The sequence below is a fragment of the Chiloscyllium plagiosum genome, unplaced genomic scaffold (genome assembly GCF_037043375.1).
Source record: "Chiloscyllium plagiosum isolate Xiang-an unplaced genomic scaffold, Cpla_swu_hap1 HiC_scaffold_18, whole genome shotgun sequence".
In the NCBI taxonomy this organism is placed as follows: domain Eukaryota; kingdom Metazoa; phylum Chordata; class Chondrichthyes; order Orectolobiformes; family Hemiscylliidae; genus Chiloscyllium; species Chiloscyllium plagiosum.
The window spans coordinates 79,654,414-79,726,502 of record NW_028270156.1 but is presented as its reverse complement, the minus strand read 5'-3'; the positions used below and the strand labels follow the sequence as shown (position 1 = coordinate 79,726,502).

At 48.0% G+C, this 72,089-nt stretch overlaps 1 protein-coding gene across 1 annotated transcript; it reads right to left on the bottom strand.

Moving 5' to 3' along the window:
* Positions 1 to 22,484: 22,484 nt before the first annotated feature.
* Positions 22,485 to 66,030, bottom strand: spi1b (Spi-1 proto-oncogene b). The gene is made up of 5 exons (XM_043706315.2): positions 65,786 to 66,030; positions 65,603 to 65,696; positions 56,152 to 56,384; positions 34,535 to 34,691; positions 22,485 to 24,871 (listed from the first exon to the last, which is right to left on the bottom strand). The coding sequence occupies exons 1-5, from the start codon at positions 65,807 to 65,809 to the stop codon at positions 24,564 to 24,566; spliced, it is 816 nt and encodes a 271-aa protein (XP_043562250.1). The 5' UTR covers positions 65,810 to 66,030; the 3' UTR covers positions 22,485 to 24,563.
* Between the last annotated feature and the right edge of the window lie 6,059 nt (positions 66,031 to 72,089).

The following is a 72,089-nucleotide window of genomic DNA, read 5'->3' as shown; positions in this document are numbered from 1 at the left end:
CCAGTCTGTGTGGGGACTGACCCAGTCTGTGCAGGCACTGACCCAGTCTGTGTGGGACTGACCCAGTCTGTGTGGGACTGACCCAGTCTGTGCAGGCACTGACCCAGTCTGTGTGGGACTGACCCAGTCTGTGTGGGACTGACCCAGTCTGTGTGGGGACTGACCCAGTCTGTGCAGGGACTGACCCAGTCTGTGTGGGGACTGACCCAGTCTGTGTGGGACTGACCCAGTCTGTGTGGGGACTGACCCAGTCTGTGCAATGACTGACCCAGTCTGTGCGGGGACTGACCCAGTCTGTGTGGAGACTGACCCAGTCTGTGCAGGGATAGACCCAGTCTGTGTGGGGACTGACCCTGTCTGTGCAGGGACTGACCCGGTCTGTGTGGGGACTGACCCTATCTGTGCAGGGACTGACCCAGTCTGTGCAGGAATAGATGTCTGTGTGGAGACTGACCCAGTCTGTGTGGGACTGACCCATTCTGTGTGGGACTGACTCAGTCTGTGTGGGACTGACCCAGTCTGCGTGGGACTGACCCAGTCTGTGTGGGGACTGACCCAGTCTGTGCGGGGACTGACCCATTCTGTGTGGGACTGACTCAGTCTGTGTGGGACTATCCCAGTCTGTGCAGAGACTGACACTGTCTGTGTGGGACTGACCCAGTCTGTGTGGGGACTGACCCAGTCTGTGCAAGGACTGACCCAGTCTGTGCTGGGACTGACCCAGTCTGTGCAGGCACTGACCCAGTCTGTGTGGGGACTGACCCAGTCTGTGTGGGACTGACCCAGTTCTTGTGGGACTGACCCAGTCTGTGTGGGGACTGACCCAGTCTGTGCGGGGACTGACCCATTCTGTGTGGGACTGACCCGGTCAGTGAGAGACTGACCCAGTCTCTGTGGGACTGACCCAGTCTGTGTGGGGATTGACCCAGTCTGTGTGGGGATTGATCCAGTCTGTGCGGGGAATGATCCAGTCTGTGTGGGACTGACTCAGTCTGTGCAGGGACTGACCCAGTCTGTGCGGGGTTTGACCCAGTCTGTGTGGGGATTGATCCAGTCTGTGCAGAGACTGACCCAGTCTGTGTGGGACTGACACAGTCTGTGCAGGGACTGACCAGTCTGTGCGGGGATTGACTCAGTCTGTGTGGGGATTGATCCAGTCTGTGCGGGGACTAACCCAGTCTGTGTTGGACTGACCCAATCTGTGTGGGACTGACCAGTCTGTGCGTTGACTGACCCAGTCTGTGCGGGGACTAACCCAGTCTGTGTGGGACTTACCCAATCTGTGTGGGACTGACCCAGGTTTTGCGGGGACTAACCCAGTCTGTGCGGGGACTAACCCAGTCTGTGTGGGACTGACCCAGTCTGTGTGGGACTGACCCAGTCTGTGCGGGGACTGACACAGTCTGTGCGTTGACTGACCCAGTCTGTGTGGGGACGAGCGCAGTCTGTCTGGGACTGACCCAGTCTGTGTGCGGACTGTCCCAGTCTGTGCAGGCACTGACCCAGTCTGTGTGGGGACTGACCAAGTCTGTGTGGGACTGATCCAGTCTGTGTGGGGACTGACCCAGTCTGTGTGGGGATTGACCCAGTCTGTGTGGGGACTGACACAGACTGTGCAGGGACTGACCCAGCCTGTGCAGGAATAGATGTCGGTGTGGAGACTGAGCCAGTCTCTGTGGGACTGACCCATTCTGTGTGGGACTTACTCAGTCTGTGTGGGACTGACCCAGTCTGCGTGGGACTAACCCAGTCTGTGCGGGGACTAACCCAGTCTGTGTGGGACTGACCCAGTCTGTGCGTTGACTGACCCAGTCTGTGCGGGGACTGACACAGTCTGTGCGTTGACTGACCCAGTCTGTGTGGGGACGAGCGCAGTCTGTCTGGGACTGACCCAGTCTGTGTGCGGACTGACCCAGTCTGTGCAGGCACTGACACAGTCTGTGTGGGGACTGACTAAGTCTGTGTGGGACTGATCCAGTCTGTGTGGGGACTGACCCAGTCTGTGTGGGGACTGACCCAGTCTGTGCGGGGACTGACCCATTCTGTGTGGGACTGACTCAGTCTGTGTGGGACTATCCCAGTCTGTGCAGAGACTGACACAGTCTGTGTGGGACTGACCCAGTCTGTGTGGGGACTGACCCAGTCTGTGCAAGGACTGACCCAGTCTGTGCTGGGACTGACCCAGTCTGTGCAGGCACTGACCCAGTCTGTGTGGGGACTGACCCAGTCTGTGTGGGACTGACCCAGTCTGTGCAGGGACTCACCCAGTCTGTGTGGGACTGACCCAGTCTGTGTTGGACTGACCCAGTCTGTGCAGGGACTCACCCAGTCTGTGCAGCCACTGACGCTGTCTGTGTGGGACTGACCCAGTCTGTGTGGGACTGACCCAGTCTGTGTGGGGACTGACCCAGTCTGTGTGGGGACTGACCCATTCTGTGTGGGACTGACCCGGTCAGTGAGTGACTGACCCAGTCTCTGTGGGACTGACCCAGTCTGTGTGGGGATTGACCCAGTCTGTGTGGAGATTGATCCAGTCTGTGCGGGGAATGATCCAGTCTGTGTGGGACTGACTCAGTCTGTGCAGGGACTGACCCAGTCTGTGCGGGGTTTGACCTAGTCTGTGTGGGGATTGATCCAGTCTGTGCAGAGACTGACCCATTCTGTGTGGGACTGACTCAGACTGTGTGGGACTGACCCAGTCTGTGCAGAGACTGACACAGTCTGTGTGGGACTGACCCAGTCTGTGTGGGGACTGACCCAGTCTGTGCAGGCACTGACCCAGTCTGTGTGGGACTGACCCAGTCTGTGTGGGGACTGACCCAGTCTGTGCAAGGACTGACCCAGTCTGTGTTGGGACTGACCCAGTCTGTGTGGAGACTGACCCTGTCTGTGCAGGGACTGACCCGGTCTGTGTGGGGACTGACCCTATCTGTGTGGGACTGACCCAGTCTGTGGAGGAATAGATGTCTGTGTGGAGACTGACCCAGTCTGTGCGGGGACTGACCCAGTCTGTGTGGGACTGACCCAGTCTGTGCAAGGACTGACCCAGTCTGTGCAGGCACTGACCCAGTCTGTGGGGACTGACCCAGTCTATGTGGGACTGACCCAGTCTGTGCAGGGACTCACCCAGTCTGTGCAGGCACTGACGCAGTCTGTGTGGGACTGACCCAGTCTGTGCGAGGACTGACCCATTCTGTGTGGGACTGACCCGGTCAGTGCAGAGACTGACCCAGTCTGTGTGGGACTGACCCAGTCTGTGTGGGGATTGACCCAGTGTGTGTGGGGATTGATCCAGTCTGTGCGGGGACTAACCCAGTCTGTGCGAGGACTGACCCATTCTGTGTGGGACTGACCCGGTCAGTGCAGAGACTGACCCAGTCTGTGTGGGACTGACCCAGTCTGTGTGGGGATTGACCCAGTCTGTGTGGGGATTCATCCAGTCTGTGCGGGGAATGATCCAGTCTGTGTGGGACTGACTCAGTCTGTGTGGGACTGACCCAGTCTGCGTGGGACTGACCCTGTCTGTGTGGGGACTGACCCAGTCTGTGCGGGGACTGTCCCATTCTGTGTTGGACTGACTCAGTCTGTGTGGGACTGTCCCAGTCTGTGCAGAGACTGACACAGTCTGTGTGGGACTGACCCAGTTTGTGTGGGGACTGACCCAGTCTGTGCAGGCACTGACCCAGTCTGTGTGGGACTGACCCAGTCTGTGTGGGGACTGACCCAGTCTGTGTAAGAACTGACCAAGTCTGTGCCGGGACTGACCCAGTCTGTGTGGGGCTGACCCAGTCTGTGCAGGGACTGACCCAGTCTGTGCAGGCACTGACGCAGTCTGTGTGGGGACTGACCCAGACTGTGTGGGACTGACCCAGTCTGTGCAGGGACTGACCCAGTCTGTTCAGGGACTGACCCAGTCTGTGCAGGTGACTGACACAGCCTGCGTGGGACTGACCCAGTTTGTGTGGGGACTGACCCAGTCTGTGCAGAGACTGACACAGAATGTGTGGGACTGACCCAGTCTGTGTGGGACCGACCCAGTCTGTGTGGGAACTGACCCAGACTGCGCGGGGACTGACCCAGTCTGTGTGGGACTGACCCAGTCTGTGCAAGGACTGACCCAGTCTGTGCAGGCACTGACCCAGTCTGTGGGGACTGACCCAGTCTGTGTGGGGACTGACCCAGTCTGTGCAGGCACTGACCCAGTCTGTGGGGACTGACCCAATCTGTGTGGGACTGACCCAGTCTGTGCAGGGACTCACCCAGTCTGTGCGGGGACTAACCCAGTCTGTGTTGGACTGACCCAATCTGTGTGGGACTGACCCAGTCTGTGCGTTGACTGACCCAGTCTGTGCAGGGACTGACCCAGTTTGTGCGGGTGACTGACACAGCCTGCGTGGGACTGACCCAGTCTTTGTGGGACTGACCCAGCCTTTGTGGGGACTGACCCAGTCTGTGCAGAGACTGACACAGAATGTGTGGGACTGACCCAGTCTGTGTGGGACTGACCCAGTCTGTGTGGGAACTGACCCAGTCTGTGCGGGGACTGACCCAGTCTGTGTGGGACTAACCCAGTCTGTGCAAGGACTGACCCAGTCTGTGCAGGCACTGACACATTCTGTGTGGGACTGACCCAGTCTGTGTGGGACTGACCCAGTCTGTGTGGGGACTGACCCAGTCTGTGCGAGGACTGACCCATTCTGTGTGGGACTGACCCGGTCAGTGCAGAGACTGACCCAGTCTGTGTGGGACTGACCCAGTCTGTGTGGGGATTGACCCAGTGTGTGTGGGGATTGATCCAGTCTGTGCGGGGAATGATCCAGTCTGTGTGGGACTGAATCAGTCTGTGCAGGGACTGACCCAGTCTGTGCAGGGATTGACCCAGTCTGTGTGGGGATTGATCCAGTCTGTGCAGAGACTGACCCAGTCTGTGTGGGACTGACTCAGTCTGTGCAGAGACTGACCCAGTCTGTGCTGGGATTGATCCAGTCTGTGTGGGGATTGATCCAGTCTGTGCGGGGACTAACCCAGTCTGAGTGGGACTGACCCAGTTTGTGTGGGACTGACCCAGTCTGTGCGTTGACTGACCCAGTCTGTGCGGGGACTTACCCAGTCTGTGTGGGACTGACCCAATCTGTGTGGGACTGACCCAGTCTGTGCGTTGACTGACCCAGTCTGTGCGGGGACTAACCAAGTCTGTGTGGGACTGACCCAATCTGTGTGGGACTGACCCAGGTTGTGCGTGGACGAACCCAGTCTGTGCGGGGACTAACCCAGTCTGTGTGGGACTGACCCGGTCAGTGCAGAGACTGACCCAGTCTGTGTGGGACTGACCCAGTCTGTGTGGGGATTGACCCAGTCTGTGTGGGGACTGACACAGACTGTGCAGGGACTGACCCAGCCTGTGCAGGAATAGATGTCTGTGTGGAGACTGAGCCAGTCTGTGTGGAGACTGACCCAGTCTGTGCAGGGACTGACCCGGTCTGTGTGGGGACTGACCCTGTCTGTGCAGGGACTGACCCAGTCTGTGCAGAGACTGACACAGTCTGTGTGGGACTGACCCAGTCTGTGTGGGACTGACCCAGTCTGTGTGGGGACTGACCCAGTCTGTGCAAGGACTGACCCAGTCTGTGCAGGGACTGACCCAGTCTGTGCAGGGACTGACCCAGTCTGTGCGGGGACTGACCCAGTCTGTGTGGAGACTGACCCAGTCTGTGCAGGGATAGACCCAGTCTGTGTGGGGACTGACCCTGTCTGTGCAGGGACTGACCCAGTCTGTGTGGGGACTGACCCTGTCTGTGCAGGGACTGACCCGGTCTGTGTGGGGACTGACCCTGTCTGTGCAGGGACTGACCCAGTCTGTGCAGGAATGGATGTCTGTGTGGAGACTGACCCAGTCTGTGTGGGACTGACCCATTCTGTGTGGGACTGACTCAGTCTGTGTGGGACTGACCCAGTCTGTGTGGGACTGACTCAGTCTGTGTGGGGACTGACCCAGTCTGTGCGGGGACTGACCCATTCTGTGTGGGACTGACTCAGTCTGTGTGGGACTGTCCCAGTCTGTGCAGAGACTGACACAGTCTGTGTGGGACTGACCCAGTCTGTATGGGGACTGACCCAGTCTGTGTGGGGACTGACCCAGTCTGTGCAGGGACTGACCCAGTCTTTGTGGGGACTGACCCAGTCTGTGCAGGGACTCAACCAGTCTGTGTTGGAATTGACCCAGTCTGTGCAGGGACTGACCTGGTCTGTGTGGGACTGACCCAGTCTGTGTGGGGACTGACCCTGTCTGTGCAGCGACTGACCCCGTCTGTGCAGGAATAGATGCCTGTGTGCAGACTGACCTAATCTGTGTGGGACTGACCCATTCTGTGTGGGACTGACTCAGTCTGTGTGGGACTCACCCAGTCTGTGTGGGACTGACCCTGTCTGTGTTGGGACTGACCCAGTCTGTGCGGGGACTGACCCATTCTGTGTGGGGATTGACTCAGTCTGTGTGGGACTGACTCAGTCTGTGCAGAGACTGACCCAGTCTGTGTGGGACTGACTCAGCCTGTGTAGAGACTGACCCAGTCTGTGCGGGGATTGACCCAGTCTGTGTGGGGATGGACTCAGTCTGTGCGGGGACTGTCCCTGTCTGTGTGGGGACTGACCCAGTCTGTGCGAGGACTGACCCATTCTGTGTGGGACTGACTCAGTCTGTGTGGGACTGACCCAGTCTGTGCAGAGACTGACACAGTCTGTGTGAGACTGACCCAGTCTGTGTGGGGACTGACCCAGTCTGTGCAGGCACTGACCCAGTCTGTGTGGGACTGACCCAGTCTGTGTGGGGACTGACCCAGTCTGTGTAAGAACTGACCAAGTCTGTGCCGGGACTGACCCAGTCTGTGTGGGTCTGACCCAGTCTGTGCAGGGACTGACCCAGTCTGTGTGGGAATGACCCCGTCTGTGCAGGAACTGACCCAGTCTGTGTGGGACTGATCCCGTCTGTGCTGGGACTGACCCAGTTTGTGCAGGGACTGACCCAGTCTTTGCAGGGACTGACCCAGTCTGTGCGGGTGACTGACACAGCCTGTGTGGGACTGACCCCGTCTTTGTGGGACTGACCCAGTCTGTGTGGGGACTGACCCAGTCTGTGCAGCGACTGATCCTGTCTGTGTGGGGACTGACCCAGTCTGTGCGAGGACTGACCCATTCTGTGTGGGACTGACCCGGTCAGTGCAGAGACTGACCCAGTCTGTGTGGGACTGACCCAGTCTGTGTGGGGATTGACCCAGTGTGTGTGGGGATTGATCCAGTCTGTGCGGGGAATGATCCAGTCTGTGTGGGACTGAATCAGTCTGTGCAGGGACTGACCCAGTCTGTGCAGGGATTGACCCAGTCTGTGTGGGGATTGATCCAGTCTGTGCAGAGACTGACCCAGTCTGTGTGGGACTGACTCAGTCTGTGCAGAGACTGACCCAGTCTGTGCTGGGATTGATCCAGTCTGTGTGGGGATTGATCCAGTCTGTGCGGGGACTAACCCAGTCTGAGTGGGACTGACCCAGTTTGTGTGGGACTGACCCAGTCTGTGCGTTGACTGACCCAGTCTGTGCGGGGACTTACCCAGTCTGTGTGGGACTGACCCAATCTGTGTGGGACTGACCCAGTCTGTGCGTTGACTGACCCAGTCTGTGCGGGGACTAACCAAGTCTGTGTGGGACTGACCCAATCTGTGTGGGACTGACCCAGGTTGTGCGTGGACGAACCCAGTCTGTGCGGGGACTAACCCAGTCTGTGTGGGACTGACCCGGTCAGTGCAGAGACTGACCCAGTCTGTGTGGGACTGACCCAGTCTGTGTGGGGATTGACCCAGTCTGTGTGGGGACTGACACAGACTGTGCAGGGACTGACCCAGCCTGTGTGAGGACTGACCCAGTCTGTGTGGGACTGACCCAGTCTGTGTGGGGACTAACCCAGTCTGTGCGGGGATTGACCCAGTCTGTGTGGGGATTGACCCAGTCTGTGTGGGGATTGACTCAGTCTGTGTGGGACTGACTCAGTCTGTGCAGAGACTTACCCAGTCTGTGCGGGGATTGACCCAGTCTGTTTGGGGATTGACTCAGTCTGTGCGGGGACTGATCCAGTGTGTGCGGGGACTGATCCAGTCTGTGCGGGGATGATCCAGTCTGTGTGGGGATTGACCCAGTCTGTGTGGGGATTGACTCAGTCTGTGCGGGGACTAACCCAGTCTGTGCGGGGACTAACCCAGTCTGAGTGGGACTGACCCAGTCTGTGTGGGACTGACCCAGTCTGTGCTTTGACTGACCCAGTCTGTGCGGGGACTAACCTAGTCTGTGTGGGACTGACCCAATCTGTGTGGGACTGACCCAGTTTGTGCGTTGACTGACCCAGGTTGTGCGGGGACTAACCCAGTCTGTGTGGGACAGACCCAGTCTGTGTGCGGACTGACCCAGCCTGTGCAGGCACTGACCCAGTCTGTGTGGGACTGACCCAGTCTGTGTGGGGACTGACCCAGTCTGTGCAAGGACTGACCCAGTCTCTGGGGGGACTGACCCAGTCTTTGTGGAGACTGACCCAGTCTATGTGGGACTGACACAGTCTGTGTGGGACTGACACAGTCTGTGCCGGGACTGACCCAGTCTGTGCGGGGACTGACCCAGTCTGTGCAGGGACTCAACCAGTCTGTGTTGGGATTGACCCAGTCTGTGCAGGGACTGACCTGGTCTGTGTGGGACTGACCCAGTCTGTGTGGGACTGACCCAGTCTGTGTGGGGACTGACCCTGTCTGTGCAGGGACTGACCCGGTGTGTGCAGGAATAGATGTCTGTGTGGAGACTGACCCAGTCTGTGTGGGACTGACTCAGTCTGTGTGGGACTGACCCAGTCTGTGTGGGACTGACCCAGTCTGTGTGGGACTGACCCAGTCTGTGCGGGGACTGACCCAGTCTGTGTGGGGACTGACCCAGTCTCTGTGGAACTGACCCAATCTGTGCGGGGATTGACCCTATCTGTGCAGGGACTGACCCAGTCTGTATGGGACTGATCCATTCTGTATGGGACTGATCCATTCTGTGCGGGTCTGACCCAGTCTGTGCAGGGACTGACCCAGTCTGTGCGGGGACTGACCCAGTCTGTGTGGGACTGACCCAGTCTGTGTGAGGACTGACCCAGTCTGTGCAGGGACTGACCCAGTCTGTGTGGGACTGATCCAGTCTGTATGGTACTGATCCATTCTGTGCGGGACTGACCTAGTCTGTGCAAGGACTGACCCAGTCTGTGTGGGGACTGACCCAGTCTGTGTGGGACTGACCCAGTCTGTGTTGGACTGACCCAGTCTGTGCAGAGACTGACCCGGTCTGTGCGGGGACTGACCCAGTCTGCGCAGGGACTGACCCAGTCTGTGCGGGGATTGACCCAGTCTGTGCGGGGACTGACCCAATCTGTGCGGGGATTGACCCAGTCTGTGTGGGACTGACCCTGTCTGTGCAGGGACTGACCCGGTCTGTGTGGGGACTGACCCTGTCTGTGCAGGGACTGACCCAGTCTGTGCAGGAATAGTTGTCTGTGTGGAGACTGACCCAGTCTGTGTGGGACTGACCCATTCTGTGTGGGACTGACTCAGTCTGTGTGGGACTGACCCAGTCTGTGTGGGACTGACTCAGTCTATGTGGGACTGTCCCAGTCTGTGCAGAGACTGACCCAATCTGTGCGGGGATTGACCCAGTCTGTGTGGGGACTGACCCAATCTGTGCGCGGACTGACCCAGTCTGTGTGGGGACTGATCCAGTCTGTATGTGTCTGACCCATTCTGTGCGGGACTGACCCAGTCTGTGCAGGGAATGACCCAGTCTGTGTGGGGACTGACCCAGTCTGTGTGGGACTGACCCAGTCTGTGCAGGAACTTACCCAGTCTTTGTGTCACTGATCCAGTCTGTGTGGGACTGACCCAATTTGTGCGGGGATTTACCCAGTCTGTGCGGGGACTGACCCAATCTGTGCGGGGACTGACCCAATCTGTGTGGGGATTGACCCAGTCTGTGCGGGGACTGACCCAATCTGTGCGGGGATTGACCCAGTCTGTGTGGGGACTGACCCAGTCTGTGTGGGACTGACCCAGTCTGTGTGGGACTGACTCAGCCTGTGTAGAGACTGACCCAGTCTGTGCGGGGATTGACCCAGTCTGTGTGGGGATGGACTCAGTCTGTGCGGGGACTGTCCCTGTCTGTGTGGGACTGTCCCAGTCTGTGCAGAGACTGACACAGTCTGTGTGAGACTGACCCAGTCTGTGTGGGGACTGACCCAGTCTGTGCAGGCACTGACCCAGTCTGTGTGGGACTGACCCAGTCTGTGCAGGGACTGACCCAGTCTGTGTAAGAACTGACCAAGTCTGTGCCGGGACTGACCCAGTCTGTGTGGGGCTGACCCAGTCTGTGCAGGGACTGACCCAGTCTGTGTGGGAATGACCCCGTCTGTGCAGGAACTGACCCAGTCTGTGTGGGACTGATCCCGTCTGTGCTGGGACTGACCCAGTTTGTGCAAGGACTGACCCAGTCTTTGCAGGGACTGACCCAGTCTGTGCGGGTGACTGACACAGCCTGTGTGGGACTGACCCCGTCTTTGTGGGACTGACCCAGTCTGTGTGGGGACTGACCCAGTCTGTGCAGCGACTGATCCTGTCTGTGTGGGGACTGACCCAGTCTGTGCGAGGACTGACCCAGTCTATGTGGGACTGACCCAGTCTGTGCAGGCACTGACCCAGTCTGTGTGAGGACTGACCCAGTCTGTGTGGGACTGACCCAGTCTGTGTGGGGACTAACCCAGTCTGTGCGGGGATTGACCCAGTCTGTGTGGGGATTGACCCAGTCTGTGTGGGGATTGACTCAGTCTGTGTGGGACTGACTCAGTCTGTGCAGAGACTTACCCAGTCTGTGCGGGGATTGACCCAGTCTGTGTGGGGATTGACTCAGTCTGTGCGGGGACTGACCCAGTCTGTGCGGGGACGGACCCAGTCTGTGCGGGGATTGACCCAGTCTGTGTGGGGACTGACCCTGTCTGTGTGGGACTGACCCAGTCTGTGCGGGGACTGACCCAATCTGTGTGGGACTGACCCAGTCTGTGTGGGGACTGACCCAGTCTGTGTGGGGACTGACCCAGTCTGTGTGGGACTGACTCAGTCTGTGTGGGACTGACCCAGTCTGTGTGGGACTGACCCAGTCTGTGTGGGACTGACCCAGTCTGTGTGGGACTGACCCAGTCTGTGCGGGGACTGACCCAGTCTGTGTGGGGACTGACCCAGTCTCTGTGGAACTGACCCAATCTGTGCGGGGATTGACCCTATCTGTGCAGGGACTGACCCAGTCTGTATGGGACTGATCCATTCTGTATGGGACTGATCCATTCTGTGCGGGTCTGACCCAGTCTGTGCAGGGACTGACCCAGTCTGTGCGGGGACTGACCCAGTCTGTGTGGGACTGACCCAGTCTGTGTGAGGACTGACCCAGTCTGTGCAGGGACTGACCCAGTCTGTGTGGGACTGATCCAGTCTGTATGGTACTGATCCATTCTGTGCGGGACTGACCTAGTCTGTGCAAGGACTGACCCAGTCTGTGTGGGGACTGACCCAGTCTGTGTGGGACTGACCCAGTCTGTGTTGGACTGACCCAGTCTGTGCAGAGACTGACCCGGTCTGTGCGGGGACTGACCCAGTCTGCGCAGGGACTGACCCAGTCTGTGCGGGGATTGACCCAGTCTGTGCGGGGACTGACCCAATCTGTGCGGGGATTGACCCAGTCTGTGTGGGACTGACCCTGTCTGTGCAGGGACTGACCCGGTCTGTGTGGGGACTGACCCTGTCTGTGCAGGGACTGACCCAGTCTGTGCAGGAATAGTTGTCTGTGTGGAGACTGACCCAGTCTGTGTGGGACTGACCCATTCTGTGTGGGACTGACTCAGTCTGTGTGGGACTGACCCAGTCTGTGTGGGACTGACTCAGTCTATGTGGGACTGTCCCAGTCTGTGCAGAGACTGACCCAATCTGTGCGGGGATTGACCCAGTCTGTGTGGGGACTGACCCAATCTGTGCGCGGACTGACCCAGTCTGTGTGGGGACTGATCCAGTCTGTATGTGTCTGACCCATTCTGTGCGGGACTGACCCAGTCTGTGCAGGGAATGACCCAGTCTGTGTGGGGACTGACCCAGTCTGTGTGGGACTGACCCAGTCTGTGCAGGAACTTACCCAGTCTTTGTGTCACTGATCCAGTCTGTGTGGGACTGACCCAATTTGTGCGGGGATTTACCCAGTCTGTGCGGGGACTGACCCAATCTGTGCGGGGACTGACCCAATCTGTGTGGGGATTGACCCAGTCTGTGCGGGGACTGACCCAATCTGTGCGGGGATTGACCCAGTCTGTGTGGGGACTGACCCAGTCTGTGTGGGACTGACCCAGTCTGTGTGGGACTGACTCAGCCTGTGTAGAGACTGACCCAGTCTGTGCGGGGATTGACCCAGTCTGTGTGGGGATGGACTCAGTCTGTGCGGGGACTGTCCCTGTCTGTGTGGGACTGTCCCAGTCTGTGCAGAGACTGACACAGTCTGTGTGAGACTGACCCAGTCTGTGTGGGGACTGACCCAGTCTGTGCAGGCACTGACCCAGTCTGTGTGGGACTGACCCAGTCTGTGCAGGGACTGACCCAGTCTGTGTAAGAACTGACCAAGTCTGTGCCGGGACTGACCCAGTCTGTGTGGGGCTGACCCAGTCTGTGCAGGGACTGACCCAGTCTGTGTGGGAATGACCCCGTCTGTGCAGGAACTGACCCAGTCTGTGTGGGACTGATCCCGTCTGTGCTGGGACTGACCCAGTTTGTGCAAGGACTGACCCAGTCTTTGCAGGGACTGACCCAGTCTGTGCGGGTGACTGACACAGCCTGTGTGGGACTGACCCCGTCTTTGTGGGACTGACCCAGTCTGTGTGGGGACTGACCCAGTCTGTGCAGCGACTGATCCTGTCTGTGTGGGGACTGACCCAGTCTGTGCGAGGACTGACCCAGTCTATGTGGGACTGACCCAGTCTGTGCAGGCACTGACCCAGTCTGTGTGAGGACTGACCCAGTCTGTGTGGGACTGACCCAGTCTGTGTGGGGACTAACCCAGTCTGTGCGGGGATTGACCCAGTCTGTGTGGGGATTGACCCAGTCTGTGTGGGGATTGACTCAGTCTGTGTGGGACTGACTCAGTCTGTGCAGAGACTTACCCAGTCTGTGCGGGGATTGACCCAGTCTGTGTGGGGATTGACTCAGTCTGTGCGGGGACTGACCCAGTCTGTGCGGGGACGGACCCAGTCTGTGCGGGGATTGACCCAGTCTGTGTGGGGACTGACCCTGTCTGTGTGGGACTGACCCAGTCTGTGCGGGGACTGACCCAATCTGTGTGGGACTGACCCAGTCTGTGTGGGGACTGACCCAGTCTGTGTGGGGACTGACCCAGTCTGTGTGGGACTGACCCAGTCTGTGTGGGACTAACCCAGTCTGTGCGGGGACTGACCCAGTCTGTGTGAGGACTGACCCAGTCTGTGTGGGACTGACCCAGTCTGTGTGGGGACTAACCCAGTCTGTGCGGGGATTGACCCAGTCTGTGTGGGGATTGACCCAGTCTGTGTGGGGATTGACTCAGTCTGTGTGGGACTGACTCAGTCTGTGCAGAGACTTACCCAGTCTGTGCGGGGATTGACCCAGTCTGTGTGGGGATTGACTCAGTCTGTGCGGGGACTGACCCAGTCTGTGCGGGGACGGACCCAGTCTGTGCGGGGATTGACCCAGTCTGTGTGGGGACTGACCCTGTCTGTGTGGGACTGACCCAGTCTGTGCGGGGACTGACCCAATCTGTGTGGGACTGACCCAGTCTGTGTGGGGACTGACCCAGTCTGTGTGGGGACTGACCCAGTCTGTGTGGGACTAACCCAGTCTGTGCGGGGACTGACCCAGTCTGTGCAGGGACTGACCCAGTCTGTGCGGGGACTGACCCAGTCTGTGTGGGGACTGACCCAGTCTGTGCGGGGACTGACCCAATCTGTGCGGGGACTGACCCAGTCTGTGCGGGGACTGACTCAGTCTGTGTGGGACTGACTCAGTCTGTGTGCAGACAGACCCTGTTTGCTTGCACTAATGTAGTTTCAGTCTCTGCCTCAGTTTTAATCATTAAAATATCTGAAATATCTTCTTTCTCTGTATTTTGGTCTGTTGTGCTCTTTGTATGTAAACATCTTTGTTTAGAGGCTGTGCCTTCAGTTGTGAAGAATACATGTTTTGGAGTTCTGTCCCTACCCGTCCCTCTCCAGTATCATCCCCCCATTAACATACTCTCAAAAATGCCTTTCCATGATAAAGCTGTTTTTCATTCAAGGTGTAGGCGTGTGTTGGATATGAATTTAAAAAGTTATATGATGAACCTTGTGTCATCTGACCACTCCAAAGGCACTTTATAAAAGTTGTTGTCTTCAATTGATATTTTTCTTTCAGTTAACATGAGTTGATTTATGGCCACTTCACTTATTTTGGCAAGTGTTCCATCTGGGGGACTGCAAAATGGAGTCTGCGTTATGTGCATCATTCTGGATTAGCGGTGCTGGAAGAGCACAGCAGTTCCGGCAGCATCCAATGAGCTTCGAAATCGACGTTTCGGGCAAAAGCCCTTCATCAGGAATAAAAGCAATTAATGAAGGGCTTTTGCCCGGAACGTCGATTTTACTGCTCCTCGGATGCTGCCTGAACTGCTGTGCTCTTCCAGCACCACTGATCCTGAATCTGGTTTCCAGCATCTGCAGTCATTGTTTTTACCTCCTGCCTTGGATGCATCATGTTTATTCTCCTCATAATTTTATTCATTTGATTATTAAAAAGCTAAGACCTGAGCACTGAACCTGTTAATTTATGAGGAGAAAGTGAGGTCTGCACATGCTGGAGATCAGAGATGGAAATGTGTTGCTGGAAAAGCGCAGCAGGTCAGGCAGCATCTAGGGAACAGGAGAATCGACATTTCGGGCATTAGCCCGATTCCTGAAGAAGGGCTAATGCCCGAAACGTCGATTCTCCTGTTCCCTAGATGCTGCCTGACCTGCTGCGCTTTTCCAGCAACACATTTCCATCCCTGTTAATTTATGATTTACCAACTTGGAAACATAATATTTATTCCTACACTCCTGCTTTCTCTTTAGCTACACAGCAATCTGTACTAAAATAAAATTAAGAATTATGGATGCTGTAGACGTGAAACAAAAACGCAAATTACTGGAGAAACTCAAAGGTCTGACCGCCACTGGACTCGCACATGCTACCAGACCTGTTGAGTTTCTCCATCAATTTTTGCTTTTGTTATCATTCTATTAATTGTCTATTTATTTATGAACTTAATCAAGAAGTTGTGGTAGGCATCTCAAAATAAGGTGCTAGTAATACAATAGAAATGTTCATTTAGAACAAAGAACAAAGAAAATTTACAGCCCAGGAACAGGCCTTTCGGCCCTCCAAGCCTGAGCCGATCCAAATCTACTGTCTAAACCTGTCGCTCAGTTCCTAAGCATTTGTGTCCCTCTGCTCCCCACCTACTTATGCATCTATCCAGACGCATCTTAAATGAATCTACCGTGCCTGCCTCTACCACCTCTGCTGGCAACGTGTCCCAGACACCCACCACCCTCTGTGTGAAGTACTTGCCGCGTGTATCCCCCTTAAACTTTCCACCTCTCACCTTGAAAGTGTGACCTCTCGTTATTGAATCCTTCACCCTGGGGAAAAGCTTATCTCGATCCACCCTGTCTATACCCTTCATGATTTTGTAAACCTCAACTAGGTCGCCCCTCAATTTCCTTTTTTCTAGTGAAAATAAACCTAACCTACTCAACCTCTCTTCATAGCTAGCACCTTCCATACCATGCAACATCCTCGTAAACCTTCTCTGCACCCTCTCCAAAGCGTCCACATCCTTTTGGTCATGTGGCGACCAGAACTGTACCCAGTATTCTAAATGCAGCCGAACCAATGTCTTGTACCATTTTAACATGACTTGCCAGCTCTTATACTCAATACCCTGTCTGATGAAGGTAAGCATACTATATGCCTTCTTGACCACTCTATCCACCTGTGCAGCAACCTTCAGGGTACAATGGACCTGCACTCCCAGATCTCTCTGCCCATCAACTTTTCCCAAGGCTCTTCCATTCATTGTATATTTCACTCTAGAATTAGACTTGCCTAAATGCATCACCACACATTTGTCTGGATTGAAATCCATCTGCCACTTTTCCGCCCAACTCTCCAGTCTATCTATATCCTCCTGTATTCTCTGACAGTCCCTTATGCTTTCTGCTACTCCACCGATCTTCATGTCATCTGCAAACTTGCTGATCATACCAACAGTGCCCTCTTCCAGATCATTTATGTATATCACAAACAACAGTGGCCCCAGCACTGACCCCTGTGGAACACCACTGGTCACCTTTCTCCATTTCGAGAAACTCCCTTCAACCACGACATGTCATATTCTTACAAAGCTGCATCACTTCATTATGATTTGCTATTCGTTTCTTATGGAACTTTCTAGGTAAATTCACTTGTAATTTTTGGGTGCCTGGACTATGACACTTGACTCTCGACTTTCTTATTTTCAGAAACTTTGTGCATCTCTTTGATGTACATGTATCTGGATGGCACAAAGATACAATTTTAGCTCTATAACCTCTTTCTCACTCAGAGATTCACTTGCTGTTGTTACAGCAGCAACTTCTGACATACAACAGGTAAAGTCCAGCTAAAGCAGGAATCCAAAAAGACTGAAACTACATGGAGGACTTCAGTCTCAAATACCACCTAATTTACAAAAATCTCCGTTCCAGTGACCAATCCGAATGGTGATCCCCGAGCTACAACACTGGCATATATCTGACAACACGAAAACGTAACCAGGTATGCCCTGTGTGCAAAACAAGACAGATCCAATCGAGCCAAAACTCTCAATTATCAGCAAAGTGACAGAATGAGTTGCTGACACTGCTATCAAACTGCACTTCAAAGTAATAACCTGCTCAATGATACTCAGTTTGGGTTCTGCCAGGAAACGAGACCTGAACTGATGAGAGTGAGTGCTCGAAACATCAAGGCAGCATTCAATGAATAAGACATCATGGAGCCCGAGCCTATTGGAGTCAAATTCTGATTAGATTAGATTCTCTACAGTGTGGAAACAGGCCCTTCGGCCCAACTAGTCCACACTGACCCTCTGAAGAGTAACCCACCCAGAACCATTTCCCTCTGACTAATGCACCTAACGCTACGGGCAATTTAGCATGGCCAATTCACCTGACCCGCACATCTTTGTGACTGTGGGAGGAAACCGGAGCACCCGGAGGAAACCCACGCAGATAGTCTGCCCGAGGCTAGAATTGAACCTGGGGCCCTGTTGCTATGAGGCAGCAGTGCTAACCACTGAGCCATCATGCCACCCACAGTGGGAGTGAGTGAAAAATGTCAGCTGCTAATATTGTACCTGGCAAAAAGAAAATGGCTGTGGATGTTGCAAGTCAGTCAGCTTGGTCTCTGGGCACAAGCTGTAGGAATTCCGTATGCAGTGTCCTAGATCTAGTTAATGACCTACCCTCCTGCATAAGACCAGGAGTGGGATGTTTGATGACTGCATAACATTTAACACTGTTAGTGACTCCTCAGACTCTAAAGTAGTCCTTAATATAGCAAAACATGTTCAATATCAAAGTCGAAGTGGCAGGTGGAGTTTAATTCAGATAAATGTGAGGTGCTGCTTTTTGGGAAAGCAAATCTGAGCAGGATTTATACACTTAATGGTAAGGTCCTAGGGAGTGTTGCTGAACAAAGAGACCTTGGAGTGCAGGTTCATAGCCCCTTGAAAGTGGAGTCGCAGGTAGATAGGTTAATGAAGAAGGCATTTGGTATGCTTTCCTTTATTGGTCAGAGTATTGAGTACAGGAGTTGGGAGGTCATGTTGCGGCTGTACAGGACATTGGTTAGGCCACTGTTGGAATATTGCGTGCAATTCTGGTCTCCTTCCTATCGGAAAGATGTTGTGAAACTTGAAAGGGTTCAGAAAAGATTTACAAGGATGTTGCCAGGATTGGAGGATTTGAGCTATAGGGAGAGGTTGAACAGGCTGGGGCTGTTTTCCCTGGAGCGTTGGAGGCTGAGGGGTGACATTATAGAGGTTTGTAAAATCATGAGGGGCATGGATAGGGTAAATAGACAAAGTCTTTTCCCTGGGGTGGGGGAGTCCAGAACTAGAGGGCATAGGTTTAGGGTGAGAGGGGAAAGATATAAAAGAGACCTAAGGGGCAACTTTTTCACACAGAGGGTGGTACGTGCATGGAATGAGCTGCCAGAGGAAGTGGTGGAGGCTGGTACAAATGCAACATTTAAGAGGCATTTGGATGGGTATATGAACAGGAAGGGTTTGGAGGGATATGGGCCGGGTGCTGGCAGGTGGGACTAGATTGGGTTGGGATAGCTGGTCGGCATGGACAGGTTGGACCGAAGGGTCTGTTTCCGTGCTGTACATCTCTATGACTCTATGAGTTCTTGGGTCAGAGTCCATTTTAAGCATTGATAGAATTGAACGGGCAGGGAAATACTTCAAGGAATTACACAGATAGAGTCATAGAATGATGGAGGCATACAACGCGGAAACAGACCCTTTGGTTCAACTTGTCCATGCTGACTAGATATCCTAAATTAATCTTGTCACATTTGCAAGCGTTTGGCCCCTACCCCTCTTAACTCTTCTGATTCATGTAACCATCCAGATGTCTTTTAAATGTTGTAATTGTGCCAGCCTCCACCACCTCTCCGGGCAGCTCATTCCATACACACACCCCCTTCTACATGAAAAAATTGCCCCTTAGGCCCGCACTAAATCTTTTCCCTCTCATCTCAAACCTCTACCCTCTGCATTCCCTTACCCTGTGTAAAAGCCCTTGGCTATTTACCCTATCCTTGCCCTTTAGGAATTTATAAACCTCTGTAAGGTCACCCCTCAGCCTCCGATGCTTCCAGGGAAAACAGACCCAGCCTGTTCAGCCTCTCCCTATAGCTCCAACCTCCAACCCTGGCAACATCCTTGTAAATCTTTTCGGAACCCTTTCACAACATCATTCCTATAAGCAGGGCAATCATAATTGAACACAGTCTTCCAAAAGTGGCCTAATTAATATCCTGTACAGCCACAACATGACCTCCCAACTCCTGTACTCAATGCCCTGACCAATAAAGACAAGCGTGCCAAACACCTTCTTCACTACCCGAACTACCTGCAAGTCCACTTGCAAGGAATGATGAACCTGCTCCCGAAGGTCTCTTTGTTCAGTAACACTTCCTAGGACCTTACTGTTAGGGTATAAGTCCTGCCCTGATTTGCCTTTCCAAACTGCAGCACCTCACATTTATCTAAATTAAACTCCATCTGCCACTCCTTTGCTTAATTGCCCATCTCATCAATGTCCCGTTGTGCTTTGAAGAAACTTTCTTCGCTGTCCATTACACCGCCAATTTTGTTGTCATCTGCAAACTTACTAAGCATGCCTCCTATATTCACAACTAAATCATTTGTATAAATGACAAGAAGTTGTTGACCCAGCATCGATTCTTGCGGGACACCTCTGGTCACATGCCTCCAGTCCAAAAAGCAACCTTCCACCACCAATCTCTGTCTCCTACCTTTGAGCTAATTCTTGTGTCGGAATGGCTTGCTCTCCTGGTATTCCAACTTGGCTAACCAGTCAACCATGTTGAATTTTGTCAAAACAGATCGCTGAAGCCCCCAGATAGACAATGTCCATCACTCTGCCTTCATCAATCTTCTTTTGTCACTTTCTCAAAAAACACAAAGGAGACAAAGGCAATGACGTAGAAAAGGCAATAAGACAAGGGTGGCACGGTGGCACAGTGGTTAGCACTGCTGCCTCACAGCGCCAGAGACCCGGGTTCAATTCCCGCCTCAGGCGACTGACTGTGTGGAGTTTGCACATTCTCCCCGTGTCTGCGTGGATTTCCTCCGGGTGCTCCGGTTTCCTCCCACAGTCACAAAGATGTGCAGGTCAGGTGAATTGGCCATGCTAAATTGCCCGTAGTGTTAGGTTAAAGGGGTAAATGTAGGGGTATGGGTGGGTTACGCTTCGGCGGGTCGGTGTGGACTTGTTGGGCCGAAGGGCCTGTTTCCACACTGTAATCTAATCTAATTTCAAAGGGAAAAGATGGGGAAATAGAAGGAAAGAAGCAGAAAAGATGGGGTAAAGTGTAGGCAGGGAATGGGGGAAAGATATAATGAGAGGGAGGGGTTAAGGTGTTAAAAGAGGTGGTGAAAAGAGGGCAAAATGAGGGAGGAAGACGAATCAAAGAGGGGAAAAGGGGTAAAGAAAATGTAAAGGGGAATTGAGCAATTCACAGCACGGCCACCAGAGGGTAGCAAAGACTAGCACAAATTAACAATTGCTTCAAATAGTGGAGTCTGGTTGCAACCAACAAAAACCCCATTAAAGAGGCAATTAGTCAGAGTAGTGAGGAACAAAGCCCCTTATCACATGAACACAACCATATCATTTTGATTCACTTCCTCAGTTAGAGGAGGAACAGTGTGTAGAGTAGTTATGCCATATGTAACCCCGTCATTGCTGTCCTGGTGAGAATGTAGATGCGACTTTACTCTGTATCTAACCCCTTGTTGTCCCTATCCTGGGAGTGTTTGATGGCGACAATGTAGAGAGAGCTTTACTCCGTATCTAACCCCGTGCTGTTCTGGTCCTGGGAGTATTTGATGGCAGTGATGTGGACAGAGTAAAGAGTAAACTTTTCAGTTTAAAGAGTAGAGGTAGCTTTACTCTGTATCTAACCATGTCCTGTGATTATTTGATCAGGCCAGTATAGAGAGGACTTTAGTTATATTTTGAAAAAGACAGGAAAATAAGAATGTTATATAGAAGAACTAGGAGGCCCTGAGTCAGCACTGGGGTGTAACTCGATTCTGACTATTTATTAGCGTCTACATAAACACAAGGAACATGTTTGAAGCAATTTGTGTACAATCTCCACCAATACTTTTTTGCTTACAAATTTCCGGGAGTGTAGTTGTGCTAAATATGGACGTGAACTGAAATAGTCTGTGTGCTGCTGAATTCTTGCAGACTCCACCTTTTCGGAGGAAGTGAGTGAACATTACAGAGTTGGTTTGTTCACAAACTTCTCCTAAGAGTGCGCACAGCCCCCACTCACCACGCGGCTGAACCACGCAAAAGAGGAACTATCTGCTGATTCCAATACCACAGCAAGGAGTGATCTCAGTCACACTCAAAACAGAAATGAAGGAAGAAAGGACAAAAGGAAGAAAGGAAGGTGGGAGTAAAAGAATGAAAAGCAGGGACTGTTTTTACTGATCATCATTCACCATTCCTGGCTATTCCAGTCACTTACCTTTAGCGATGTTGAAAGGCAAAGATCTGTTTCAGCATTATCAGATTCCACCAATGGCCAGCACTTTGTGTTCTTCCTACATAGGTTTTGTGGACAAACGTGGGCACCTCACTTCACATTTTACTGATCCCGCCCCCCCCACCTCAGTGCTCACTCCCTCAGCACGGACCCTCTGACAGTGCAGCACTCCGGCATCACTGACCCTCCCGCAGTGTGGCACTCCTCAGCACTGACCCTCTGATAGTGTAGCATCCCCTCAGTACTGACACTCAGAGAGTGCACCACTCCCTCAGCATTCCCCTCCATCATTGCTGCATCCCCAATACCATTGGTCTGACAGGGTGACGTGCCCCCGGTTTCATGTGTTGGTGAGTGTCATGTCCTGATATCTCTGGACTGGGTTGTGAAAGCAGAACTTTCTGACTGAGATGGCCGTGATAGCACTCTGTGTCCTGTTGCCTCTAATGTGAGAGTGTGGGTGTAGAGAACAACTTTTTGTCCCTGTAGATTATGCTTCTTTTTAGTCCCTAGAACTGTCAACTTCTGGCCTGACCGATGTTTGGAGACTTTATGGCTGAATGGCTTCCTTCTGCAGCATAGCAATTATGTGAAATTGTGGAGTTTACTTGCTTGTTCCATTGTATAATCTAAACCTATCACTTTGGCTCCACATGTAGGGCTATGGAATCCATATCAAGAAACTATGGAATCCATATCTTTTAACATCTACTAAAATCTTTTCTGACACAATTAAGATTGAACACTTCTCTTTTTTAAAGAAAAGTAATCAGGTTTTATCTTAATTTTTCTCTGAATTTTCTTATACAAATAAATAAATCCAATTATGAGGTTTAGCCTGCAGAGTATTGTCAGATGTTTGTCTTTTTTCGCAGACAAATTCCAATGTTTCCTACTTTGTTGGTTAAACATACAATTGTTTCTTTTCAATGTTATTGCTGTGCAAGGCAATTTTAATTAACAACACTGTCACATGAACACACATTCATCACATGTACATTTACAGCAGTTTATTTTCAAACAGACATTTATCCATTGTTACAGTGAAAAAGCTAAAGCATTTGAGCCCAGACTTCATACCTCTCTGAGGTGGCTTCATTGGGTTTTAATCCCAGTTGTTTAAGACTCCACCTAGCAGGACAATGGGAAATAATTACCTTTTCTGGGAGGACAGTTGTACAATGGAGACCTCCAAGCATTTCCTTTGCTCTTTTCATTATCAGTCTCTGAAAGGGATCTGCTGATGTGAGGTGACCCCCAAGAAGGAAGCGGGATTGGAAATATTTACTCCAAACTGAACTAGAGTTGGTTAGGTCCAGGCCTTGGCTGGGAGTTAGTAAGCACACTCCCTTGGAACAGAAGTGGACTTTTTCCTTAGTGAGTCCCTCACAGGATGTGGGTGTCGCTGGCTGGGGCATCATTCATGGCTTGTCCCTAGTTGGCCTGGAGAAGGTGATGGTGAGCTATCTTCTTGAACTGCTGCAGTCCTTTGGGGTGTAGTTAGACCCACAATGCCCTCAGGAAGGGAATTCTAGGACTTTGACCCAGCAACACTGAAGGAACGGTGATGTATCCAAGTCAGGATGATGAGTCAGGCTTGGAGGGGAACGTGCAGGTAGTGATGTTCCCATGTATCTGCTGCCATTGTCCTTCTGGATGGAAGTGGTGATAGGTTTGGAAGGTGCTGTCTAAATGTCTTTGGTGAAATTCTGCAGTGCATCTTGTAGATAGTACAACGCTGCTACTGAGTGTCAGTGGTAGAGCGAGTGGATGCTTGGGGCACTTGTCCTGGATGGTGTCAAGCTTCAGTCGTGTTGTTGGAGCCTGACTCAACCAGGCAAGTAGGGAGCATTCCATCACACTCCTGACTTGTGTGGATAGGTTTTGAGGAGTCAGGAAGTAAGATACTCACCACAGCATTCCCAGCCTCTGACCTGCTCTTGTAGTCACTGTGTTTATGTGGGAAGTCCAGTTCAGTCTCTGGTCAAAGGTAACCCCCAGGATTGGGGGATTCAGTGATGCTAAGACCATTGGATGTCAAGGGGGATTGGTTAGATTGTCTCTTGTTGGAGATGGTGATTGCCTGATGTTTTTGGAGGGGTTTTTGGGTGTTGCATGAAGAGTGTTCCTGGCTCTTGGCTCTTTGGCTGTGCCTTGAGGCAGGCATCTCTGGGCCTCGATGGAGAGACCAGTGAATGAACTGCCTCACAAAGCCCATTCACAAAGACCAAGTGAAAGTGAGTGAGGTCAGTGGTGGATTCGATGATGAGGGTTTATTCCATAGTCACGTACAGACAGAGGCCAGACCCAGCGGCAGAAAATAGAGATAAGCAGACAGGCGCACTTATTTTCCCTCACAATCCCAACTCCCTTGAGCCCCTGACTGAATAACTTGGGGACCTGCCCAGTACCCTTCCCCACCAACCACTGGCATCAGCAAGTTATGTCTGCAGCAAGTGGAAGAGGGTGGACAAGAGATAGAGGGGGAGAGAAAAACGGGAATGAGGGAGGGGAAGGAAGGAAGAGGCAGCAGGGTGAACTATGGAGAGACAGATGAAATGGCAAGTAGGTGAATGAGGTGAAGGAGAGGGGTGGGGAGGCAGGTGGAGATAAAGGGAACAGAGGTTTAGGGAGCAGCAGAAGATAGATGGACATTGGACGCGATGGGCAGGGAGTGGGGGCTGTGGAGAGGGGGCACGGGGCAGGTAGGCATTAGGATTGGAGGGAAAAGGGCAGGGAGGAGGAGGAGGTGGTGAGGCAGAGGGCAGTCTGTGGGGATGGGAGTAAGTTGGCATTGGGATAGGAGGAGGGATGGCAGGCTGAGGGCAGAGTGGGGTGTGCGAATGGAGGGTCGGCAGACCAAATGGAGGGCGAGGGGAGGCACTGTTGAGGAGTTGTGTGATGCATTCTCGTTCCCAGATATTTCCGGATCGATGTGAGATTTTGTCTTCTTTCCAACATTTCTCGGTGTCTCTGAATGAGGGGCTCCCCAGTACAGACGGAAAGGGGCAGAGTGGTTGTTGATGCTGTGAGCATGCAGAGGTGGAGGAGAAAGGGGAACAACTCATTATGGGTATCGCTTCCACTCCAATCTTTCCATCACCTCGCCGCTGAACTGGTACGTCAACTTCTTCTTTACCTTACGCACCTCCCCCGTCTTGCCATAGTTTCTCAGAGCACGGGCCATTTTCTGGTAGGTCATCCTCTTGCGGTTACCCTTCTGTACCCCCCAGCGGTTTGCCAGTTCCTCCTTGTGTTTTGAGGAGAACTGGAATGTCCCCTTGTCCTTATCCACCCACCAGATACTCTCCTTCATATCGCCACTCCGCAAGAGATCCAGCAGGAACTGGTAGAGTCGGATCTTCTTCTTGTTTCCTGTTGGGGTGGATATCATCACAAGAGACTTTGTAAGTTTTGCAACAGCTGTTAAAAACTGTAACCCTTCCTCCCCTCCTGTTGACAGCGCTCTGGTAGTTCTGACAGAGTTGGGGGTCATACCAGCACAGCAAGTCAGCCTCAAGCATTGAGCACAACTATATTTCTCCAAGCGCTTCCCCCTTCATATAAAACAAAATGCATGCACTAGCGTTTGCAGTTATAAGTTATCAAAAGTTACCCGGAACAGATGATCACAAAGAAAATGCTCATTCATTTACAGAAGTGTGTGTTAACTTTTGTGAATTCCACTTTCATCAATCTCTGTACATGCATTGCATACCTTCACCGGGGAGTATCTTCCTGGGGTGAATGCTGTTGCCATGGTCACCGCTGTTGTTATTGCTCAGGAGCACTGGCTCTCTGGGATAATCGTTTGCGTTCTCTGCATAGACAGCGAGGTCACATTTTCCCGACTAGTATCCGGAAAAGGTGGGTCCTGAGTCAGGTTGTATCTAAAGGTCTGCAGACATGAACGGTTGTTGGATGACACCTGTTCTGCACAGGTATTGAGTTGCCATTTCTACTGAGAGCGTTTGAGCGTTTGCAGTCCCACTGGCTTCTCCAATGTGCGCTCCGTCAATGACTTTGCAGTTTTATCAAAGTGGAATTTAGCTTTTTAATCAATTTGGTTTGTCAGCAGTTTTCATTCTCGGGGTAACTTTAGCCTGGATAGCCTCCCCTGCCTTCAGAAGGTGTTGGTTTCCACTCGAGCAAGGCCTTTTACGAGTCCGTGCTGGATGTGCTCAATGTCTTTGCGATCTTCTTTCCCTTTGACCAGGATAGTGTGGAGATAATGCAGACTGTAGAATTTCAAAATCCGATCATGAGCAGCTAAATTCTGCATTTATGAATTGAAGGCCATCGTCAGGCATTCCAAAATCGGAAACACTGTACCAAATGAAATGTGCTTCTTGCGTTCTACAATCTCATTGATGGTCATTGGCATCATCCAGTAGTCGGAATAATATGGTGACTTCCTGCAAGACTGAGAAGATCCTACTCCAAGCTCCGTCCATGGTCTGTCTGGAATTGTGTGTGTCACTATGCCTTTTTAGTCTGCCAAACCCATTTATCATTTCAGGCAGTGTGCTGTCTGCTGTGGTCCTGTTTGGCCAGTACAGCATGTCTCCTGTCTCTCTCAGACCAGATTCAATTCCTGGATGGCTCATGTGGCTGTGCTGTCATCAACTTAGAGATAATAATCCCACTTCCTTTCAAACTTTGTTTGAGCAATCACTTCATCTCCCATCCGCCCAATACTCCCTTATAGCAACAGGCGTGTTCTTAAAGCTTTCAGGTTATCCCTTCAACACTATTTCCTGTAGCACTTTGAGAGTTACATCTTGTTCCACAGTTTGCTTTGTCTTCCCTATGCAATGTCTCTGCTGGGTTTGCAGAGCACATCAAGATTTTTGTGGAATCTGGAAAATTTCACACCCTGCCTCAGCATCCGGAACTTTCTTCATACGGATTGCTGCTCTTGTCAGCATGTTGCCCTTACTTATGTATCCATTCCAGACACTTTCTCTGCAAATGAAAGTAACATCTTTGCAGATGCTCTGCAACAATACGTACAATTTGAAAACAATGCTTTGAAGTGATGTGTGGTGAGAATTCACTGTTAGGATCTGTCCCAAACAGGTATTGATGACAACACTCATACGCAAAGGCGATAGTGAGGCACTTCTTCTCAATCTGAAGGTAACCTGGTTGAGTTTGCATTAATATCCAGGATGCAAATGCTACTGGTGGTCCTTCCTGCGCGGGGTGGTTCCAAGTTGTGTCTCACTGCCATCACATTGCAAAGTGACTTCATCATTGACATTGTAGTATCCCTGCACTGGTGGTATCACTGTCAGTTGCCCCATTATAGTGAGCTGCTTCGTATTCTGTGCTGCATATCCTGCACAGTGAGCTTGATTCACATTCTGATGACAACGTAAGCAAGAACTTCATTAAATAGTTCACAGGTCCACTGTTTTCACCTGTACTGATCATTGCATCTCTGCTACAGCTCTCACCATGTCATGTTCTGGCTGAAGTCCTGTCTCTGTCAGCACATGAGTTCAACATCTATAATTGCATCCTTTACTTGTTCAGCTTCAGGTTTATCTGGCAAGCTCTCTCGAGCAGTTGTACTCAATTTTTATTGTGATCTACAAAAGCTCCTTCCATTTTATCTCATATCTATAAACGAGATCATCCGCAATAGCTTCCAATCCAGGAAATTCATTGACTGTTTCTCTGGTTTCCTTCACTGCCACCATTCTGTTCATTCAGCCTATATGAGTTGTCGCTTCCTTGAAGCATCGGTGTCTATCTAACACTTCACAAAAACTTGATGCTCTCCTTCTGCAGACATCGTTGGGACAGTCAAAAGTCAGTGACCACCTTTAGACTCCAACTAGTTAGATGGTGTACAGTGAATTGTCGGAATTATTTCCAGCAGACACCTTCATGGGCTTGTTTTGCTTCTTTTTAGCTGAACACTGCTGTGCAAAGTGATTCAGCTACTTGGAGTTATAGCACTGCTTTCCTCATGCCATCTTTTTGCGTGATGTCCTTGCAATGTCTACATCTTAAACTCTGGCCTTGATCTTTCTGTAAACATTTTTTCTCTTTTTCTTCTCTAATTATGTTGTTTTCATTGCCCTGAAATGTCTCTCAGCATAATACAATGCCTTGCCTGTTTGCCATTAACACAATCCAGCTCAGAACTTCTGCACCTGATACCTTTCTTGAGAGCAATTTCCTCCTCTCTAAGCAGATGTGCTCTCATGACAGAATCTCTAATACCTCAGGTAATCCTATCTTGGAGATCATCTTTTTGTTGTCCAAGCTTTCAGGTTTCAGCTAAATATATCACTGTGGTCGCATATTCATCAATAGTCTCTCTCGCTGCTTGAATTCTAATTTTGGACAAATACGATTCAGAAATAATATTGATATGAAGTTCAAAGAGTTTCTTCAAAGCTTTCAAAGTCTCTGTAGTCTGTCTTTTCTGCACCTTAGTGAGGTCTAGGCTGCAATATAGCTTGCCCAACACTGATAACAGGCTTGTTACTTTTAAATACCCACGTTCTTAACATTGCAACTTTCATAGTTTTACCATTGAGAGTGGGAAAAGCATTGAATTCTGTGCACATCTTCTTTAATCTCCATTTGGACTCACCCGGTAAATTCAAGACTGCTTTTTTTTTTCACATCCTTGCTGGTTCTTTCAGTAGCTAGCTCTTTCACAACTCTGAAAATCCTCACATTTCCAGTTACATCCATCCCTGAGTTTCAGGTGAGGTATATTTAATGGCTCTGACAGACTGTACATAAAGCATTTAGAACAGAGGTCACATGACTACAGCAAATCAGTCCGTATCTGAAGGATATAATTGCATTTCTCCGGGCACAGCACATGCGCAGTTGCAGGCAGCTGTTCCTGAACTAACTATGCAGAAAGGGCAGTATTAAAAAAAACTTCCCCAACAATGAACTATACTCCCCCCCCCACTCAAGTGCCTGGTGTACTAATGTGATAAAATGGTGCATGAATGTAATTTTCCACAGATTAATATAACTAAACCAATATCAACAATATTTGAAAAAGTTAACAATTTGATTTGCTGATATGTTTTTACTGTAATCAGTACTAAAGTATAGAACTAATGCTTTGAAAGTGGTTTAAATGCAAAAAGAATCTTTCTGCACGCCAGCATGTGTAGACCATAATTTGACAAGAAATAATAAACTGAACAACTTTTAGCTTCTTCTCTGCCAGATATTCTCGATTAACTTACTTGGTTTTTTTTCTGTTTCTGCCTGCTATTCCCATGACTCTGCCCTCTTTGAAAATATGGAACCTGAGCTTTGATCTTGACTACCAAATCTACTTAACAATTGGGACTGTGACACTGATTTTATTGTAACCAAAGAGCCTGACTTATTTCGCTCTTCTGGGGGGGGTTCTGTAATACCAGACGGTTTTCACTTTCTTTCTGATTTTCACTTTCTTTCTGAATTTCCCTTTAGGTTGTGGCAGGATTTTGGATGGTCAGGGAGCTTCTCTGTTCTCCCTTTGTCAGATTTCCTCTTTCGGCAAGTGATCAAGGTGACGTTGACAGAGTCTCTCTCTCTCTCTGGTCTTCACTGGGTGTGTGACTGTAGCTGGTCTTTTCACAACAACTTCAATCACCACCTTCAACTCATCCCCTCCCCCACCTCATCATGACCTTCTGACCAGCACCAAACTCTATCTGTTTCATACCTCCCATTTCAGGGCTCAATTTCTCTTTGTCTCGTTTTCCTGTTACCTTTTACTTGCCAGTTGACAGAAGGCAAAGTTAGAGAAATGATTGGGCGTGGGAGAAGTGGGTTCTAGTTTATGGGTCAATAGCACCAGCACCGGGGAAAGTATGGGCTTATAACCATTGGGGCAATCTCTGAAAATGTGCTGGGACTAATGTTCTAGCGAACTGCATAACTAGGGAAGTAGAGAGGGTTTTAACCTAAATAGTGGCCATGTAATTAAAACTGGGGTATTCAGGAAGGAGGGGGTAATCGGATCTGCCATGGTCTGTTGAGGGATGGAGCAGGTTTGAGGGGCTAGGCGACTTCCTCCTGCTACCATGTTTGCTGACTGAGGTCAGGCTGAAAGAAACAAAATTTTTTTCTGAGCAATGTATGCAAGCAAGACCTTGTGATGTAAGTCCCATGAGGTTTAGCTGTGTCAAAGAGAACTGAGCAAAGGCTTCTTGGAGTCTATAATTTCTGCCACTGGGTGATATTAGAGTATTACATCACTTTTCATAAATATTTCAAGGTCTCCTGTCACAAATTGTGGCCTACTCTGCAACATCACGGTGGCTCAGTGGTTAGCACTGCTGCCTCACAGCGCCAGGGACCTGGGTTCGATTCCAGCCTCGGGCAACTGTCTGTGTAGAATTTGCACGTTCTTCCTGTGTCCGCCTGGGTTTCCTCCCACAATCCAAAGATGGGCAGGTTACGTGAACTAAATTGCCCATAGTGTTCAGGGATGTGTAAGTTAGATGCATTAGTCAGGGGTAAATGTAGAGGTCTGGGTGGGTTACTCTTCGGAGGGCTAGTGTGGCCTGTTTCCGCACTGTAGGAATTTGATGATTCTATGATTCTCAAACCTTCAATAATTTGAACACACATGGTTTTCAGTTCCTATAGTTGTTGACCAAGACAAGATCACCTTGCCTGTTTACTTCCAAGAAGGTGACATCTACTCATTCTCATGGTTAAAGTCAGACATTTGGGACACTACCTAATGACTTACTCAAATAATGCCCCTGGAAAAATCCATTTGACTTGTGGGTAACTGTAATTAAACTTGAAATGGATCAGAAAGGATTTACAGGGATGTCGCTTGGGATTGGAGGGTTTGAGCTATGTGGAGAGGCTGAGTAGGCTGGAGCATTGGAGGCTGAGGAGTGACCCTTATAGAGGCTTATAAAACCATGAGGGGCATGGATAGGATGGATAGTCAAGGTCTTTTCCACAGGGAGTGGAGTCCAAAACCAGAGGGTATAGGCTTAAAGTGATAGGGGCAAGATTTAAAAGGGACTTGAAGGGTAACTTTTTCACGCAGAGGGTGGTGCGTGCATGGAACGAGCTGCCATAAGAAGTAGTGAAGACGGATACAATTAAAATATTTAAAGTGCGTCTGGATGGTACATGAATAAGTAGGTCTAGGTCAGTTTAGGATATCTGGTTGACAGGGCTGAGTTTCTGTGCTGTATATCTCTATGACTCAATAACTATACAACTAATCCCACCCTGATGATGGGTTTATGCTGGAAACATCGATTCTCCTGCTCCTCTGATGCTGCCTGACCTGCTGTGCTTTTCCAGCACCGCACTCTCGACTCTGATCTCCAGCATCTGCAGTGCTCAATTTCTCCAACTAATCCCCCACCCTGACTGCCTAATTTTATTCCCTGGTCCTCCATGCTCACAGAGAACACTTTGCGCTTTCTTCGCTCTCCCTCAATGTCAGATGTATTCTTACTGATCCCGACTATAAATGACTCAGTCCTGTTTAACCATGTTTCTTTCAGCAAATTTCTTCTCATCAGGAAACTGTGTTTGTTCTGACTATGACTAATGGTCTGCAACAGGATGTATCATCATATTGCAACCAAAACTAACTGCAACCAACACCAAAATATTATTACTGTGTTTACTCACTAGGTTCACATCACATAACCTGCAACAATCTCACTTGGCAACTGCTTCCTTTTAATGAATACATTGCAATTTCATTCCGGGCTGTGTGTGATACTGTCAGCCCAGAATCTCCTTAATCTCAGAATAATCCGTGATTAATAATAGAACATAGAACATTACAGTGCAGTACACGCCCTTCAGCCCTCGGTGTTGCGCCAACCTGTGAAACCCATATAACTTACACTATTCTATTCTCGTCCATATGCCTATCCAATGACCATTTAAATGCCCTTCATGTTGGCGAGTCTACTACTGTTACAGGTAGTGCATTCCACGCCCCTACTACTGAATAAAGAAACTACCTCTGACATCTGTCCTATATCAATTACCCCTCAATTTAAAGCTACGTCCCCTCGTGCTAGCCAGCCCCATCCGAGGAAAAAGCCTCTCACTGTCCACCCTATCTAACCCTCTGATTATTTTATATATCTCAATTAAGTTGCCTCTCAACCTTCTTCTTTCTAACAAAAACAACCTCAAGGTCCTCAGCCTTTCCTCGTAAGACCTTCCCTCCATACCAGGCAACATCCTAGTAAATCACCTCTGAACCCTTTCCAATGCTTCTACATCCTGCCTATAATACGGTGACCAGAACTGTACGCAATACGCAAACGTGGCTGTACCAGAGTTTTGTACAGCTGCAGCATGACTTTGTGGTTCCGAGACTCAATCCCTCTACTAATAAAAGCTAACACACCATACGCCTTCTTAACAACCCTATCAACCTGCATGGCATCTTTCAGGGATCTATGTACCTGGACACCGAGATCTCTCTGCTCATCTACACTACCAAGAATCTTACCATTAGCCCAGTACTTTGCATTCCTGTTACTCCTTCCAAATTGAATCACTTCACGCTTTTCTATATTAATCTCTATTTGCCACCTCTCAGCCCAGCTCTGCAACTTATCTATCTCCCTCTGTGTACAACATCCTTCAGCACTATCCACAACTCCACTGACCTTAGTGTCATCTGCAAATTTATTAACCCACCCTTCTATGTCCTCATCTAGGTCATTTATAAAAAAAATGACAAACAGTAGTGGACCTAAAACAAATCCTGTGGTACACCACTAATAACAGAACTCCAGGATGAGTATTTCCCATCAACCACCACCCTCTGTCTTCTTTCAGCTAGCCAATTTCTGATCCAAACTGCTAAATCACCCTCAATCCCATGCCTCTGTATTTTGTGCAATAGCCTATCGTGAGGAACCTTATTAAGCATCTTACTGAAATCCATATACACCACATCAACCACTTTACCCTCATCCACCTGTTTGGTCACCTTCTCAAAGAACTCAATAAGGCTTTTGAGGCATGACCTATCCTTCACAAAACCGTGTTGACTATCCCTAATCAACTTATTACTTTGTAGATGATTATAAATCCGATCTCTTATAACCCTTTCCAACACTTTACCCACAACCGAAGGCTCACAGATCTATAATTTCCAGGGATGTCTCTACTCCCCTTCCTGAACAATGGGGCAACATTTGCTGTCCTCCAGTCTTCTGGCACTATTCCCGTAGACAATGATGATGTAAAGATCAAAGCCAAAGGCTCGGCAATCTCCTCCCGGCTTTCCAGAGAATCCTCGGTTAAAACCCATCTGGCCCAGGTTATTTATCTATTTTGACACTTTCCAGAATTGCTAACACCTCCTCTTTGTGAACCTCAATCCCATGTATTCTAGCAGCCTGTACCTCAGTATTCTCCTTGACCACATTGTCTTTTTCTAGTGTGAATACTGATGAAAAATATTCATTTCACGCTTCCCCTATCTCCTCTGACTCCACGCACAACTTCCCACTAGTATCCTTGATTGGCCCTAATCTTACTCGAGTCATTCTTTTATTCCTGATATACCAATAGAAAAGCCTTAGAGTTTTCCTTGATCCTATCAGCCAACAACTTCTCAAGTCCCCTCCTGGCTCTTCTTAGCTCTCTCTTTAGGTCTTTCCTGGCTAACCGGTAACTCTCGAGCGCCTATAATCTATAATAATCCAGGCTCTCACAAGCACCTAGCCCCAACACAATGGAGAAGACATTGCTATTATCCTTATCACCTACTTGATTCACTTCTAGCCAAATCAGTAATGTTTGCTTGTAATTCTACCAGTCAGTTCCTCTCTCTGAGAGTTGAATTGCTCAGTGAACTGATTGTTTCACCTCAATACAATATTCGCACTTCCACAAAATCAGCCTTTGGAATTCCAAAAATTCATGTCACAATCTTCTGGAGACTTAATTTCTCAATAAAATGTGAAACAGCCCAGCTCATTATCACCTTTCGTTTGTGTTTTGTTGTGGGTGAGACCAATAGCTCCTCAGTTGCTGGAGCCACGTCTGGACTAACTCCCTGCACATCTTTCCAGCACAGAGGACAACGTGACATAATGTTTAGAACTTGCAATATACTACACCCTCATCCCCTCTCTCTCTCTCTCTCTGGCAAACCCTTCCTTCTCACCTACCCCATGCCCACCCTTAAAGCTAGAAAATGGGTCCTTTGCATCTATCTTCACTGAAGAAGAGGGTACTGCCCACATGAAGCAGAGTAATGATATAAAAGCAGGTAATCTTTCACATCTCTTGCCTTTATCGACTTTTAACAGTCCTCAGAATGGAAAGGGTACCCATTGCAGATGGGCTGCCTCTGAGCTGAGTGAGGTCTGTAAGGGCGGTGAAATTGCAGGGGTTCTAACCTTCTGACAACCTTTCAAGATGGGTGCCCAGGAAAGGGTATGCTCCCCCTAAAAAAAGAAGGCAGAGGGAATATCCCCTGCATACAGTGCACTGCTGTCATTTAACATAATCATAACTGCAGGGGAGGCAATGGCTTAGTGCTGGTATTATTGCTAAATTGTTAATCCAGTGACCCAGTAATGTTCGGGGGATCTGGGTTTGAATCCCACCATGGGAGCTGGTGGAACTTGAATTCAATAAAAAAATCTGAAATTAAGAGTTTAATGATGACCATACATCCATTGTCAGTTGCTTGAAAAACCCTTTTGGTTCACTAATGTTCATCCATTAGAGAAGCAAATGACCATCTTTACCAGGTCAAGCCAACATGTCACTCCCAAACCCACAACAATGTGGCAGACTCTTAACTGCTCTCTGGGCAATTAGCAATGGACAATAAATGCTGGCCCAGTCAATGACACCCTCATTTTGTGAATAAATAAAAAAAAACAAGCAATTCCAGACTCCTTGTGTTATTTCCCCTCAATCCCATCATTCCCGTCTATTCCCTATTGAATCCCACCTCTATTCCTGCTACCCATCCCTTCATTGCTACTACAGGTGCTGTCTGTAAAATCTTTAATCTTCAATCTTCCTCCTCATACCCACCTGAATCTGCACTACCCATGTGGGGAAAAGAATCTGTAACCTCTGTTTCTCCATCCGACACTTCTAATGGTGGACTTCGCCTCTCCAGCTCTTCCTCATCGGAACTCCGTTCAGCTGAGGATGTGTACTGTGGGCACCAGTGGGACACAAAGGGCACCTGTGAAGGAGAGAGGAGTTGCAAAGTGGCCAAATGTCTGTGGACAGTGCGACTTATTGAATCAAACAGGTAGTTGTATCTAAAACCATACCAACTCACCTGGCTGTGCCTAGCAGCACAGAGGGAATTCAATTCGTAGACCAATTTTGATCCCACCCTGTGTTTACACATTCTTTCTGTGTCTGCGTGAGTTTCCTCCAGATGCTCTGTTTTCCTCCCACAATCCAAAGATGTGCACCTTAGCTGGATTGGCCATGCTAAATTACCCAGAGTGCCCAGGGATGTACAGGCTAGGTGGATTGGCCATGCTAAATTACCCAGAGTGTCCAGGAATGTGCAGGCTATGTAGATTAGCCATGCTAAATTACCCAGAGTGTCCAGGGATGTGCTCTTTATAGGATGGTTTGGAACTAGATGGGCTGAATGGCCTGCCTCCACACTGTGGGGATTCAACGATTCTATGAATTTGAATGACTAATGTTCACCGTCATTCACATCTTCTTAGATACTGAAGTAGTCTATGTCCAAATGGGCAGCACTGTGGCTCAGTGGTTAGCACGGCTGTCTCACAGCCGCAGGGAGCCTGGCTCAATTCCACCCGTGGGCACTGTCTATGTGGAGATTACACACTCTCCCCGTGCCTACGCAGGTTTCCTCCCACTGTCCAAAGGTGTGCAGGTTAGGTGGATTGGCCATGCTAAATTGCCAGTGTCCAGGGACATGCAGGCTAGGTGGATTATCTGTGGGAAATGCAGGGGGTGGGGGTGGGGCTGACTCGGATGCTCTTTAGAGGGGCGGTATGAACTAGATGGACCAATTGGCCTGCTTTCACCTGGCAGGGATTCTATGATTCCATGAAATGGAACAAGACCTGGGCAGTATCCAAGCTTAGGTTGAAAAGTGGCAAGCAATTACTCATCCCACACAAACGTCAGGCAATGACATTGCCATCAGGTAAGAATCTAATCATTACCACTTGAAAATCATGAAATTGAAAGCAGAAGGGGATGGGCTAGTGTATTATATCGAGACAATCAATCCAGACGTTCATGATAGATAGTGGGACAAATTCAATAAAAGAAATCTGGAATTAAGAATCTATTGATGATCATGAAATCATTGTCGATTGTCAGGAAAAACCCATTTGGTTCACTAATATCCTTCAGAGAAGGAAATCTGTCATCTTCTCCTGATCTGACCTACGTGTGACTCCAGACCCACAGCAATGTGATTGACTCTCAGCGGCTCTCTGAAATGGTCTAACAAGCCACTCAGTTGTATCGATCGATCTGAAATCTCAACATGAAATGAAATGAAACTGGATAGTGCACCTGGCATCAACCTTCACACTGACTGTCTCGATATAATACCACTAGCCCATCCCCTCTGCTTTCAAGTAGTAATGGTTCGATTCTGACCTGTTGGCGATGTCATTGTGTGGCACGGACGTCAGAAAAAGCTGTGTCGACCCAGAAAAATCCTCCCTACTAATACTTAGGGGATAGTGCTAAACTTGGGAGTGCCGTCTCATAGATTGCCCAAGCAACAGCCTGGCATAGTCACACTAACCGTATCATAAAGACAATGTCCCAGACACCACCAGCACCATTCCTGGATATGTCCTGTCCCACTGGCAGGTCAGACTCAGCAGAGCTGGTGCCACAGTGTTATACAGTCAGAAAGGAGTTGCCCTGAGAGTCTTCACCATTGCCTCTGGACCCCACAGTAAAAGATTAAACATGGTCAAGAAATCCTCCAGCTGGTTACCATGAACTGTTGTTCCTTCGCTGATGAATCAGTGCTCCTCCGTGTTGAACAACACTTGAAGGAAGCACAGAGGGTGGCATGGGCACTAAATGTACTCTGGATGGGGGATTTCAATATCCCAGTGCCAACAAGGCAGCAAACACTACCAACCGAGACTACGTCTACAACAGATGATGAAGGAACCGAGAGGGAAAATATACTTGACCGCATCTTCACCAATCTGCTGGTCGCAAATGTATCTTTCCATGACAGTACCAGTAAGAGTAACCACCATACAGTCTTTGTGAAAATTAATTTCTACCTTCCCATTGTGTTGTGTGGCACTATCATCATGCTAAATGGGACAGAATGAATCCCTCATTATCAACATCCTGTGGCTACCATTCATCAGAAACACAACTGGACTCATAAATACAGTTGCTAGGGATCCCCAGCAAGTGATTCACACCCCAACTCCCCAAACCCTATCCACCACCTACAAGGTACACGGCAGGAGTGTGATAGAATATTTGAGGAGAAAGTGAGGTCTGCAGATGCTGGAGATCAGAGCTGGAAATGTGTTGCTGGAAAAGCGCAGCAGGTCAGGCAGCATCCAGGGAACAGGAGAATCGACGTTTCGGGCATAAGCCGAAGAAGGGCTTATGCCCGAAACGTCGATTCTCCTGTTCCCTGGATGCTGCCTGACCTGCTGCGCTTTTCCAGCAACACATTTCCAGCTGTGATAGAATATTCCCCACTCACCTGGATGGATTCAGTTCTGACTACACTCAAGAAGCCTGACACCATTCAGGACAAAGCAGCCCATTTGCTTGACACATCCACAAACTTACACTCTTTCCACCACCAACGCTCAGTAGCAGCACTGTATGTACCAGCTACAAGAGGCACGGCAGAAATTCACCAAAGATCCTTAGATCGCACCTTTCAAAGCTGTGACCATCTCCAGCTAGAAAGGTTTGAGCGGTGGGGAGAGGCTGAGACTATTTTCCCTGGAGTTTCGGAGGCTGAGGGCTGACGTTAGAGAGGTTTATAAAATCATGAGGGGCAAGGATGGAGTAAATAGACAAGGTCTTTTCCCTAGAGTGGGTGTGTCCAAAACTAGAGAGCATAGGTTTAAGGTGAGAGGGAAAAGATTTAAAAGGGACCTAGGGGCAACTTTTTCATGCAGAGGGTGGTGCGTGTCTGGCATGAGCTGCCTGAGGAAGTGGTGTAGGCTGGTACAATTGCAACATTTAAAAGGCATCTGGATGGGTATTGAGGAAGGGTCTAGAGGGATATGGGCCAAGTGCTGGCAAATGGGATTAGATTTATTTAGGATAGCTGGTCAACCTGGACGAGGTGGACTGAAGGGTCTTGTTTCCAAGCTGCTTATCTCTATGAGAAAGATTCCTGAAGAAGGGCTTATGCCCGAAACGTCGATTCCCCTGCTCCTTGGATGCTGCCTGACCTGCTGCGCTTTTCCAACAACACATTTTTCAGCTGTGTATCTCTATGACTCTATGACAAGGGCATGGTCTCAAACTACACATGTCCAGGTACATAGATCCCAGGTTGATAGGGCTGTTAAGAAGGCATACGGTGTGTTAGCTTTTATTGGGAGAGGGATTGAGTTTCAGAGCTACAGGGTCAGGCTGCAGCTGTACGAAACTCTGGTGTGACCGCACTTGGAGTATTGCGCACAGTTCTGGTCACCACATTATAGGAAGGACTTGGAAGCTTTGGAAAGGGTTCAGAGGAGATTTACTTGGATGTTGCCTGGTATGGAGGGAAGGTCTTATGAGGAAAGGCTGAGGGACTTGAGGCTGTTTTTGTTAGAGAGAAGAAGGTTGAGAGGTGACTTGAATTCTGGGTAATCTAAGATGGAGGACCGGAAAAATTTGTAGCTGTAATCGATGTTTCTTTTTTGAGGTATTTTTGGCATTGGAGGTGAATTCCAGGAGCAGCAATTACTGTTTTATATGCTGTTGCAAATGTTTTGGCACTTTGGAGAAAATAAAAGTCAGAACAACAGCACTTTTAAAAGGGAGAAAGACAGACAAAGGCAGCGAGCACATGGTCTGTAAGGAAGAGAGAGAGAGAGATAGGAAATCTACACAGGATTCTGACACAGCAGTGAATCTGTGCAGTTACTGCCTTTGCTGTTTGAACTCATGTATCGCTGGACATTGGTGTGCGTCTAGGAAAACATAACAAACAGTGAAATTCATAACTGATCTTGGAGGAACCTGTTTAGGAGACGTCACAGCAGAGGAACAGATAAGTGAATAGTTTTATATATAGCCTTACTGTAAATCTACAGTAGTGAGTAAAGTGGGTTCTTTCTTGATTATATTCTTATATGTTTTTATTGGGATCTGTCTCTTAATTAAATTTTAATAACATAAGCCATAAGTATTAGGTTAACCTGAAGCAGTGTTTTGTAGAGCAATAAGATGGTGCTATTTTCTGGGTCTGCACATTGGAAGAAGCAAAATGGACCTTGGTAGAGTGATACACTCTTCTTGTCGGATGTGGGAATTTAGGGAGAGTTTACAGGTTACTGAGGATTATATCTGTAATAAATGTCTTTGGTTGTGAATCAGATCGAATGCAATGAGGAATTTACAAGAGCAAGGGGGTGTGATGGATGGCAGTTATAGGAAGGGAGAAAAGCCGTGAATACAGTCAGGTAGATGGGTTGAATTCAAGAAAGGGAGGAGAGGTAGGCAGGTAGCTCAGGAGTTTCTGTGGCTATACCCATTTCAAACAAGTATGCTGTTTTGGAAATATAGGGGGTGATGGATTCTCAGGGGAATGAAGCCAAATTCCTGGTATTGAGACTGGCTTTAATGCAATGGGGGTATGTCAGGTTCCAAGCGATCGATTGGGATGGGGGACTCTCTAGTAAGAGGCACAGACAGATGTTTCTGTGGCTAGCAGCAAAAAATCAGAATGGTGTGTTGCTTCCCTGGTGCCAGGATGTCTCAGAGAGGGTGCAGAATGTTCCCAAAGGGACGAGGGACCATCAGGAGGTCATTGTCCACATTGGAACCAGTGACATAGGAACGGAAAAGGTTGAGATTCTGAAGGGAGATTACAGAGAGTTAGGCAGGAATTTAAAAAGGAGGTCCTCGAGAGTAGTAATATCTGGATTACTCCCAGCGCTACCACCTAGTGAGGGGAGGAATAGGAGGATGGAGCAGATGAATGCATGGTTGAGGAGCTGGTGTATGGAAGAAGGATTCACATATTAATATACTGGCAGGGAAATTTGATAAAGCTGCTCAGGAGAATTTAAACTAGTAAGGTGGTGGGGGGGGGGTGGGGGGGGGGGGGGGGGTGGGGTTTGGTACCCAAGAGATACAGAGGAAAGAGATCAATCTGAGACAGGTACAGTTGAGAGTCAAACAGTCAGGGCAGGCAGGGACAAAGCAGAGAACAAGGTAGGACCGATAAATTAAACTGCATTTATTTCCATGCAAGGGGCCTAACAGGGAAGGCAGATGAGCTCAGGGCATGGGACTGGGATATCATAGCAATTACAGAAACATGGCTCACGGATGGGCAGGACTGACAGCTTAATGTTCCAGGATACAAATGCCACAGGAAGGACAGAAAGGGAGGCAAGAGAGGAGGGGGAGTGGCATTTTTGATTAGGGATAGCATTACAGCTGTGCTGAGGGAGGATATTCCCGGAAATACATCCAGGGAAGTTATTTGGGTGGCACTGTGAAATAAGAAAGGGATGATCACCTTATTGGGATTGTATTATAGACCTCCCCAATAGTCAGAGGGAAATTGAGAAACAAACTTGTAAGGAGATCTCAGCTATCTATAAGAATAATAGAGTGGTTATGGTAGGGGATTTTAACTTTCCAAACATAGACTGGGACTGCCATAGTGTTAAGGGTTTAGATGGAGAGGTGCTTGTTAAGAGTGTACAAGAAAAATTTCTGAGTCAGTACCTACTAGAGAAGGTGCAAAACATGACCTACTCTTGGGAAATAAGGTGACTGAGGTGTCAGTGGGGGAGCACTTTGGGGCCAGCAACCATAATTCTATTAGTTTTAAAATAGTGATGGAAAAGGATAGACCAGATCTAAAAGTTGAATTTCTAAATTGGAGGAAAGCTAATTTTGACGGTATTAGACAAGAACTTTCAAAAGCTGATTGGGGGCAGATGTTCACAGGTCCAGAGAAAGTATATACCTGTTAGGGTGAAAGGGAAGGCAGGTAGGTATAGGGAATGCTGGATGACTAAAGGAATTGAGAATTTGTTTAAGAAAAAGAAGGAAGCATATGTGAGGCATAGACAGGATAGATCGAGTGAATCCTTAGAAGAGTATAAAGGAAGTAGGAGTATACTTAAGAGGGAAATAGGAGGGCAAAACGGGGACATGAGATAGCTTTGGCAAATAGGGTTAAGGAAAATGCAAAGTGTTTTTACAAGTACATTAAGGACAAAAGAGTAACTAGGGAGAGAATAGGGCCCCTCAAAGATCAGCAAGATGGCCTTTGTGTGGAGCCGCACGAGATGGGGGAGATACTAAACGAGTAGTTTGCATCAATATTTACTGCGAAGGAGGACATAGAAGGTATAGAATGTAGGGAATAGATAGTGACATCTTGAAAAATGTCCATATTATAAAGGAGGAAGTGCTGGATGCCTTGAAACGCATAAAAGTGGATAAATCCCCACGACCTGATCAGGTGTACCCGAGAACTCTGTGGGAAGCTGGGGAAATGATTGCTGGGCCCCTTGCTGAGATATTTGTATCATCGAAGGTCACGGGTGAGGTGCTGGAAGACTGGAGGTTGGCTAACATGGTGCCATTATTTAAGAAAGGTGGTAAGGACAAGCCAGGGAACTATAGACCAGTGAGCCTGACCTTGGTGGTCGACAAGTTGTTGGAGGGATCCTGAGGGACAGGATTTACACGTATTTGGAAAGGCAAGGACTGATTAGGGATCGTCAACATGGCTTTGTGCGTGGGAAATCATGTCTCACAAACTTGATTGAGTTTTTTGAAGAAGTAACAAAGAAGATTGATGAGGGCAGAGCGGTAGATGTGATCCATATGGACTTCAGTAAGGCGTTCGACAAGGTTCCCCATGGGAGACTGGTTAGCAAGGTTAGATCTCATGGAATACAGGGGGGACTAGCCATTTGGATACAGAACTGGCTCAAAGGTAGAAGACAGAGGGTGGTGGTGGAGGGTTGTTTTTCAGACTGGAGGCCTGTGACCAGTGGAGTGCCACAAGGATTGGTTCTGGGTCCACTAGCATTTGTCATTTATGTAAATGATTTGGGTGTGAGCATAAGAGGTACAGTTAGTAAGTTGCAGATGACACCAAAATTGGAGGGGTAGTGGACAGTAAGGAAGGTTACCTCAGATTACAATAGGACCTTGATCAGATGGGCCAATGGGCTGAGGAGTGACAGGTGGAGTTTAATTTTCAAAAATACGATGAGCTGCATTTTGGAAAGGCAGATCAGGGCGGGACTTAATGGTAAGGTCATGGGGAGTGTTGCTGAACAAAGAGACCTTGGAGTGCAGGTTCATAGTGAAGAAGGCGAATGGTATGCTTTCCTTTATTGGTCAGAGAATTGAGTACAGGAGTTGGGAGGTCATGTTGCGGCTGTACAGGACATTGGTTAGGCCACTGTTGGAATATTGCTTGCAATTCTGGTCTCCTTCCTAAAACTTGAAATGATTCAGAAAGGATTTACAAGGATGTTGCCAGGGTTGGAGGATTTGAGGCGGAGAGGTTGAATAGGCTGGGGCTGTTTTCCGTGGAGTGTTGGAGGCTGAGGGGTGACCTTATAGAGGTTTATAAAACCATGAGGGACATGGCTAGGTAAATAGACAAAGTCTTTTCCCTGGGATCAGGGAATCCAGAACTAGAGGGCATAGGTTTAGGGAGAGAGGGGAAAGATATAAAAGAGACCTAAGGGGCAACGTTTTCACACAGAGGGTGGTACGTGTATGGAATGAGCTGCCAGAGGAAGTGGTGGAGGCTGGTACAATTGCAACATTTAAAAGGCATCTGGATGGGTATATGAATAAGAAGGTTTGAGAGGGATATGAGCCAGGTGCTGGCAGGTGGGACTAGATTGGGTTGGGATATCTGGTCGGCATGGACGAGTTGGACCAAAGGGTCTGTTTCTGTGCTGTACATCTCTATGACTCTATCACTGTCATTCTGTCAGAGTGTCAGTACTGAGGGAGTGCTGCACGGTCAGAGGGTCAGGACTAAGGGTGCACTGCACCAGTGGAGAGTCAATGTTGAAGGAGTGCTGCACTGTCAGAGGGTCAGTCCTGAGGGAGTGCTGCACTGTCAGAGGGTCAGTACTGAGGGAATGCTGCACTGTCAGAGGGTCAGTACTGAGGGAGTACTGCACTGTCGGAGAGTCAGTGCTGTGGGAGTGCTGCACTGTCAGAGGGTCAGTACTGAGGGAGTGCTGCACTGTCAGAGGGTCAGTACTGATGGAGTGCTGCATTGTCAGAGGGTCAGTAATGATGGAGTGCTGCACTGTTAGAGGGTCAGTACTGAGGGAATGCTGCGCTGTCAGAGGGTCAGTACCGAGGGAGTGGCACAGTGCCGAGCAGATTTTCAATGTTTAAAGGTCCACATAGTGTCCCACAGCAGTCTGTTCTGGGACCACACAGTGTAAGTCAGCGATGCCAAAATAAGGCTGGTAAGGTACGGATATGTTGCTGGATTAGTGGTGCTGGAAGAGCAGAGCAGTTCAGGCAGCATCCGAGGAACAGTTTAGGAAGCTAAAATCAGACAGAGTCCCGTGAGGAATATAAGAAAAGCAGGAAAGTACTCAAGCAGGGAATTAGGAGAGCAAGAAGGGGCCATGGAATGACCTTGGCGAGTTGGGTTAAACAGAATCCCAAAGCATTCTATCCATTCATTAAAAACAAAATGACAACCAGGGAGAAGGTAGGACCACTCGAGGGAGTCAGAGGCAAAGGATGCGGGTGAGACCCTAAATGAGTACTTTGCATCGGTATTCACCCAGGAGAAGGTTATGGAGGGTAGTGAGATGTGTGTGGATGCTAATATGCTAAGGCATTTTGAGATCAAGAAAGTAGTGGTGTTGGGTCACTTAAAGAGCATGAAGGTGGATAAGTCCCCAGGGCCCGATGGCATCTACCCATGTTACTGAGAGAGGCAAGAGAGAAGATTTCTCTTCTGGCCAAGATATTTGAATTCTCATTAGCCACAGAGAACTGGCAAGTAGTTAATGTTGTTCCTCTGTCCATGAAGGGAAGAAGGGATAATCCAGGAAACTACAGAGTGAGTCTTACATCGGTGATTGGGAAGCTACTGGAGAGAATTCTTAAATTTAGGATTTACTTGCATTTAGAAAAGGGCGGCATAGTGGCACAGTGGTTAGCACTGCTGCCTCGCAGCACCACGGTCCCAGGTTCAAATCCAGGCCTCGGGTGACTGTCTGTGGGGAGTTTGCACATTTTCCCCGTGTCTGCGTGGGTTTCCTCTGGGTGCTCTGGTTTCCTCCCACACTCCAAAGATGTGCAGGTCAGGTGAATTGGTCATGCTGAATTGCCCATAATGTTAGGTGCATTAGTCAGAGAGAAATGGGACTGGGTGGGTTACTCTTCGGAGGGTCAGTGTGGACTTGTTGGGCCGAAGGGCCTGTTTCCACGCTGTTGGGGATCTTTAAAAAAAAAGCATGGCCTAATTAGGGATAATCAGTATGGCTTTGTGCAGGACAGGTCATGTCTTACTAACTTGATAGATTTTTTGAGGAGGTGACAAAGGTGATCGATGAGGGTAGAGCAGTGGATGTTGTCTATATGGATTTTAGTAAGGTTTTGGACAAAGACCCTTGGTCCACAGTGACTTGGCTGCACGGGTTCAGAATTGGCTTGCTATAGAAGGGAGAGTGTAGTGGTGGGTGTTTTTCTGGCTGGAGATCTGTGACTAGTGGTGTTCTGCAGGGTTCCATACTGAGACCTCTGCTGTTTGTGATATATACGAATGACTTGGATGAAAATATAGGTGGTCGGGTTAGTAAGCTTGCAGACGATACATCGATTGGTGGAGTTGTGGATAGTGTGGAAGGTTGTCAAAGGAAACAACTGAATATTGATCAGTTCAGGTGTTAACCATAGAATCCCTACAATGTGGAAACAGGTCCTTTGGCCTAACCAGTCCACACTGACCCTCCGTAGAGTAACCCACCCAGACCCATTCCCCTACTCTCTTACTCTACATTTCCCCCTGACTAATGCACCTAACCCACACATCCCAGAACACTGTGGGCATGGCCAATTCACCTAACCTGCACATCTTTGGATTGTGGGAGGAAACCGGAGCACCCAGAGGAAACCCACGCAGACATGGGGAGAATGTGCAAACTCCACACAGACAGGCGCCCAAAGGCTGGAATCAAACCCAGGTCCCTGGCACTGTGAGACAGCAGTGCTAACCACTGAGCCACCGTGCTGAGAAATCACACATGGAGTTTAATCCAGCTAAGTGTGAGGTGCTGCACTTTGGGAGATCAAATGTTAAGGAAAAGTATGAAGGTAATGGCAGGATCCTGAACAGGAAGGATGTAGACAGTTTGGAGAGGTTGCAGAAGAGGTTTAACAGAATGCTACTTGAATTAGAGAAAAGTGCTCATGGGAAAGGCTGGAAAAAACTCTGGTTGTTTTCTCTGGAGCGGCAGAGGCTGAGGGGAGATTTGATTGAAGTCTATAAAATCATGAAATGCATAGATCAGAATTTTTTTTTCCAGAGTTGAGATGTTTAAAACTAGGAGGCATGCATTTAAGGTGAGGGGGGAATGTTCAAAGGAGGTGTGAGGGGCAGGTTTTCCAGGGGAAGTGGTGGAGGCTGGTATAATTGCAACATTTAAGAGGCATCTGGATGGGTATATGAAGAGGAAGGGTTTGGAGGGATATGGGCCGGGTGCTGGCAGGTGGGACTAGATTGGGTTGGGATATCTGGTCGGCATGGACGGGTTGGACTGAAGGGTCTGTTTCCATGCTGTACATCTCTATGACTCTATGAGTCTGGAACAAACTGCCAAGAGTGGTGGTGGAGGCAGATACGATAGGGGTGTTGAAGGGACTTTCAGACAATAACATGAATATGCAAGGAATGGAAGGATATGGGCCAATGGCAGACAGAAGGGATTTAGTTTAATTTGGTGTCATGTTCGGCACAACATAGTGGACCAATGGGCCCATTCCTGTGCTGTACAGTTCTATGAGTGTCTACAAAGCCAGGTGGGAGTAGCATGTGTGGCATTAAGCTCCCAACTACAAGAAGGGTATTGAGTGGTGGTTCTGTACAGCACCATCAGGTTACTATCTGGTGATCTTTCCCCTGGAATAATGAAACGTAGTGGTATGCTTCATGTCATACCTTTGTTGCTCTGTACACAATTTTAAAGTTTGTGCACAATATAAGCTGGGGGCCCTTTACCAAATGCAAGGGGATAGCATGGAACTACAAAAGGATAATCAAGGCTGGAAGAGTTCATTCTCGCTCCTATCTGACTACTCCTCAGTCACAACATAAAAGAAAAATACATTTTCCAGTTATCAAGACCACCTTACCTATATCAGGTTTAAAATCAAAATATAATCCAATAAGGTTTCTTTAATAAATGCAATTGTGAGCTTATTATCAAAACAAGACTACAATAACTGCTTCACATACATAACCTGTAACAGGAAAGTATACTTGTCCTTCCTCTAAATAATCCAAAACACACAGTCCATCTTTGGGGAAAGACAATCAAACAAAAAAAGTTCATTTAAAACAAAAACTTTCTGCCTATTAAGGCTATTCTTGAAGGTAAGAAAAAATAAAATGCAGAAATGCAGAAAATGTGTCATTCTGATATTCTGGTACTTGTGATCAAGTGACTAATTGTGCATGGATCTTATTCATGTCTTGGCATTAACGTCTTGCTCAAGAAATACAATGTTGAAAAGTTCCTACAAACACTCTCCCAGAGGGAAAAAAAACATGTTTCACTCTCAACAAATGGGTTCATCCCAGAAATAGGAGTGGTCACCTGGGTGCAGCCCTTCCTTAAAGACCTTTTTCTCTAACTACTTCCTGATACAATATACACTTAGGATCAGAGATGCTCGGATTGTCTATCCTGGAGGGAATTGCTTGATTAGTTCAAAATCGGGATTTGTCTGGACAAGGTAGAGAGGAAGAAACAGTTATGGAAGGAATGAAAATGAGTAGGTAGAGATTTCAACTAATTGGTAAATGGAGCACAATCAATGTGAGGACAAACTAATGCAGTGACTGGCTTGTGTCTGGAACATACTGCCCGAGGGTGTGGTGGAAATAGGTTCACTCAAGGACATTGGTTTGACCATTTGTGGAATACTGCGTTCAATTCTGGTCTGATTACAAGAGCAAGGATTTTGTGAAACTTGAAAGGGTTCAGAAAAGATTTGCTAGGATGCTGCCAGGGTTGGAGAGTTTGAGCTATCGGGAGAGGCTGAACAGGCTGGGGCTACTTTCCCTGGAGCGTCAGAGACTGAGGAGTGACTTTTTAGAAGTTTATAAAATCATGAGGGGCATGGATAGTCAAGGTCATTTCCCCAGGATTGAAGCGTTCAAACGTAGAGGGCTTAGGTTTAGGAAGAGAGGGGGAAGATTTAAAAGGGAACCTAAGGGGCAACATTTTCATATAGATTGTGGTCCATGTATGGGTTGAGCTGCCAAAGGTAGTGGTGGAGGTTGGTACAATAGAACATTTAAAAGGTATTTGGATAGATACATGAATAGGAAGGGTTTAGAGGGATATGGGCTGAATTCTGGCAATTGGGATTAGATTAATTTAGGACACCTGGTTGGCATGGACAAGTTGGACAGAAGGGTCTGTTTTCATGCTGTACAGCTCTGTGACTCTATGGTTAGGGTCTGGAATGTACTGCAATGAGTGTGGAGCAGGCTTGTGTTAGGTTATGGGGAGAAGGCAGGAGAATAGCGCTAAATTATGATGTTGGTGTAGACAGAGTGGACCAAATGGCTCCATTCTGCACTGTAATCTTCTTGTGATATTACAGAAGGAGTGGCGTAAGCAGACCATTTGAGGCTACAAAAGTGGTAAGAATGAGGGACGATCGACACACTGGCGAGGGGGGGTTCAGATTTAATACTAACAACTGCTCCAGCATCCATTGCCGTTTTTGGAAGGAAGTTCTAAACCTCTTCCAGCTTTGTGGGTAGAAGTGATTCTTAATATCTCTCCTGAACGGTCTGGCCCTAATTTTCAGACTTTGCCCCCGAGTTCTGGAATTCCCAATCAGTGAAAATACTTAACCTTTATCTACCCTATCTTTTCCCATTAATGTCTTCACGACTTCAATCAGACCACCCCTAATCTTCTAAACTTTAGAGAAACTGGCCTAATATGTATAATCTCTCTTCTCCTCCTGAAGTCCAAGCATAACTCTTGTAAACCAGCGTTGTAGTTTCCCCAAGGCCAAAAGTGTGGTGCCCAATCTGCTCTCAGAACACCTAGTGGGGTCCAACCAAAGTTTTGTATAACTGCCAGCATAATTACTGCACCCTGTACTCCCTTCCTCTCAATATAAGGGCCAACATTCCATTAGCCACCTTAATTATTTTCTGTATCTGTTTATGACATTTTAAAGATGTAATGTGGTGAAAACAAGTGCTGGACATCACAGCAGGTCTGATAGCATCCAGGGAGAGAGAGCAAGCTAACGTTTCGAGTCTACATGACCTTTATCAGAGTTCTGATGGAGAGTCATCTAAACTCGAAATGTTAGCCTGCTCTCTCTCCACGGATGCTGTCCGACCTGCTGTGATCTCCAGCACTTGTTGTTTGCAGTACAGCTTCCAGCATCTGCAGTAATCGATTCCTACCTGATCTACGTACCTGAAAGCCAAGTCTCCTTGGCTTCATACCATCTGAAAAGTAATTCTGATCTATCTTTTCTCAGTCCAAAATGAATAATCTCTCACTTGCTTACATTGAAATTCATCTGCCAGAGATTTTCCTCTTCAGCCCGTCTATTAATATCCCTTCCAGACGCAATGTCTGAGATGAAAACCTGATTAGCCGTTGGGATATGATATTTGGATGGATGTCGATGAAGGGGACATGGAAGATGATATGCAAGTGTGCTTAAAATAATACACCTTGAGGAGAATGCTGACAGAGACAGGAGAGGTTGAGCAGGCGGATTATCTGTTGTAATGCCTGTATTTCACATGTCTCTCTGGACGTTAGAGTCAGTAGTAACACTCACTGTTGCTGTGCATTTCCTGGGCTTGGCAACGTCCTGAGATCAGCTGGAACTGTAACACTTCCTGACTTTAGCAATATTCCCACTGTAGCAGGAAATGCATGAACACTCACCCCGGTTGCCACCTCTTATGAAACAGGGCATCAGATACCTTCAACGGTTAGAAACATGTTCTGCTTAGAAGCTCAGATTATAAATTGTGTTGACGATGTTTTAAAGTTTTATATGAAATATTGATTTGGCCATGTATTAAAGATACATGTCAAACATAGATCTGACCATGTATTGAAGATACATGTCAAACAGAGACCATAAGACCAAAATAATTAGGAACAGGAGTAGGCCATTTGACCCCTTGAGCCCTCTCCGCCATTCAATTGGATCATAGTTGAATGGCGGCACGGTGGCACAGTGGTTAGCACTGCTGCCTCACAGCGCCAGAGACCCGGGTTCAATTCCCGACTCAGGCGACTGACTGTGTGGAGTTTGCACGTTCTCCCCGTGTCTGCGTGGGTTTCCTCCGGGTGCTCCGGTTTCCTCCCACAGTTCAAAGATGTGCAGGTTAGGTGAATTGGCCATGCTAAATTGCCCTTAGTGTTAGGTAATAAGGGGTAAATGTAGGGGTATGGGTGGGTTGCGCTTCGGCGGGTCGGTGTGGACTTGTTGGGCCGAAGGGCCTGTTTCCACACTGTAAGTAATCTAATCTAATCAATGCTCTTCATGTCCACTCACCCACTCTTTCCTTGTAACACTTGATTCTCAGCCTTCAATGAATGCTTGGACCCTGCCTCACAGCTCTCTAAGGCAAGGAGGTCCAAAGACTCACAAAAATCTGAGAGAAATTCCTCCTTATCTCAGTCTTAAACCGGTGTCCCTTTATCCTGAGATTATACCCTTCTGTTCCTAGATTCTCCCACGAGGGAAAACCGCCTCTCAGCATTTACCGAGTCAAGCCCCTTAAGAATCTATGTTTCAACGAGATGACACTTCATTGTTCTAAATTCCAGTGAGTAGAGTCCCAACCTGTTAAGCCTTCACTCATAAGACAATCCTTCTACCGAGGAATATTCAAGTAAACCTTCTCGGAACTGCCTCAATGGAATGAGTTAAAGATCACACAACACCAGGTTATAGTCCAACAGGTTTAATTGGAAGCACTAGCTTTTGGAGTGTCACTCCTTCATCAGGTGGTTGGGGAGAATTCTCTAAAAATTCTCAAAAGCTAGTGCTTCCAAATAAGCCTGTTGGACTATAACCTGGTGTTGTGTGAGTTTTAACTTTGTACACCCCAGTCCAACACCGGTGTCTCCAAATCATCAATGAAATGAAATTGTTCCTTAAACCAAGGAGACCAAAACTGCTAACAACACTTCAGATGAGGTCTCACCAGCACCTTGTACAGCTGCAGTGAGACCTACATCCTCTGATAGTTAATATACTCATCTATTTCTCTGGTTTTTCCACCAGTAAATTATGCTCTCAACAATACAGTTCACCACCTATAAAAGATTTGCATCAAACACGAGCTGCCCATGTATCAATGATTCACATCACACGTCATACCTGGCCGTGTCTTAAAGAACAAAGAACAAAGAACAAAATGGAAATACAGCACAGGAACAGGCCCTTCGGCCCTCCAAGCCTGTGCTGATCATCATGCCCTAACTAAACTAAAAAATAATCCTTCTGCCCTCATTCAGTTTGTATCCCTCTATTCCCTCCCTGTTCATGTAACCATCCAGGTGCCTCTTAAATGTTGTCAATGTGCCTGTTTCCTCCACCTCTTTAGACAGTGTGTTCTAGGCTCCTATCACACCCTGTGTGACAAACTTCCCTCGCACATTTCCCTTGAACTTTCCCCCTCTCACCTTGAACCTGTGTCCCCTTGTAATTGAAACTTCAGCCCTGGGAAAAAGCCTCTGACTATCCACCCTATCCATGCCTCTCATAATTGTGTAGACCTCTGTCAGGTCTCCTCTCAGCCACCATCTTTCCAGTGAAAACAACCCTGGTCTGTTTAACCTTCCCTCAGAGCCAGTGCCCCTGAGACCAGGCAACATCCTCGTGAACCTTCTCTGCATTTTCTCCAAAGCTTCCACTTCTGTCTGGTAGTGTGGTGACCAAAACTGCACAAAATACTCCAAATGCAGTCTAACAAGGGTTTTGGTATGGCTGCCTCATGGTTTGCCAACTCTTGTACACCATGCCCTGGCTGATGAAGGCCAGCATGCCATATGCCTTCTGAATCACCTTGGCCACCCGTGTTGCCACTTTTAGGGAACTGTGGGCCTGCACACCCAGATCCATCTCTATGTTAATGTTCCTAAGGGTTCTGCCATTTTCAGTATAATTCACACCTAAATTTCATCCTCCAAAATGCATCACCTCACATTTGTCTGGATTAAACTCCATCTGCCATTTCTGTGCCCAAGTCCCCAATCTATCTACATCCTGTTGTATCCTTTCACAATCGTCAGCACTGTCAGCAACTCCACCAATCTTCGTGTCATCTGCAAACTTACGAATCAGACCACACATTTTCCTCCAGATCATTTATATATGCTACAAACAACAGAGGACCTAAGACTGATCCCTGTGGAACACCACTAGTTACCCAGCCTCCATTCTGTAAAACACCCTTCCACCGCCACCTTCTGCCTTCCATGACCAGGCCAGATTTGTGTCCATCACGTCAGCCCACCCTGAATCCCATGTGATTTTAGTTTCTGTACCAATCTGCCATGTGGGACTTTATCAAATGCCTTCCAAAAGTCCATATAAACCATAACCACTGCCCTTCCCTCATCAATTAACTTTGTCGCCTTTTGAAAAAAAAATTCAATCAGTTTGGTGAAGACATGGCCTTCCCCGTACAAAAACCATGCTGCTCTCACTATTCCAAATTTGCATATATCTTGTCCCTCAGTATCTTCTCCAAATGCTTCCCCACCACAGATATTAGGCCCACCAACCTACAGTTTCCCGGACTATCTCAGTTTCCTTTCTTAAACAAGGAATTGGAACCTGGCCTATTGTCAAAGAGGATATGAAGATATCTGCTAATCCCCCAGCTATTCCTTCCCTTGCCTACCTGGGATAGATCCCATCTGGCCTTGGGGACTTGTCTATCTTAATGCAATTTAGGATACCTAAAACTTCCTCATTCAATAAATTGACATTCTCTGGAGTATTCACACACTTATCCCTGACCTCAATATCAGTCATGTCCTTCTTCTTGGTGAATACCGATACAAATACTCATTAAGGATCTCTCCCATTCCTGGTGGCTTTATGCAAAACTTCCCTCCTTTAAAGAGGTACAAAAGATGACCATATGTAAAAGAATCAGACCAAATGAAGAGTTGAAAATTTATCAAAGAATGAGAACCAGATGATAACCAGAAGGTTAACCACATAGTGATTCACATCAAACATACTGCGGACCAAGTATTAAAGATTCATATCAAGCACCAAGGTGTCTATGCATTAAAGAGCTGACCATGTGTTAAAGATTGATGTCAAACATAGGGCTGACCATGTCTTAAGGATTCATGTAAAATATACAGCTGACTGCCTATTAAACATTCAAGTTAAACTTTTGGCTGACCCTGTATTGTAGATTCATGTCTTGAAGAGTTACAGCTGACCCTGCATGAAAGAATCACACCAAGCAATATAACTGATCATGTATTAAAGGGTCACATCAATATAGAGTCAAACATACATTGAAGATATGTATTAAACATAGTGCTGACCATGTATCGAAGGTTCATGTCAAATACAGAGCTAACCATATATTAAAAATTTATATCAAACATAGAGCTGTTAAAGGTTCAAGTCAATCATAAAGCTGACCATGTATTAAAGAACCAAGTCAAACATCCTTCTGCCCACGCGTCAAACATTCACATCAAAGGTGGAACTATCCATGTGCTAAAAAAATTGACGTAAACATGGAACTGACCCTGCATTAAATACTCGTATCACATGTCGAGCTGACAATGTCGTAAAGATTCACATCAAACACAGAGCTGTTCATGTGCTAAAGAATGATGTCAAACATGGATTTGACCATGTCACATCAAACATTGAAATTGTTATTATTTAAAGATTCATGTCAAAAGTAGAGCTGTCTATTTGTCAAAGATTGCTGTCAAACATGGAATTGACCCTGCATTAAATTCACATCAGAGAGCTGACAATGCCATAAAGGTTCACATAAAACCGAGAGCTGGCCATGTTTAAACAACCACATCCAACAGAGATGTAACTGTATGTTAAAGAATCACATCAAACAGAGAGTTTATAATGTCTTTTATATTCACAACCATCACAGAATTGACTGTGAATTAAAGATTCAAATGAAGCATAGAGCTGACAATGGAATAAAGACTCATATTAAACATGGAGCTGATCATGGATTATAGATTCACATCAAATTTAAAGTTGACCACACATGAAGGAATCACACCAATCATAGAACTTCTCATTATTTAAGGAATTCATGTCAAACACAGAGCTGTCCATGTGTTAAAGACTGATGACAAGCATTGAACCGATCCTGTCTCAGACATTGAGCTGACCATGTATTAAAGATTCACATGAAACATAGATATAACAATGTGTTCAAGAATCACATCAAACACAGAGCTGATGATGTATTAAAGAAACACATCAATCATAGAGCTCACCATGCCTTAAATATTCACATAAAACATAGAACTGTTTGTTATTTAAGGATTCATGTCAAACACAGAGTTGTCCATGTGTTAAAAATTAACATTAAACATGGAATTGATTCTGTATAAAAATTCACATGAAATATAGATTCAAGATTTATATAAAACATTGAGCTGAAGATAGGAGGTATGGTTAGTAAGTTTGTAGATGACACTAAAATTAGAGGTTAAGCGGACAGCGAAGAAGCTTACCTCAGAGTTCAACAAGACCTTGATCAGACGGGCCAATGGGCTGAGAAGTGGCAGATGGAGTTTAATTCAGATAAATGCAAGGTGCTGCATTTTGGGAAAGCAAATCTTAGCAGGACTTATACACTTAATGGTAAGGTCTTAGGGAGTGTTGCTGAACAAAGAGACCTTGGAGTGCAGGTTCATAGCTCCTTGAAAGTGGAGTCGCAGGTAGATAGGATAGTGAAGGCAGCATTTGGTATGCTTTCCTTTATTGGTTCGTGCACTGAGTATAGGAGTTGAGAGACCATATTGCAGCTGTACAAGACATTACTTCAGCCACTTTTGGAGTATTGCATGCAATTCTGGTTTCCTTCTTATGGGAAAGATGTTGTGAAACTAGAAAGGATTCAGAAAAGATTTACGAGGATGCTGCCAAGGTTGGAGGGCTTGAGCTATAAGGCGAGGCTGATAGGCTAGGGCTGTTTTCAGAGAGTCAGAGACTGAGGGGCGACGTTATAGAGGTTTATAAAATCTTGAGGGGCATGGATAAGGTGAATAGGCAAAGTCTTTTCCCTGGGGTGGGGGAGTCCAGACGTAGAGGGCATAGGTTTAGGGTGAGAGGGGAAAGTTATAAAAGGGACTTGAGGAGCGACTTGTTGACACAGATGGTGATGACACGTGTATGGAATGAGCTGCCAGAGGAAGTGGTGGAGGCTGGTACGGTTACAACATTTAAGAGGCATATGGATGGGCAAATGAATAGGAAGGGTTTAGAGGGATATGGGCTAAATGCTGACAAATGGGACTAGATTTACATAGGATATGTGGTCAGCATGGATGAGTTGGACCTATGGGTCTGTTTCCATGCTGTACATCTCTATGACTCTATGACTAGGTATTACGATTCATATCAAACAGAGCTGGCCATGTTGCAAGCATTCACATCAAACACAGAGCTGACCATGTGTTTATGATTCACATCAATCATCAATCTGATCATGTTTTAAAGATTCCCATCAAACACAGAGCTGACCAAGTGTTAAAGATTCAGGTTACACCATAGAGCTGACCAAACACTAAAGATTGATGTGAAACATAGACTTGCTAAAGTATTAAAGATTCACATCAAACATCAATCTGACCATGTGTTAAAGATTCACATCAAACATAGAGCTGGCCCTATGTTAAGATTCACATCAGGCATAGAAATGGCTATGTTTTAAAGATTCAAGTCAAACATAGAGCTGACCATGTTTGATAGTTTCACATTAAATGTAGAGTTCACAATGTATTCACGCCAAAAACAGGGTCTGCCATATGTCAATGATTGCCATCAAATATAGAGGTGCCTGTGTATTGCTGGAGAATCTTAATGACTATATCACTTGTAGAGATGACCTTCTGCTAATGCTTCTCTAATGACTACCATTTTTATTTTTGTGTTTCTGAAACCTGTGAACTGAAATGAGAAATGACTATCTCATTTGAAATACAAGTATCCTGCCACCCTTTGGAAGAATTGTGCAAACACCAGTTTGAAAAAGAAGTAATGGATGGTTGAATTGCACATGAAGAGGAGCCAAGAGTGTCATCATTCTGTTGGAGGTGGCTCTCTTGTTGGTCAGTTTATGGACTAGGGTCTCTTTTCAATGGCAGAGAACGTTAGTTACAGCTAACAACTGTGCGACTGGTGCTCGAGTGGATGGGCAGCTTGGAGCTGGAAACAAGTCACAGAGAGACAGACAGAAAGGGCTGGGGAGAGAAATGAGCAAAAGCTGCATGTTCTCTGCAGACAAAAATTCGGTTTCAACCTAAAGGAAATGGTAACCTTTCCTACAGCAGTTGTTGTAAGCTCTGACATTTGAATTGAAAAATCAGAGGTATTTTGCAAGCAATTCTGTTACTTCTGTACTTCTTACGAACCAATAAAAGCACCCAGAACAAGATGTCAAGCTAAAGAAGGATCATATTGACCTTGGAACTGGGAAGCACATGCCACTGAACTGACTTCCCAGTTTCCCTCTCTCTGCCAATAATCTCTTTTCCCTATTTGTTTGCCTTTATGTCTGTGTAAGAGGGAGCTCATAAGGGATTACAGTTTTAGTTAGTAATGCCATGTGCCAATGGTTTACATCAGTTTACCTTACTTATAGGCTAATTACTTATAATAGAATAATTCTTGTATGATACAGAAAATTCATCTGTGCTGTCTATCAACCTTGGTCAGAAAGTCAGGCAAATTGGGGTACTGTGAATACCTTAAAAAAAACCCTCCAGGAACAACAGAGTGCAATTTACAACCTGCTACCCCAGTGAATTGTAAAGATATTAGGGGGGGGGTCATCCAGGAATGGATTGGATTGGAGATGGTAATGGGGGCAAATCAATATGAGGTAGTAATGGGGCAAGTCAGGGAAGGGAAGGTGCCAATGTGAAAATCCGAATCATCCCCAAGAGCTCCAATGAAGATAGAAGACAGTAAGGTACTCTCTCCTTGTTGAGTGTGTGACCTACCTGGGGAGATGTGAAGCTGGTAGTTGTTGAAGGTTGTGTTTTGTTGTAATGTATTGCTGTTCCGATGGGAATGGTGGTCGCTGGTAAGGATTCTAACCCGTGTAGCTGTTCGAGCTCCATATGTCGGTACAGCTGTTGCAGCTGGGGGGGTTGAACGCTCTGCAATTCGGTGAAGTGATGGTCAGCAAATGACTCAAAGTCTCCATGAATGTGGCCACTTGTGTAATCCCAGTCTGTTAGTGGGAGTAGAGAAACGAGAGGAGATCTGAATTAAACAACAGAGCAGTCAGCAGGCAACTGGGTCAGGGAAGCAGCAGACAGCGAAAGAGAGCTGGAGGAACAGAAATGGGACTCAGCGAGAAGTAGCATGAAACTCAGGAAGAGAGTGAGGGAGTGAGAAAGCAAGTGAGGGAGAGATAGAGAAAGGAAGAGAGCACGATAGAGAATAAAAATAAGGGAAAACACAGCATGGTTTAGGTTAGATTAGATTCCCTACAGTGTGGAAACAGGCCCTTCAGCCCAACAAGTCCATACCAAACCCCTGAACAGCAACCCACCCAGACCTATTCCCCTACATTTACTCCTGACTAATGCACCGAACACTTTGGGCAATTTAGCACGGCCAATTCACCTAACCTGCACAGTGAAAGGAAACCGGAGCACCCAGAGGAAACCCACACAGACAAAGAGAGAACGTGCAAACTCAGCACGGACAGTCGCCCGAGGCTGGAATCGAACCTGGGACCCTGGTGTTGTGAGGCTGCAGTGCTAACCACTGAGCCAGCATGCCACCCAGTAGAGAGGTGAAAGTCACACAGAGATAGACAATGAAAGGCAGAAGACACAGAGATAGAGTGAGAGAAATGCGGCGCAATTAGAGACTGGTGTCTTTGACTATCCGAAGTTGTGCTCCTGACCTGCCATCCTGCCTGGATCTCATCGCCGTGCTCCCCACATCCAGAGGCCACCCTCCCACACCCAGAGACCATCCCCCTGCCCAGACTGCCTCCCTGACCTGTATCTTTACCCCATCCTTTTGCTGTAAGGTGTGATATATCAAAGAATACAACCAAGGGAAGAAAGGAAACAATAAAGTGCGAAATGAGGATCAGAGAATGGCAGGAAAAGGAAAAAAAAACTAGTAATGCACCAACAAACCAGTTTAGATGTTACTAGGTAACAAAATGACAAACTAAACGTTCCGTATCTGAATGCACACAGCATTCACAACAAGGTGAACAAATTGTTGTGAGGAAGGGTCATTGGACCTGAAATGCTAACTCTGATTTCTCTTCACAGATGCTGCCAGACCTGCTGAGCTTTTACAGGTTTGTCCACAGCGGGGTTATGTTGCTGGAAAACGGAATTCACAGCCCAGGGCTGTGACTCTTCTGCAACCACTGCTCCAATTTGTGGTCAAATCATGAAACCTCCATGTGACTTGCACTTTGATGAATAAGGAGGCGCCAGGCCAAGAGGTCAGCAGCTTGCTCTTCCTCGTCAGTATTGTCAATATCTCCAAGCTTTGATGGAGAACTTCAACATATCCTTATCACTTTGCCTTCGGCCACCCTTTGAGCATTGGTCAATGGAGAGTTGAGAGGGGAGGACCCACTGGTGCAATGTTCCATCCATCGGAATTGGTTCTTCAGGAGTAGGGCTTCGATGCTGGTAGCTGCATGGCGGTCCCTTGCAGCTAGCCCAGTGGTCCTTGCATTTCATTCCCAGGACTTGATGTGGTCACAGCATGTGGAAGCTCTCAATGTTCCTACTCTGACATCAGTAAGTGATCCAGGTTCCACTGCAGTAGGGGTGGGTGGTCAACACATGACCAGGTTCTTTGTTGACTTCTAGAAGTCCCTGTTGTCAAATATAAGTTGTCACAGTGTGCAGAAGGATGGCTGCCTTGGATGATGCCCCCTCCCTAGAAGAGGTTGTTGAGATAATAGGAAGTTCTGCACATACTCCAGAACTACCAGAATAAGTACCTTTCCTGCTCCAAATAGAAATCCTAAAGAGAAAATGCAGCATCTGCAGAGAACTGAAGAAGCTGGAGAAGGAATCAAACTTAAGGAAAAAGCACATAATTTTGCCAAGATGAGTGGCAGATTAAATGATTAGTCAAAATATAAAGTACAGCAGAGAATGATTAAAAGGTGGAGGAAGAAATTCAGGTCGAAGCTGGCCGGGAACACAAAGGTAAATTGCAAGACATTCTACAATTATTTGCAAGTGAATAAGTGAAGTGAGCGTTGAACTTCTGGAGTGCAAGCATGGAGAGTTAATAGTTAATAAATAGTAAGGAAATGCCAGATGAAACGAACAAATTTTTGGCTCTGTCTTCATTCAATAACGAGAGGTCATGCTTTCAAGGTGAGAGGTGGAACGTTTAAGGGGGATACACGCGGCAAGTACTTCACACAGAGGGTGGTGGGCGTTTGGAACGCGTTGCCAGCAGGGGTGATAGAGGCGGGCATGATAGATTCATTTAAGATGCATCTGGACAGATGCATGAGTAGGTGGGGAGCAGAGGGATACAGATGCTTAGCAATTGAGCGACAGGTTTAGACAGTACATTTGGATTGGCTCAGGCTTGGAGGGCCGGAGGGCCTGTTCCTGGGCTGTAAATTTTCTTTGTTCTTTGTTCTATTGTGGAGAATACAAAAATGTTTTCATGAATAGCTGTAAACCAGGAGGTGGAAAAGAGAGAGACACCTAGAAACTGGGTGGCACGTTGGCTCAGCAGTTGGCACTGCAGCCTCACAGCGCTAGGGACCCAGGTTCGAGTCCAGCCTTGGGTGTCTGTATGGAGTTTGCATATTCTCCCCGTGTCTGTGCGGGTTTTCTCCGGGTGCTCTGGTTTCCTCCCACAGTCCAAAAGCTGTGCAGGTCAGGTGAATTGGTCATGCTATGTTGCCCAAAGTGTTAGGTGCATTAGTCAGGGGTAAATGTAGGGTAGGGGAATGGATCTGGATGGGTTGGTGTAAACTTGTTGGGTCGAAGGGCCTGTTTCCACGCTGTAGGGATTCTAATCTAATTGGAAATTGCAATCAATAGGGAAATGGTACTGAGCAAACTCTTGGAGCTGTGGACTGAGAGATCTCCAGGTCCAGATGGATTTCGTCCTAAGGTCCTAAACGAGGTTGCTAGTGAAGTAGTTGATGCATAGGTATTAATTTTCATAGATTCAGGAAAAATTCCATTGTACTGAAAGATAGCAAATATAATCCCATTAGAAGTAAATGGTTGTAGAGGCATTTAGGTGTTCTTATACATGAGTCACAGAAAGTTAGTATGTGGGTACAGCATGTCATCAAGAAAGTTAATGGAATTCTATCCTTTATAACAGCAGGAACTGAATATAAAAGAATGTGCTTCAGTTATACAGGACACTGGTGAGACCACAACTTGAAGACTGTTTGCAGTTCTAGCCTCCTTATTTAAAAGATGTAAATGTTTTGGAGGCGATTCAGCAGAGTTTCACCAGATTGACCCCTGCAATCAGGCATGGTTTTATGAGGACAGATTGGACAGGCTGGGCTAGTTTCCACCGAGGTTTAGAAGAGCAAGGGCCGATTTGACTGAAGTATATAGGAACATGAATGGTCTTGACAAGGTGGATGGGGAAAGGATGTTTCCCTTTGTGGGTGAGTCCCAAACAAGGGGGCACTGTTATAGAAGTAGGGATCACCCTATCAGGACAGACTCAAAGATATTTACAACAGAGAAGGAGGTCATTCAGCCTATCATATCTACTCTGGTCAACAAAGATCTGATTAGAAAGTCCCATTTTCCCGTTCTTGGCTTATAAACCTGGAAGTTACTATCTAAATACTGCTTAAATATTATAAGAGTTTCTAATTTAACCACCCTGCCAGGCAGTGAGTTCCAGATTCCCACCACGCTGAGTGAGAAAACATTGAGCTCAACTCTCCTCCTAGCCTTCTACATCTTATCTTAAGCCCCTGTCCCTGGGGTGGCACGTTGGCTCAGTGGTTAGCACTGCAGCCTCACAGCACCAGGGTTTGATTCCTGCCTTGGGTGACTGACTGTGTGGAGTTTGCACATTCTCCCTGTGTCTGCGTGGGTTTCCTCCCACAAGCCAAAGATGTGCAGGTTAGGTGAATTGGTCATGCTAAACTGCCCATAGTCAGGGGTGAATATGGGGATGGGTCTGGGTGGGTTACTCTTCAGAGGGTAGGTATGGACTTGTTGGGCTGAAGGGCCTGTTTCCATAGGTAGTCTAATCTAATTGACCCTCTTACTATAGAAGGAAAAATTGCCTTATCTAAGCTCCTCATAATCTTGTGCAGATCTCTATCAGGTCTCTCTCAACCTTCACAACTCCAAGGAAAACAACCCTAGTCTACCCAATCTTTCATCATAGCTCAGACCCACCAGTCCAGGCAGCATCCTGGTAAACCTTCTCTGCATCCTCTCAAGTGTAATCGCACCCATCCTGTAATGTGGTGGCCAGGACTGCACACACTACAGGGCCTTTTCGACACTGTATGACTCTGATGCCACGAACTGCAAGGGTCCCAGCATCAAGCCTTGTGGCCCAATCAGCATTTTATACTGTTACAGCACAACCTCCCTGCTGCTCTGTATTCTAGATCTCAGCTAATAAAGGTAAGTATCCCATATGCCTTCTTAACCCTTCATCTACCTGCACTTTCTTCAAGGGTCTGTGAATATGCATAACAAGGATCCTCTGATCTTCAATACTTTACAAGGCCCTACCATTCACAGTGAAATCCTGTCAGTCCTCCTCAAATGCATTATTTCATAATTTTCCAAATTGTTCCAAATTATTTGTTATTGCTCTGTCCAGCTGATCAGTCTGTTGATATCTTCCTGCAGTTTACAGCTATCCTACTCATTATTTAACACCCTATCTACTACATACATACCATTCACAAACATCTTGATTGTACCCCCCTGCATTTAAATTCAAATCATCAAATGCACCTTCAGTTATTTCATCAGTCATGGCATAGAGTTTAAGAGCAGGGAGCTAAAGTTGGAGTTCTACAGAGTATTGTTCAGACCACAGCTGAAGTACTGTGCGCCATTCTGGTCACCTTACTGCAGGAAGGATGTGATAGGACTGCACGGGGTACAGAGGAAGTTCACCAGGATGTTGCCTGGGATGGAGAAGTTGAGTTATAAGGAGAGATTAGGTAGGCTTGGGGTGTTTTCTTTAGAGCAGAGAAGGCTGAGGAGGAACATGATTGAGGTGTATAATATTATGAGGGGTATGGACAAGGTGAAGAGACAGCAGCTGTTCCCCTTGGTTGAGGGGTCAATCATAAAGGGGGCATAGTTTTGAAGTAGGGGGCAGTAGATTCAGAGGGGATTCGAGAAAAATGTTTTTAGTCAGAGGGTGGTGGGAATTTGGAATTTTACTGCTTGGGAAACCTTACAACCTTTAAAAATATTTGAACGTCCACTTGAAATATAACATCCAAGGGTATAGGACACATGCAGGAATTTGGGATTAGCGTGCCTTTAGCGGTAGTTATATCAGTGCAGACTCTATGGGCCGATGGGCCTTTTCTACACTGTATGACTCTGATACCACGAACTGCAAGGGTCCCAGCATCAAGCCTTGTGGTATCCCAATGGAAACAGACTTCCAGTCACAGAAACACCCTTCTACCATCATTCTCTTCTCCCTGGCTTCCACTCAGATTTGGATTCAATCTGCCATTTAGCTTTTGGATCCCTTGGGTTCTAACTTCCTTGACCAGTCTGCCCTGAGGGACCTTATCAAAAGCCCTGCTAAACCCCATGTCCACCACATCGGATGTTTTATCCTCATCAATTCCCAGCTATGTACTCAAAAGATTTGATCTAATTTGTCAAACATGGTCTTCCCTTAACAAATCCTTGTTATCCCTGATTAATCTGCATCTCTCCAAGTGTAGATATATTCTGTCCCTCAGAATTCTTTCTAATAACTTTTCCACCACCAAGGTTAGACTGGCCGGTATGTAATATCCTGGTCTGTCCCGTTCGTTTTTAATGATGGGTCAATCTTAGCAGTCCTTCAATCCTCTGGCACATTATCTGTGGCCAGAAAAGGTTTGAAAATTACTGCCTCGGCCCTTGATGTTGCATCTTTTCTGGACTTAAATATTTCTCCAGTTTTAAGAATGTTAGCAGAGGGATTGAATTCAAGAGTCGTGAGGTGATGTTGCAACTGTACAGGACTTTGGTTAGGCCACATTTGGAGTACTGTGTGCAGTTCTGGTCGCCTCACTTTAGGAAAGATGTGGAAGCTTTGGAGAGGGTGCAGAGAAGATTTACCAGGATGTTGCCTGGAATGGAGAATAGGTCGTACGAGGATAGGTTGAGAGTGCTAGGCCTTTTCTCGTTGGAACGGTGAAGGATGAGGGGTGACTTGATAGAGGTTTATAAGATGATCAGAGGAATAGATAGAGTAGACAGTCAGAGACTTTTCCCCGGGTACAACAGAGTGTTACAAGGGGACATAAATTTAAGGTGAAGGGTGGAAGGTATAGGGGAGATGTCAGGGGTGGGTTCTTTACCCAGAGAGTGGTGGGGGCATGGAATGCGCTGCCTGTGGGAGTGGCAGAGTCAGAATCATTGGTGACCTTTAAGCGGCAATTGGATAGGTACATGGATGGGTGCTTAAGCTAGGACAAATGTTCGGCACAACATCGTGGGCCGAAGGGCCTGTTCTGTGCTGTATTGTTCTATGTTCTATGTTCTAATGTTAAACCTGAAAGTACCTCCCCTCTCTCTATATCAATTTCTTCAAATATATCACACCCCTCTACTCTGATATCTATATCTCTATTAATGGGTGGCACAGTGGTTAGCACTGCTGCCTCACAGTGCCAGAGACCTGGGTTCAATTCCCACCTCAGGTGACTCTCTGTGTGGAGTTTGCATATTCTCCCTGTGTCTGTGTGGGTTTGCTCCGGTTTCCTCCCACAGTCCAAAAATGTGCAGGTTATGTGAATTGGCCATGCTAAATTCCTTGTAGCATTAGGTGTAGGGGGATGGGTTGCTTTTTGGAGGGTCGGTGTGGACTTGTTGGGCTGAAGGGCCTGTTTCCACACTGGAGGGAATCTAATCATCCTTTTCCATTGAGACATAGTGCCCACATCTTCTGGGTCCACACATGATTATGTGTCCAGACCCTAATCTTTCCCTTGTTAGCTTATTTTAAAATTGATTCATCGGGTGTGGCCGTTGCTGGCTAAGTTAGCATTTCTTGCCCCTCCTAATTTCCCAGAGGGCAGCTCACAGTCAACCCTACTGTTGTGGGTCAGGAGTCACGTGTAAGCCAGAGCAAGTATGGATGGCAGATTTCCTTCCCGAAATGACATTAGTGAATCAGATGACAATCGACAAGGGCCACCCTTTCACACTTAATTCCATTTATTGTATTACTTGAATTCAAAATTCCATCTGCCCTGACAGGATTCAAACTCCAGTCTCTCGAACATAACCTGGGTCACTGGGTTAACAGTCTAGTCATAATACCACTGGGCCATTACCTCCCCCTTTTTTTTGCTCTTTATACTTTTAAAACCCCTTTGGGTTTTACTTTATTTTACTTACCCACTCTCTTAGCATTCCTAATTTCCTTTTTAAGTTTCTCTCTACTTATTTCTGACACTCAATACTCTGCCATATTGAGCCCTTGGTATCTGTTGTATGTGTTTTCCTGAATATTAACCCTAATTGTCGCTTGAAATCAGAGTTCTCTCGTCTTTATTTTGGCTTCTACCTTCCCCATTTCCTCCCTGTCTTCCTCTCTGCTCTGTCTTCTTTCTTCAGTCAATTGTATTAACAGTTTCTTCATCTCCTTGCTGTTCACTGGATTTTTTTTCTGTTCTACAAAGTGCTCTTGTACAAGGGTTTCAAAGAAACTCATTCACCGTGAGGTTACATGGTCAACTTTTGGTGCAGGTTGAAGAAGTGCTACTTAAAGTGAGTTTTTGATGCAACTGTTTGAGAAAGGGTAGGTTTGTGGTGCCGGAGTACTTCTGATCGAAAAAGCTGAAGGTCCTGATGCTATCGATTGAAATTAATGTAATCAAAAACAGAAAGAGACTTGCATAACTCTTCGCATCCTTAAACCATAGCCTCGCAGCCAATGAAGCAGCTTCAAATGCCGTCACTCATGTTGTATAGGAAGCAAAGTAAGATACCACAGAGAGCAAAATGACAACAGCCTAATAATCTCTGTTCAGTGGTTGTGATGCAAACACAGACTGGAATCTCAGGAACAGTATCTCCTGCTCGGTTTCCAATCCTCCAGCTGGACTTCAAATACCCTCCCGGGAGTGGGGTGGTCAGGCTGTCGGTTCTGGTCATCTTACACAGTTGGGGCATTTCTGAGCTGACGTCGAATCGCAGATATTGAGAGCGGGTTTTTTTTTTTGCGTTGTTCTGGAAGCCGACCCCAACGTTGCCACCTCACTGTGTGGTGCCGTGTACATGTCATGCACACGGCTTGGACAGTTGCCCGCCTGCAGACTTAACATTTCTCACCAGCAGCTCTGACTTGCAAAATTCACTCGCAGATGTGAAAAGGAAACAAAACTCTGGACAACCACAGAACTGTTACTGACCCCCCCACCACCACCACCCCCCATATCTGCTCAAGAGGTGGAAGTGATTAATATCCTGAATGCCTGACTATTTAGAAAGGCCCTTCTGAATTTTTTAAGTATTCCTGACAGGGATTCAGCAGGACTTAACAGGTGGAAGGGTCCAGTATTAACAAGCGTCTTGCTTTGGCAAGTTATGTAAAAGAAAACTTGCGCCATAACATTCATGTACATTAATTTGCAAATACCCAGCTCTCTACTTCTGTTTTTGTAAAAGCAGTTTCCATAGAATCACAGACAGAACAGCCTATTCTGCCTGCGTGGCTTTCTGAAGGATGTAGTTGCTCTCAATCCCTACACAGACTTTATTTCAGTATTTATCGGGTATCAAAAATGGTTGAATTGCCGTCCACACCCTATTGCAAAATCCTGCATTACTGAAGAATGGCATTGCTCAGTATTAACTTTTCTGCTTCCATGTAATTATCTAGTGCACAAATAAATCCCACTGGCAGATTTAGCCTGAATGCAGTGATCTGCTGGTTTGGTTTCCAATATCTTTCGGACTACAATGGGCGATGTGTGTGTGTGAGAGAGAGATGGCGTGGGGTGCACCCCAGCCAGTATCCGCTGTGTAATGCTGGAATGTACTTTACATTGCAGAGCACTTTACTCCGCGCTCTGAACGCACAGAGTCCCAACAGGGGCAGAAACTGCCCTCATCCCCCCTTGTAGACTGTGTGTGAAAAGGAGACGGTGTCTCCCATATCGAAAACAAAAATTTGAGAGAGGTCAGTTAAGGACAGCGAGGAAGGAGAGAGATGGGTTGGAGAGAGAGAGAGAGAGAGGAGCGAACTCACCGCTGTGGCTGTCCCCATCGCTGCCCAGGTAAGTGTAATACTCATGGGGCTGTCTGTACACCTCGCTGTCGTAAGGGGCAATATCCTCGGGGTACTGCAAGTTTGAAAGAGAGTCACAGTTAAACCAGCGGCCACAGAGCAGCGGACCCCATGGTCGCTGGAGAGTCACAGGCTTGTACTTACCGGAGCGATCAGATAGCCTTCCATAGCCGGACTGACGGGGTCTGCTTCTTCCTAGAGAGGTGGGTCAGGCAGCCAGATACATACTCCCTGGTTTTGCCTCCCCGAGTCTCCAGCAGCAAGCCGAGAGTGTCCACTCCCGTCGCCCACAGTGCGGAGTCTGGGTTAACAGGGTCCCCTTGCTGTCGCCCACAGTGCGGAGGAGCTGAGCTTGGTCAGTGGCTCGGTCCGAAACTACTGCCTCCCAGGGGTGGTGGGTGACCGGCACCCGTCAAACAGGAACTTCATGGTCAAAGTCTGGTGTCACCAGGCTCCACCTCTAACAAGAGAGAGCAGGCAAACCCACCCCCCCGCCCCTCAAGCGGCTGCACCAACACCAACACCCACACCCAGACTCAGCCGGCCGTGAGGGTCCTGGCAGCTCTCAGACACAAACCTGGCGGCTCCCTCTCTCCTTCACCACCCGCACCCGGGCTTGGAGCAGGACCAGAGACAGAGAGAGGTGGCTGAAAGTGCAGGCTGACCTTCTCAAGGCTGGACGGGATGATTGCTTCGAGAGATGAAGCATTGCATTCAGCCCCCCCCCCCCCCCCGCCAACACACAAAAAAGGGGGCACCACATTGCAACCCATATCCGACAGAGAGACCGAGTATGGTTCCAGCACTGAAAGAAGCCGTTCGGCCCATCACGTATGTGCAGCTGTCCGCCGCATCAATTCAGCTACACCCAGAGTTCCTTCTCTGTGCCATCATTAAAATGCCACCCCCCTCCCCCCACACTCTCAGACAGTACATTCCAGACCCTAACCCCTTGAGTGAACCTGCCTCCCCCCACACTCTCAGACAGTACATTCCAGACCCTAACCCCTTGAGTGAACCTGCCTCCTCCCACACTCTCAGACAGTACATTCCAGACCCTAACCCCTCACGTGGACCTGCCTCCCCCCACACTCTCAGACAGTACATTCCAGACCCTAACCCCTCACGTGGACCTGCCTCCCCTCACACTCTCAGACAGTACATTCCAGACCCTAACCCCTCGAGTGAACTGGCCTCCCACAACACTCTCAGACAGTACATTCTGGACTCAAACCCCTTGAGTGAACCTGCCTCCACCCATATTCTCAGACAGTACATTCCAGACCCTAACCCCTCGAGTGAACCTGCCTCCCCCCACATTCTCAGACAGTATATTCCAGACCCTAACCCCTTGAGTGAACCTGCCTCCCCCCACACTCTCAGACAATACATTCCAGACCCTAACCCCTCGCGTGAACCTGCCTCTCGCCACACTCTCAGACAGTACATTCCAGACCCTAACCCCTCGCGTGAACCTGCCTCCCCCCGCACTCTCAGACAGTACACTCCAGACCCTAACCCCGTGAGTGAACCTCCCTCCCCACACTCTCAGACAGTACATCCCAGACCCTTAACCCCTTGAGTGAACCTCCCTCCCCCCACACTCTCAGACAGTACACACCAGACCCTAACCCCTCGCATGAACCTGCCTCTCCCCACACTCTCAGACAGTAGACTCCAGACCCTTAACCCCTTGAGTGAACCTGCCTCCCCCCACACTCTCAGACAGTACACATCAGACCCTAACCCCTCGCATGAACCTGCCTCCCCCCACACTCTCAGACAGTACACTCCAGACCCTAACCACTCGCATGAACCTGCCGCACCACCATACTCTCAGACAGTACACTCCAGACCCTAACCCCTCGAGTGAACCTGCCTCCCCCACACTCTCAGACAGTACATTCCAGACCCTAACCCCTCGAGTGAACCAGCCTCTCCCCACACTCTCAGACAGTACATTCCAGACCCTAACCCCTCGAGTGAACCAGCCCCTCCCCACACTCTCAGACAGTACAGTCCAGACCCTAACCCCTCGATTGAACCTGCCTCTCCCCACATTCTCAGACAGTATATTCCAGACCCTAACCCCTCAAGTGAACCTGCCTCCCCCACATTCTCAGACAGTACATTCCAGACCCTAACCCCTCGAGTGAACCTGCCTCTTCTCACACTCTCAGACAGTACATTCCAGACCCTAACCCCTCGAGTGAACTGGCCTCCCACAACACTCTCAGACAGTACATTCTGGACTGAAACCCCTTGAGTGAACCTGCCTCCACCCATATTCTCAGACAGTACATTCCAGACCCTAACCCCTCGAGTGGACCTGCCTCCCCCCACATTCTCAGACAGTATATTCCAGACCCTAACCCCTTGAGTGAACCTGCCTCTCCCCACATTCTCAGACAGTACATCCCAGACCCTAACCCCTCGCGTGAACCTGCCTCCCCCCACATTCTCAGACAGTATATTCCAGACCCTAACCCCTCGAGTGAACCTGCCTCTCCCCACACTCTCAGACAGTACATTCCAGACCCTAACCCCTCGAGTGAAACTGCCTCTCCCCACACTCTCAGACAGTACATTCCAGACCCTAACCCCTCGAGTGTACCTGCCTCTCCCCACACTCTCAGACAGTACATTCCAGACCCTAACCCCTCGCGTGAACCTGCCTCCCCCCCACACTCTCAGACATTACATTCCAGACCCAAAACCCCTCGAGTGAAACTGCCTCTCCCCACACTCTCAGACAGTACACTCCAGACCCTAACTCCTCGCGTGAACCTGCCTCTCCCCACACTCTCAGACAGTACATTCCAGACCCTAACCCCTCGAGTGAACCTGCCTCCCCCCACACTCTCAGACAGTACAATCCAGACCCTAACCCCTTGAGTGAACCTGTCTCCCCCCACACTCTCAGATAGTACATTCCAGACCCTAACCCCTCGAGTGAAACTGCCTCTCCCCACACTCTCAGACAGTACATTCCAGATCCTAACCCCTCGAGTGAACCTGCCTTCCCCCCACACTTTCCGATAGTATATTCTGGACCCTAACCTCTTGAGTGACCCTGCCTCTCCCCACACTCTCAGACAGTATATTCCAGACCCTATCCCCTCGTGTGAACCTGCCTCTTCCCACACTCTCACTCAGTACATTCCAGACCCTAACCCCACGAGTGAACCTGCCTCCCACCCATACTCTCAGACAGTACATTCCAGACCCTAACCCCTCGAGTGAACCTGCCTCCCCCCACATTCTCAGACAGTATATTCCAGACCCTAACCCCTTGAGTGAACCTGCCTCTCCCCACATTCTCAGACAGTACATCCCAGACCCTAACCCCTCGCGTGAACCTGCCTCCCCCCACATTCTCAGACAGTATATTCCAGACCCTAACCCCTCGAGTGAACCTGCCTCTCCCCACACTCTCAGACAATACATTCCAGACCCTAACCCCTCGAGTGAAACTGCCTCTCCCCACACTCTCAGACAGTACACTCCAGACCCTAACCCCTCGCGTGAACCTGCCTCCCCCCACACTCTCAGACAGTACATTCCAGACCCTAACCCCTCGCGTGAACCTGACCCCCCTCATTCTCAGACAGTACATTCCAGACCCTAACCCCTCAAGTGAACCTGCCTTCCCCCACACTTTCAGACAGTACATTCCAGACCCTAACCCCTCGAGTGAACCTGCCTCCCCCACACTCTCAGACAGTACATTCCAGACCCTAACCCCTCGCGTGAACCTGCCCCCCCCTCATTCTCAGACAGCAAATTCCAGACCCTAACCCCTCGAGTGAGCCTGCCTCCCCTACACTCTCAGACAGTACATTTCAGACCCTAACCCCTCAAGTGAACCTGCCTCCCCCAGACCCGCAGACAGTACATTCCAGACCCTAAGCCCTCAAGTGAATCCCCCCTCCTCCACACTCTCAGACAGTACATTCCAGACCCTAACCCCTCGAGTGAACCTGCCTCTCCTCCCATACTCTCGGACAGTACATTCCAGACCCTAACCCCTTGAGTGAACCTGCCTCCCCCCACACTCTCAGACAGTATATTCCAGACCCTAACCCCTTGAGTGAACCTGCCTCTCCCCACACTCTCAGACAGTACATTCCAGACCCTAACCCCTTGAGTGAACCTGCCTCCCCCTACACTCTCAGACAGTACAATCCAGACCCTTACCCCTTGAGTGAACCTACCTCCCCCTACATTCTCAGACAGTACATTCCAGACCCTAACCCCTTGAGTGAACCTGCCTCCCCCCACACTCTCAGACAGTACATTCAGACCCTAACCCCTTGAGTGAACCTACCTCCCCCCACACTCTCAGATATTACATTCCAGACCCTAACCCCTCGAGTGAACCTGCCTCCCCCCCACACTCTCAGACAGTACATTCCAGACCCTAACCCCTTGAGTGAACCTGCCTCCCCCCATACTCTCAGATATTACATTCCAGACCCTAACCCCTTGAGTGAACCTGCCTCCCCCCCACACTCTCAGATATTACACTCCTGACCCTAACCCCTCGAGTGAACCTGCCTCCCTCCCATACTCTCAGACAGTACATTCAGACCCTAACCCCTTGAGTGAACCTACCTCCCCCCACACTCTCAGATATTACATTCCAGACCCTAACCCCTCGAGTGAACCTGCCTCTCCCCACACTCTCAGACAGTATATTCCAGACCCTAACCCCTTGAGTGAACCTGCCTCCCCCTACACTCTCAGATATTACATTCCAGACCCTAACCCCTTGAGTGAACCTGCCTCCCCCCACACTCTCAGACAGTACAATCCAGACCCTAACCCCTTGAGTGAACCTACCTCCCCCCACACTCTCAGACAGTACATTCCAGACCCTAACCCCTTGAGTGAACCTGCCTCCCCCCACACTCTCAGACAGTACATTCCAGACCCTAACCCCTTGAGTGAACCTGCCTCCCCCCACACTCTCAGATATTACACTCCAGACCCTAACGCCTCGAGTGAACCTGCCTCCCCCCACACTCTCAGACAGTACATTCCAGACCCTAACCCCTTGAGTGAACCTGCCTCCCCCCACACTCTCAGACAGTACATTCCAGACCCTAACCTCTCGAGTGAACCTGCCTCCCCCCACACTCTCAGACAGTACATTCCAGACCCTAACTTCTCGAGTGAACCTGCCTCCCCCCACACTCTCAGACAGTATACTCCAGACCCTAACCTCTCGAGTGAACCTGCCTCCCCCCACACTCTCAGACAGTACATTCCAGACCCTAACCCCTTGAGTGAACCTGCCTCCCCCCCACACTCTCAGACAGTACATTACATTCTGGGCCCTCACCCCATGGGTGAACCTCTCTCCCCCACAGTCTCCTTGAAAATGCCAGTGAAATTCTGCTTTGCTGTTTGCAGGAAATATGGCAGCCTATCTGCGCCCAGCAAGATCCCACCTTCAGCAATGAGATAAATGTTTATTTTTGTTTGGGGGATAAGTATTGCCCTAGAGAAATTCCCTGTATCTTTTGTATCTACCTGAAAAGGCAGCCGTGGCCTGGATTTAACACCTCATTCCAAAAGACAACACTTCCAACAGAGTAGTGTTAACATTTAGTTTCCTCCTGTTAACACAGTCCCAGCTGTTATCAGATTGCTGAGCTATTAGTTCTGAACTTTCACTTTTACAAATGATGACTGTAGTTCTCCTGTATTATACCCTGTTTTACTATTTTCATACATTTTTCTAGGAAACAGCTTGTCACTATATTCTTCTGATTCTGCGCAGATCCACATAACACACTCCTAATAATACAAATATCCTGTTAAAGTACACTCTTGCTAATTTCCTCCACTTATTATATTCCCGATCATTCATTATATTACATTCCTTGGAAGGAGGATTGACTTCTCCCACAGCAATAGCTGAATTTGAAAGGGAGGTGAAATTAACCAATAATCCCTACAGCTTCAGCCCGACAAGTCCACACCAACCCACTAAGGAGTATCCCACCCAAACCCATTCCTCTACATCTACCTTTAATGTATTGCTGAACATTATAGGCAATTTAGCATGGCCAATGCATCTAGCCTACACATCTTTGAACTGTGGGAGGAAACCAGAGCAAATCCACGCTGACACGGGGAGAACGTGCAACACCACGCAGACATTTGCCCGAGGCTGGAATTGAACCTGGGTCTCTCGCGCTGTGAGGCAGCAGTGCTAACCACTGAGCCACCGTACCACCCTATGCATTGTAGATTGAATATAGCTCATTATTGGAAACAAATCAGCCAAGTTTCTACAGTTAACAAATAAAAACTAGATTATTACAAAAACAGCGTCCTCGAGCAAAGATTATTAACTTACAGTTTTCAGTGCATAAATATAGCCAGCTAACTTTGTTAAAGCATAACTCACACAATTGTCTCCAAGCCAGGAAAGAAAGAT

Bases quoted from the DNA above. Each gene is read 5' to 3' on its own strand.
- spi1b (XM_043706315.2), bottom strand. From the start codon at position 65,809: ATGGAAGGCTATCTGATCGCTCCG. The intron at 65,697-65,785 runs GTAAGTACAAGC...TCAAACTTGCAG, and splicing joins AAGGCTATCTGATCGCTCCG to TACCCCGAGGATATTGCCCC. The intron at 56,385-65,602 runs GTGAGTTCGCTC...TCCCACTAACAG, and splicing joins CGATGGGGACAGCCACAGCG to ACTGGGATTACACAAGTGGC.